This window comes from Bacidia gigantensis (assembly GCF_019456465.1).
Source record: "Bacidia gigantensis strain McMullin 20006 chromosome Unknown contig_233, whole genome shotgun sequence".
Classification (NCBI taxonomy): Eukaryota; Fungi; Ascomycota; class Lecanoromycetes; order Lecanorales; family Ramalinaceae; genus Bacidia; species Bacidia gigantensis.
In genome coordinates, this window is record NW_025408599.1 from 163161 (window position 1) to 224530 (window position 61370).

The window sequence follows — 61370 nt, forward strand, 5'->3', positions numbered from 1 at the left end:
TTTTAAAAACTAGAGTTATAACTCTTTAAGCTATTTTATTAATAATTTTAATAAAGCTAAAAAATAAGTAAATCTATTATAATTAAATTAATAAAAGTTTTTATAAACTACTTTATTATTAATAATATATTTATAAAATATATAGAGATAAATATAAAACTATTAAATATAATAATTATAAAAGTAAAGATTATTAGAATTTAAATAAAACTTTAATCCTTTTTTAAGATAGGGTTTTATATTTAAAATAACTATTTATAATTTTATCTTTATTAAGTAATATTTTAGAAAAATTACTATACTTTATAGCTAACTTTACTAACCTTTTTTTAAATAAAATACTATTACTATTATATTATTAATAAGTATACTAGCTATAAAATTATTTAAATAAATATTATATATAATAAATCCTATAAACTATAAAAATAGGAGCCTAAATAGGCTATAGAGGCCCTAACTAGCTATTGCTAAATATATTTTACCCCTCTATAGTAGTAGATCTAAAAACTTTTATAAAAGATATAGAAAAATAAAATATTTACTACTAGCTTCTAATAATAGCTATAACTCTAACTTTATTTTATATTTCTTTATTTTTAAGCTTAGTTTTAAAAAATAATAAAGGATTTAAATATATTTATAATTTATTATATTTAAAAAGCAATTCTATTAATAACTTTATTAATATAAATAATAAAGCCTTTAGATATATTAAATTTAATACTTCTATTAATATAATATTCAAAATAAGCTTTAGAATAATATTTATAAAAAAGGATATTTTTAATACTTTCTAATATATACTAGTAGTAATAAATAAGTAATAGCTCTTTAGCTTTTATTAAAATAATATATATTAAGCTAGCTATTACTTCCCCTTTAGTTTAAAGATAGTACTTTTTATTTTTAACTTTTTTACTAAAAGCTTATACTATATTATCTTTTATAAATTTTATTACTTTATAATTCTTTATTACTTAAATAACTTCTTTATAGTTTTACTAGAAAATATTAATATAAAATAATATAATAATAATTTTAATACTATTTATAAAGAGCTTAGCTTAACTATTAATATTGAAAAAGATATTACTAGCTCTTTAGTAGACTTCCTAGATATTAAAATCAGTATTATAAAAATATATATTAAACTTTAAGAAAATAAACTTTAAAGAGCTTTAATAAAAGTATTTTATATTTTTAATAAGAAATTAATATTATATAAGAATTTTAATTCTTTTATTAAACTTTTAACTTTTATTATAAAAGTTATATAGCTTAGATACTCTTTCTTAAAATATATATATAATACTTTTATAAAGAGGAAAACTTAGTATAAAGTTAATAAAGATATTTACTTAGACTTAAAATAGTAAAATACCTTACTACTTTATTATAATAGTTATTATTTTAAATATATTTTAAAATTCTAATAAAAGTTCTTTCTTTAATTAAATACTATTTCTATAAAAGATTTTAGATACTTTTTACTTATAAACCCTACTAATCTACTAACCCTAAAATTTATAATTATAAGCCTTTTCTAGGTATTAACTCTTATAAATATTTAATTTTAAGAAGTATTTATAGTTTTAAATACTCTAATCTAATAGAAAAAGTTACTAGTAAACTAGACTATATATATAATAAGAAATAATAAACTAATTTATTATAGCTATAGAAAACTTTTTATAAAAGAACTAGCAATAGCTATTATTAAAAAAGTAGCGTTATTTATTACTACTTTTAATATTAATTTAAAAACTAACTAGCTAGTAAAAAAAAACAAATATTCTAGTTAATTATTTTTTTTATTCTATTTTAAAAAAGTTATTAATAATTACTTTTAGTTAATAAGCTTTATAAAATTATAGTTATATTAGTATTTAGGCTTCTTTACTAATAATTTTAACCTTTAATTTTATTAAAGTTTAATAAAGTCTTTAACTATAGTTTAGTAAAGAATATATATATTATATATATAAATACTTATAATAGCTACTCTAGGTTTTATATATCTAAAGACCTAGAACTCATTATACTAGTAATAAAAGAAAATTTAGATAAATAGCTTATTAATTATTCCTGCTCTTAGATTTAATTAAAATAATAAAAATATATTTTATAAAAGTAAGGTTAAAATATATAAGATAAAGATTTAATAATAACTATCTTAATTATAAGTTCTTTAGCTAGTTAATTAAATATATTATTAATAGAATTTATAAAACTTATAATAAATATAATATTAAAAAATAATAACTTATTATTCAAGATATATTAACTAAGATTATTTAAACTTTAAATATATTTAGATTTAATAAAACTTTATTATATATTACTTTCTACTTAGTATTTATAAGCTTTTTATATTTAAGTAAAATTATATATAATATTAAAAACTTAATATTTAATTTCCTTTATTAATATTTAATAAAGTTATTAGTTATTCTATATAAAAATTACTTTATATTAAAATTCTTAAGCTTAAAAAATAACCAATATTAAAAAGATATTACTTTATATATTACTAGTATAAATAATAATATATATTTAATTAACTTACTATATTTTTTTTATAATATTCTAAGCTAATTCCCTGCTATTTTAGCTATTATTAAACTTATTTATATAAGAAATTATTATTAATAAACTATATTTTATATTATAGAACTATAGTTTATAAAGCTATTACTTAAAATATTTATTTAGAAAAGGAGTAATAACTTAAGCTAAAAGAAATAACTTATTAAATTATAATATTTAGCTCTTAAGCCGCTAGAAATTAAAAGCTTATACTTATTATATTGATTCCTTATTAGATAATTTGTTAGCTATATTTAAATATTTTTTATTACTTTATATAGCTATTATTAAAGAGTTATACTTTCTAGCTTTACTTTTTCAAAGTAGTTATTTAACTACTAGGTTTAAGTATAAGTTTAGCTAGCCTAAAAGTAGCTATATAGCTTTACTAGTAAGAAAGTTAGTCTTTAGCTAGTGTAAATACTTAGTAATAAAGTTTTTAAACTTTTAAACTCTAAGCTAGTATAACTAATATTAGATTTATAACTTATTATATTATTATATTTAAACTTATTAAACTATTAAAAAATCTAGCTAAACTAAAGGTTAATAGGCTAAAAGTTTATTTTACTTAATTCTTTAAGCTTTTATATTTTATTTTAATAGCTTTTACTTTATTATTTCTATAATTATTTCTATTAATTAAAAGGCTTTTAAAATACTTACTTACTATCCCTATATATAAATTTATAAATATAAATTTTAAAGCTATATTAATAAGGGGTTTAGCTAGCCTAGGGGTAGCTATATAGCTTTACTAATAAGAGAATTAGTTTTTAGCTAGTGTAAACACTTAGTAATAAGGTTTTTAAATTTCTAAACCCTAGGCTAGTATAGCTAACATTAAATTTATAAATTATTATATTATTATATCTAAGCTTATTAGATTACTAAAGCTATATTATTTCTATAAGATAGAAATAGGCTAGCTCTATAGAGCCTAGTCGCTAGTAAATTAATTAAGCTTTACTAGAAGGTTTAATATTAATCTTTAGTAGACTTCTAGAAGGGTAATTCATTCTATAATAAGCTATTTAAATTAATAATTATAGAAAAAGTTTTTGGATTAGAATAGTCTTTCTATATAAATACTTTAGAAATTAAAGTAAATTATCTTTATTCTTATTTCTATAGAATCTATAAGGATAGAAAGACTTCCTATTCTTATATAAGCTATATATAGATTGCTTTTATAGTAAATTATAAGAGTTATTCTGCTCTCCAAGTGTAGTATTATATATTATTATACTAACTTAACTTTCCTAGAATTTAAAAAGAAATATACTTAAAATATATAAGAACTTTTCTCTATAAATTAGTACCTTAAGTTATTATATATAGAGTAGTCTATTAGACGTAATATAATTTACTTACTATATTAACCTACCTTTACTAGCTTAATACTTATTATTAGTTTAATAGAAGTTATAAATATAATATATAAATCTTTTAAAAAAGTTTCTAATAATAGACTATTATTTATATATTATTAGTAATAAATCTCTATTTTACTTATACTTTCTTATAGAAATATAATCTCTACTATAATTAACTTTTTTTATATAGTTTTAAAGGAAATCTTTTATTTTTAAAAATAAGAATATACTTTTAAAAACTTTATTTTTATAAAATAATAGAAATAGTATATAAGTAAATAACTAGAAATTAATATTCTATATAATAAATAGCTTTTTCTTATAAAGAAAGAAGTTACTAGTAAAAGAACCTTTAATCTTAATAATACCTTAGAGGTTCTTAGTAAAGGGATAAGATTTTCTAGAAAAAGTCTCTAGAAAAATTTATTATATAGCTAGTTAGTAGCTTAAGATATATATAATCCCTTTTTAAATAAACTTTAAAATAAGCTTAAAACTATTTTAAAGTAATTCTAAGATAAGCCTAAAGTAAACTTAAAATTTCTTCTAATAAATCTCTAAGGAAACTTAAAAAATTACTTTTTTTTTTAAAGATTTCTTATTATATAGACTTTAATACTTGAAGTAGACTAGCGGAAAAGCTATATCTATATATATATTTAGCTAAATAGTATAAATGTAAAGTTTATATTATATAAGTATAGCTAAATTGCTTTAAAATTCTAATTTTTAATATAACTTTTAAAAATTTCAACTTAAAAAAAATCTTCAATATATATTTTTAGATTATATTTAAGCTTTAAGCTTACTTTAGTTAAATTTCTATAAGATATAGACTTAAGCTAAGCTTAAGATAATCTCTAGATATTTTAAAATATAAACTTTAAATAAGATTTTTTAAAATAAATTTCTTTTAAAAATAGACTTTAAAATATATTAATTAAAAGTAGACTTTAAGTTATAGTTAATCTTAAAAGTAGCTTAAATATATATAAAGTTATATTTATTATAAAGGTTTACTTAAGTAAGTCTTTTATTTCTATATAAATTTCTTAAGGTATTAAAAATCTCTTTAAATTTATTTAAAAAGTAACTAATATATAATATACTATATTATATTTAATAGTCTTATTAACCTATATAAGATTTTTTTAAGACCTAACTAGTAAATTCTTTTTTTTTATAAATATTTTTTAATTTAAAAACCTTATTATCTATTTAGTTAATATTAATAAAGATTCTAGTACTAAGAGCTATAAATACTTTATATTTTATATAAATTATAAGATACTATAATTAGCTAGTTATATATATAGACTTAGTGAAAATTATATTTTACTTAATATAATATGTATTTTAAAAAATTCTTAAAGTATCTAGAATCTATACTAAAAGTGGCCTTAGTAAGTAATTTATTAAGCTATGATACCTCTTATTAAAGGAGGGGTTTTTAAAATAATTTTTTTTAGTTTATAACTTACTTACTATTTATATATAAATTTATATATAAAAGTAAACATATACTTTCCTATATTCTATATATTCTATATTATATATAAGCCTAAAATTTTAATATAGTTCTAAATATTAATATTTATATTCTTATCTTAATAAATAATAATATAAAGAACTAAACTCCTTTACTAACTATATCCTAATATAAATATTTTATTAATATTATCTTTAATTATAAGCTTAGAAAACTTATTATAAACAATATCTTTAATATTATTAGTCTAATATATATTTTATACTCTATCTAAGTAAATATTCTTAGTATTTATTATTATATAGGATTTATAAATAGTAGCTTTATATATATTAATTTATTTAATTTAAGTATTTTTAATATTCTTTATTTAGATAAAAGTAAAAGCTATTAAAGTAAAAAAAAAAGGGTAGTAGTAAACTATATTTTAAATAATTAAAAAGTTTAAATATATAAAGAATAGCTTTCTAAATAATATAAAAAATAATTTAAGATCTAAACTTATTAATACTTTATATAAGTATATAGGTCCTAAAGATAAAGATAAGAGTTCTTAAAATAGTAAAGAAGTTTATTTTTATATCTTTTTTCTTTCCCTTATTATTATTATAAATATAAAATAACTAGTATTTATTTAATTAAAGATATATTAATAACTCTTAGTTAAGCTATTTACTAGTAATAAATATAAATAAAAACTATAATATTTAAAGCTTTTAATAATAAAAGGTTATTAATTTATAAATATTTTAAAATAATAAGAAAGACTTTTAAAGATTAAAATAATAATTTCTTTAAATAAATTAAGTTAGCCTAATAATAAATCTTAGTACTATAGTTAAGAATTTTACTTAACTTATTATATTTAAAGTAAATAATAATTATTAGGTCTTAAGTCTAGTACTATATAACTAGCTATAGAACTTTACTTATATAAATCTTATTTTATTAAAATCTAAAACTCTAACTATTTTTTATACTAATCTTAGCTTATTTATATTTATATATAGTTTAATAAAAAGATTAATTATATTATATTAGTTTATTGAAAAATATTGAGATATTTTATTAAGTTTTAACTAACTTTCTTATTTATAAAATAGTTAAAATTATAAATAAAAGTACTAGATCTAATTATTAAAATAACTTTAAGAAACTTCTATATAATTTTAACTAAGTATATTATAGGCTTAAGTTAAATATATTATAAAAAGTATATTATAAATAAAGCCTTAAATTATAAATAACTTAATTTAATTATAGGCTTTAAAAGCTAGTTATATAGCTTAGTAATACTTTTTAAATTCTATATAATAAGTTCTAGAAATATCTTAACTATAGTATTTATTATAAATATAGTTTTAAAGAGAAACTTAGTAACTTTATATATAGTTTCTATATTAATAGAAGGGAATCTTTTATTTATTTATATAACTTATTCTATAATTTAAAAATATTTCCTTTACTATATATATCTTCTTTTCTAGTTATTACTTTCTATTATAATTATATTTTTATTAAAGAATATTAAATTTTAATATATTTATAAACTATATATTTAATAGTACTAGAATTCTTTATCTAAAGATTAAGTTTATAATTAATTAAAATTCTTAAATAAAGTTTTTTAAATAACTATATTAAAGTTATAATATTTATATTACCTTAGGGCAATACTAGAAAATTTCTAGAGATTATCTAATAAAGGTTATTATTATATAAAAGATAATAAATAGCTTATATCCTATTTAAATAATATTTATATATTATATTAAAATAGATAGATTAGATATATAATAGAAAAAAATAAAGCAATTTTTAATATAATTTATATTTAATTATATATAATAAAGATACTTTATATATTAGTTTAACTTTAATTACTTTTTAATATATTATTTAATAGTAGTAAATAAATACTTAGTATATATATTAAAGTAGTTTATATAAGTATAAAAGTTTAATAATAACTATAAATAAATATAATTTTAAAAGATAAGTAATATTTTTTTAAATATATAATTATATTAAATATATATAAAATAAAATAATAATTATAATTACTATAAACTATAATAATATTATATTAAGTATAGATTAACTATTAAAGCTATATTAAAACCTTTTTAATATTTTATTATATATAATATCTATTTAATAATATCTTAATAATATATAAATAACTTATACTTTCCCCTTTTTATATGAATATTTATATATATTTACTATGTAATATATTTTATAATATTTATTATTATATTATAATTATAGTAAATATTCTTTTTTTTAAAAGTAAAATAATATAGTTCTTTAAAAGATTATTTTTTAGTATTTTATATAAGTTATTTAAAATAGTATTTATATTATTACTAAATATTTATAATTTAAGATATATAAAGTATATAATTATTAAGAAATATATTAAAGCTTATACTTTACTTATTTATAACTTTGGCTTAGAAATAAAAATACTTTTATAAAGTATATATTAATAGGAAGAATTAAAAAAAGATATAATAATACAAAGTTTATATTTATTTCTTTAGTAGTATAGCTTATAATTTTTATATCTAAGTTATTCTATCTTTATATATAGCTACTTATTCTTTATTATATGTTAAGCTATTTTTTATATTCTTTTTTTTAAAAAATTATATTATATTATACTAAGTTTTTTAGTTTTAGCTTTAATTTTATAGTATTATAATTTTCTTTATACTTTCTTTAATATATAGTAACTTTAAATAATAATAATAATAAGTAAGGTACTAAATAATAGTTTATATAAAGTAAATAAGGGGGTAGCGGAGAAAAAGGAAAAGAAATAATAAAAGTAGTAAAAGATTATAAAATATTAGTAAAAATGTTAGTAAAAGAATTAAAAAGTATTATAAAGTAGTAATATAATTGTTAGCTACTAGCTGTCTATAGGCGCTAAGAGGGCTTATAGGAGCTAAAGTAAAAGGGGCTTTGTAGGCTAAGCCTACTAAAAGGTCTTTTATCTACCTTAGCAAGCAAAGTAAGACTTCTTATAGAAGGTGTTAGCCCCTATAAATAGTTTTTTAGTAATTAGTTTTTATATATTACTATAAGCCTATTTACATTCTATATCTTCTATTATTAGCGCTAGCTAGGAGCTAGTATATTAGTCTTATATTTCTAATTACTTTTATTTATTATAAAAGGCTTAAAGTAGTTTAATATAGCTATATACTAAAAGGTCTTAGAAACTTAATTAAATCCTAATAATTTTAAAGATTCAAGCTAGCAAAACTACTTATAAACTAATAATAATATTAGTAGATTTTTAAATATAGTTTAAAGTAATAACCCTTTAGCTTAAGCTAAAGAGTATAACTACTTATTAAATAAATAGTACGAACTTATTCTTTTTAAGGCTAAAGATACTAAACTAAAAGTATAAATAAAAACTAATTTCTTTTAGCTTATCGCTACTAGTAAAGTAGTAATTTTAGTTTTTAAGTTAAAATTAAAAAAATTTAAAAAGCTATAGCTTTACTATAGTAAAAGTAAAAGCAAGTATAGCCGCTAGTTTAATTAAGCTAAAATTAGGTTCTTAGGTAGTTTAAAATACTTTCTAAATAACTATTTTAAGATTATATTTTATATATAATTAATAAAAAGTACTATTACTTAGCTTTAGACAAAGCGCCTTAAAGACTTTAATATAATAAAGGTGGTTATAATTTTCTTTTAGTTTAAAAAATACTTTTTAAACTAAGTTATTAATTTAATTAATTACTAGCTCTATACTTATAAGAATTAAAAGTAAGCTAGATAATAATAGGATAAAAAAGTAATAAATTTTAAAGTCTACCTAGAAAAGTTAAAAACTTAATTATATTTTTTTAAGTTTTAATATTAACTTTAATTCTTTTTAGCTAAATTAAAAAATAAGTTTAAAAATAAAATTCTTACTAGTAGTAGTATACTATATATATACAAGGATTTCCTTAGCTTAATAATAATATATAAAAATATATAAAAATATTTTAATACTTTTAATTAAAATTTAAATAAGCTTAAAACGGTTTAGAAAAAGGAGTAAAAGCTATTTACTCCCTTAGATAAGTATATATCTAAGCTTAATACCGCTAGTAGCTAATAAGCGCTTATAGCTAAAAAATAAAAAATTACTAACAATATTAAAAAATAGCGTAATAAAAATCTTTACTTTATTTATAACTCTCTTAACTATTAGTTTAAATATTATTTTTAAAAAAAGTAATAGTTTATTAGTATAGTAAATATAAATAAGTTAAAAAATAAAAAAACCTTATAAGCGCCTTAATAGCGAAGCTTAAAGAATATTTAATAAAAGTAAAATCTATAATCTATATTTAAGGCTAAATAGATTAGTAAAGTAATAAATACCTTATCAAAGTCTTAATCGACTTAGGGGTTTACTTAAATCTAATTACTTAAAGCTTTATAGTTTAGTAGGACTTAAAACTTATTACTATTACTTTACTAATACTAGGATATTTAAATAGTAGAGATATATACTATTATAAGGTATATAAGCTTTATTACTAAGGTAGTTAGTTAATAGCTAAGAGTAAAGTAAAAAATACTATACCCTTTTCTATACTATTAATATTATTAAAATAGATCTTATACTTAAAATACTAGTATTAAACTAATACTAAATACTAGTAGATTATTAGGCTTTAGAATAGTAATTTAAGGTTAATATTAGCTGCTTTAAAATCACTAACTCTAAGAACTTTATAAAGGAAATTAACTTAAATTATAATATTTTTATAGTTATTTGTACTAGCTCTTTACTAGCGTTTAATAATAATTAGCCTTAATTTCTACTAAAGCTTAAGTAGTACTTTAAACTATTTAATAATAATAAGGCTAGTATGTTACTATAACTAAAGTATAATAATTATACTATTAAACTAAATAATTAAGAACCTCTATATAGCCCTCTATATAATCTATTAAAGATAAAGCTATTAAAACTATAGTAGTATTTAAATAATACTTTTACTTATAAGCTAATTTCATATTTAATTTTCTTACTAGTACTTTAATATTATTTATTTTAAAGAAGGATAGAGGGCTATACTTTTAAATAAATTACTATAGTTTAAATAATATATTTATTAAAAACTACTACCTATTATTACTAATTATAGAGATTCTAGACTACTTAAATAGGTTTTAATAGTTTATAAAATTAAACTTTAAGGATACTTGCCACTATATCTATATTAAGCCTAATAATAAATACAAAGTAGTATTCTATATATAGTATAGTTACTTTAAGTATAAGATTATACCTTTTAACTTAATAAATACTTTAGCAACATTTTAAATTTATATTAATAAGGCTTTAGCTAGTTTAGTAGATATTATATATATTATTTATTTAAATAATATTTTAATCTTCTTATAAAAGCTAATAAACTATTAGTAGTATATATAAAAAGTTTTAAAATATTTATAAAACTTGTAAATATATATTTAATTTAAAGAAATATAAATTTAATATAATTTAAATTAAATTTTTAAAATTTATTATTAATATTAAAAATATTTAAATAAATAAATTTTAAATAAAAACTATTTAAGAGTAGCTACTACTAAAGAGCTATTAAGATATTTAAATATTCTTAAGCTTTATTAACTTTTATTACTATTTTATCTATTAGTATTTAAAAATTATTATACTTTTTATTAACTTTTATTACTATTTTATCTATTAGTATTTAAAAATTATTATACTTTTTATTAAGCTACTAAAAACAGTAAAAATAGTAAAAAAGTGGGACTATTTAATTAGACTAATAAAGCTAAGCTAACTTTCTATTAGTTTAAGGAAATCTTTATTTCTATTCTACTACTTTAATATTATAATCTAAAGCAAAAATATAAGGTAAAGACTAATATATTATAGTTTACTATAATAGGTATCTTTAGCTAATAAAATAAAAATAGCTATTAGTATTTAATAGTATTTTAATTATAGAAAATAATTCTAGTTAAATAAAATTATTAAATATATAATTAAGAATTTTTTACTATTATAACAATATTTAAGTAGTGGCGCTATTATCTTTAAAGTAGCTAATATATTGTTTAGGTATATTGTAATTATAATAACCTTAAAAAAATTTTAAAGTAAAAAAAGCTAAATAGGCGGTAAGTATACTAAGCTTTAAAGCTAGCTATTTATAATTTTAAAATTTTTTACTACTTAGATAAAATTAATCTTACTAATACTTTATGAAAGCACTTTAATTATAAAAGGGCTTTATTATTAAAGATATTTTTATTACTTACCCTATAAAATAAGTTAGTTTTATAGAAGAAAAACTTTAAATTTAAAAAAAAGAAGTTATTAGTAAAGTATTTACTTTAGCTTTTCTAAGTACAAAAGTATAAATAGTTATCCTAAAAAGGAAGTTAATAGCCTAACTAATTTTATTTATAAAAATATATAATAGCTAATAAAATCTTTAATTAATAAATTCTAGACTAAAAATACTTAAGTAGATAAATTTAAAACTAGTTAAGATATACTATTATAATACTATTAAATTAATACTATATAAACTTTAAATTCTAAGGGCTTATTAAAATATAAAAAACGCCTCTATATTCCTAGGGATAATATTATATAAAAGGAACTTATTAGTAAATACTATAATAATCTGCTAGTAGGTTATTTTAGAACTAATAAAATAAAAAAGCTACTAGCTAAAAAGTATTATTAAAAGGGTCTAATAGCCTAAATTAATAAATATATTAAGTCCTATAATATTTACTAGTATATTAAAGTACTATATTATTATTTTTATAGTATACTTTAATCTCTTTTAAAACCTTATAGTTTATAAAAAGAAATTACTATAGACTTTATTATTAGCTTGCCTCTTAGTAAGCGCGGAGGTAGTATTTATAATACTATCCTAATAGTAGTGGATCGCTATACTAAAATAGCTAGGTATATATTAATAATAAAGAAAATTAATAATATTTTACTAATAGAAATTCTTTTTAAAAAAGTTATCTTATAGTATAGAATGCTTAATAAAATAGTAAGCGATTATAGCTCCCTATTTATAAATATATTCTAGTTATCTCTATATTATATAGCAAAGATCTATAGATAGCTTAGTACTACATTTTACCTATAAATAAATAAATAAATAAATAAATAAATAAATAAATAAATAAATAAATAAATAAATAAATAAATAAATAAATAAATAAAATACTAAAACTAAATATTGAAATACTACTTAAAAAGTTTTATTAATAAAAAATATAATAATTAGGTAAAACTACTCCCTATAACTAAATATATATATATAAATAGCTATTATAGTAATATAAATATAATGTTTTTTAAGCTTATATATAGCTATTACCCTAAAGTATATTAAAAAAATAAGGATAATTTCTTTAAAGGGAAAGTACTTATTATAAATAAATATATTAAATATTTATAATTATTATAAAACTAAATAGTTAAGTACTAATATACTACTAGCGAAAACTAAGCTAAGTACTATAATTAAAAATATACTTTAAAAGAATATTATATAAAAGACTTAATTATATTAAATATTAAAAACTTTAAATAAAAGTATTTAAATAAAAAGCATTATCTAAATATTAATAAACTATTTAAAATTAAGGATAAAACTAGAACATAAATATACTATTCAACCCTACTCTTAATATATTACCTTAGATTTATTTTATATTTTATATATTATTATTTAAACCCTATATTTATTAAAATAATACTAAAATAGTATTTATATAAGGACTAGAACTAATTAATAATAAAAAAATTAAAAAAATTAAAAAAATAATAAATAAAGTTAAAAATAAGAATAAAATCTAATATAAAATAAAATAAATAGACTAAAACTTTAATTATAATTAGTAGTTACTAAATAAAAAATTAAATACTATAATAAATCTTTAAGAAAAGTTTAAAAAATAAATAATATATAAATAGAAGTAATTATAATAATATTTTATAAGCTAACTAAAGTATATAATATATATTTAGCTAAATTTTTATACTTAACTACTATTCTTTATATATTCTACTTCTTAAACTATTTATAAAATATTATTTTTATTTATAGCTATTTTACTAATATTATTAATTAAAAAAAATAAAAATAATAAATTAAAAAGTACCCCCAACTTATAGATTAGAAGGCACTTATAGTAGCTTATAGTTAAAAAAATTTAAAAATAAATAAAAAGTATTTATATTTAAGAAGTAATATTATTTTTAAGTTAAACTAGTATATTAATGATAAGAGTAATAGAAAATAATTAAATTACTAATAATTAAATATAGTTAATATTTTTAAACTTAAATACTATTTTTCTAAATTAATTTAATAAAAATATATTAAACTAGCGCTTAAACATCGCTATTAGACTAAAGTCTAATATAAATTAGAAAACACTTTAATATATAGGCTAAAATTTCTAACTTTAAATACTATTTATAATTATATATTAGGACTAGCTTAATAAAAGAAACTAATAAAAGAAATAATTTCTAATTATTAATAGTATATTAGCGTAAGTATTTTATTAATATAATAATTTTATTATTATTTTAATTCTTAATATTCGCTTTATAGGCGCTACTACTAATAAGTTAATACTATTAAAGATATAAATATATATAGACTTATAGGAAAAACTATACTTACTAGCTTATTACTATCTTCTTTATTATTATTTTTTATTATTATTACTACTACTATCTAAGCTAGAGCTTAATACTATTTTATTTATTAGTACTAATAGAAAGCTAGTAAATATAATTTACTTTACTTTCTCCCTATATTATAATACCTTTTATATTTTCTATTTCCTTATTATTATTAGTTTTAAACTTATAATCTAACTCCTTCTAAATAAATAAGTATTAATATAATAATAGTAGTAAAGGAAACTTATGTTCTAACACTATATAAAATAGTATTATATAGAATTATACTTTATAATTATAGAGTTACATTCTATATATATATAGAGTCGCACTTATATACTATTAATGGTACGGATTATAATAAGAGTAAGATAAAAATATTTTAATTTGGCTTAACTTAGCCCTACCCGGCTTAGTATAAGGCTTTACTTCTACTATAGCTCTTAAATAGCTTTATAATTAATTTATTATTAACTAACTATATTATATATATTACTTATTAAGGTCTTTATATATTATATTTCCTTATAAATAATAATAATACTAAAAGATTAAATATTATTATATTTATTTAAATGTTGAAAATCTATATTTACGGCTTTAATATTTAGTTAATAACTATTAAAAACCGTTTATTCCCCGACCTTTTTACTAGGCTAATCGACTAAAAAATTATAAAAAAATAAGTAATTTTAACTAGACTATACTTTACTTTTTTTCCTTTTTTTTAAACCTCCTTACTAATAGCTACTAGTTAATTAAAAGCTCCTTTAAATATAGTTTAGCTTATATAAATAATATAAACAATAATATTAAAATAGCTTTAACTAATTATTAATAGGCTTAATTTAATTATAGATAAGGTTGAAAACTAATTGCTACTATTAGGTTTTTAAGACAAAATATATATAAAAAAAATAGAGAACATAGCTATAGTAATTTTTTTAAGCTTATCGCTTTAAAATGTGCTTTCCCAAGCTAAAACGTATATAAAAAAGATAAAAAAATAAGATAATTAAAAGCTTTTAAAATAGCTTATAAAAGAATATTTTATAGCTATAGTTTCTAACTAATTAGAAGACAAGCTAGAAAAGATACACTTAGTATAGCCTCCTCTATACTATATATATAAGCCCTTATAGTATATATATTAATAAGCTCCCTCCTTGTATCTTTATAAGCTAAATTTCTACTACTACTACGCTTCTATAAATTACGTCTTTGCACCAATAGTTTATACTATAATTAATATAGTTTTTTTAATATACTAGCTTATTAAGCTTAAAATCGGCTAGCTTTTTATACTTTATATAGCTTAGAGTTTATTAATAGCTTTTAAGTTAGTTCTATATAATTTAAGCTATAGTTTTTTAGCTATATAGTTATTTTATGATTTTATAACTTTTAAAATCCCTATTAAAATAACGATTTCCTACTTCTAATTTTTAATACTTTTTTCTAACTAATTAGCTTCTATTTACTATCGTTTTTTCTATATGTTTAAACGTTTTTCCAACATAATTTTCAGCTTAATTAACTTAAATTTTACTATTATTATAGCTTCTAAGAAAAATTTTCCCTAATATAATAAGATTAAATCTTAGCTAAAACTTGACTAAATTTTAATTAAATTAAGTTAAAATAACTTTTTTTAAGAACTAAAATATAAATAAATAAAAATAAAGCTATATATATAATAAGGACATTATTTTTTATTATTTTTAGTAGCATATTATTATAGATTATAATAAGAGTAAAATAGGAATATCTCGATTTAGCTTAGCTTAGCCCTACCTAGCTTAGTATAAGGCTTTACTTCTACTATAGCTCCTAGATAGCTTTATAATCAATCTATTATCAACTAACTATATTATATATATTACTTATTAAGGTCTCTATACATTGTGTTTCCTTATAATTAGCTTTAACTTTTTTTTTACTAATTTTACCTCTTTTTTTAACTTTTTATTCTTTTTATATTCTTAGTTTATTTATATATAAAGTGTTATTTTTATTACTAGGGTAAAACTATAAGCCTTCTACTAAGCTTAGTATTTCTTAAAAAGTTTATTAATATAATTCTTAGTTATACTACTAAGATAACTATTAGTACGGAATTAGTAAGTAATTAAGTTTTATACTTATCTTTAAAACTCCTCTATAAACTATATTTATTAGTATTAATAATATATTAGTATTTAATATTTATTACTAAATAATAATCCCTATTATAATAGCTATACTTATATAAATTATAAGTAGTATAGCTATAATTATAATAAAGTCTATTACTATTAGTTAGGCAAATAGTATAAAAGAGGTTATAATATCCTATCTCTATTAAATTTACGCTAGCGCTAAGCTAATATAACTTATAATCATAAGGTTAGATAAGGTAGGTAATAATAATATTAGTTATAATATAATTATTTTTATAAATAATTAAAATAAAAATACTAACTATAAACTAGTAAAAACTAGTAATATATAAATTAAAAAAGTCTTAAGAATCTTAGAACTACGCTAACAATTAGCTAATAATTATATTTATAAATAATAAGGCCTATAAAAATAGCTATTAAGATTACTAAAAAAGAAAAATAAATATAATAATAATTTTTTATTATAATAATAATAGTGTTAGCTATTTAATAGTAAAATATTATTCTATAAATTCTACTAGTTTAGCCTCTTACTATTTATATTATTATAGGGGAGCTAGATATATAATACTTCTATTATATATTAATACTTATACTACGCTAAAATATAATAATAAAAAACTTTTTTTATTTTTTTATTTTTAAAAATTTAAAATTTTTTTCATAAGTTTTTATAAGATAATTTATAATTTATTTTTACTCTACCCTTATATACTAAAAACTAATATATAAAAAAGAAGTAACTATTAGCTACTAGCTATTTATAGGCGTTAAAAAGGCTTATAAAAGCTAAAATAAAAAGGGCTTAGTAAGCTAAATTTATTAAAAAGTTTCTTATTTACTTTAATAAGTAAGGTAAAACTTTTTATAGAAAATATTAGCCCCTATAAATAGTTCTTTAATAATTAGTTTTTATATATTATTTTAAGCTTATTTATACTCTATATCTTCTATTATTAGCGCTAGCTAAGAGCTAGTATATTAGTCTTATAATAATAACTATTTTATATATATATAATTAAGATTATTATCTAAATATTTAATTCTAGCCTTTCTTCTTAATATTTTCTTCTATATAAAATTATTAATATTTATATTCTTAAAATTAGCTAAGTCTCTTATAGCTTTTATTTATATTAATATTTTTTTATATATAAACTTATTTATCTTTAATTTAAATTTATTTACTATTTAATTTTTTATTATTTTTATCTTATATATAAAATTTATAAATAGCTTTAGAAAGTATATTAGCTATTATATAAAAAAAACTAAAAGTATAACTTATAAAAAAAAAAGCCTAGTAGTCCTTTTCCTACTCTTTTATTAGAAAAATATTAATTAGTTTTATAATAAATTTAAAGATAAATATATAATTTAAAATAAAATATTTATCTTATATAACTTCTATAATTTTATATATATATTTTATTATTTTTTTAAGTTAGTATTTAAAGTTTTTTACTCTTTAATCTTCTTTTTTATATTATTAATTAATATTATCTTAAAGATAATATTTTAGAAAAAGGTACTTATACTTATATACTTTATTATACTTATTTTCCAATTTAATTTATAATAACAAAATTTATACTTTGCTTTAATATATTCCTAGCTTATATTTTTAATTATAAGTATAGAGATTTTTTCTTAATAATATTATCTTTATATTTACAATTAAAATATTTTAAGTAGTATACTTAATATTCTTATATTAAAGTATTAAATATTATAGTGTTGCGACCCTAGTATTTAAACTAGTGAATAGTATTAGCTAATTCAACTATAAAGTATATAAGTTAGTTCTCCTAGAATATAAGTAGTGGTTAGAAAACAAGTAAAAGCAAAATAACGAAATAGAATTAAGTTACAACTATCTTAAATCTTATAATAAAGAATAAAACTTATATTAAATATAAGGAAATCTATCTAAGGAAAAGAATAAATAGCAACTATATATTTAAACCTATTTACTATATTTAGTTATATTTAGTTATTAAACTTACTAAATAATATTAAGTCTATTCCTATTTAGTAGTTTTAGCAGTTAAGTACGCCTAAATATATTATTAATACCTTCTATTACTATTTAATTTTATAAACTTAGTAATAGCAAAACTTGCGTATTTTCTAGATATTTTCTATAGTAGTAAAATATATTTTAAAATAAATATCTAAGTATACTTATCTTTATATAATTAATATCTAAAGGGCTATAATATAATATTATCTTTTCCTTTAAATTGTTTATCCTTAAATATATTCTGTTTTTTTATATTTTATTTTACTTTATATTCTTATAATATATTCCTTTAATAATAATACTTGCTATCAAAAAAAGGCTACTAATAAAAGGAAACTTTAATATTATTATATTATTATATATCGGTATTAAAACTATATTTTATATAGCGTTGAATATATAAAAATTTATTTATTTATTTAGTATACTAAGTATAATAAAATAAATAAAAAATGCAACCTAGCACCTTTTAATAAGGAGATAAACAAGACCTATAATACTTTAGATAATATTTATAAGCAATAGTTAATAGCTTATACTAAGCTAGCTTATCTATAAAAATAAAAATATTTTTATTTAAAAAAATTAAAAAATCTAAATAATTTTAATATAAAAAATATCCTAGAAATAAAAAAGGATAAATAATAAGAAAAAGAGCAAAAGTAGCAATTAAACAAAATATATCTATTAACTTTAGCTTTTAAATTAGATTTAATAATTAACAATTTTTTCTTTTTCAATAATTTTAATTTTTCTTTTTCTAGTTAGTCTAATAAATAAGTAGAAGCTTTATTTGCTCCTATTACTGCTACTAGCAGAAGCGCTAAAGCTTCTTTATATAATTAAATAGTAAGTATTTTTCTAGTTCCTATATATTTTCTTTTTCTAAGTAGTTTTTTTATTTAATAAAATAATAATTATATTATTTTTTTAGTATTTTTTTAAGTTTAAAAGTATTATTTTCTTTAAGTTTATATCTAAATAATATTAGAATTAGTTTAATATTTCTAGCTTTTTTAAGGAATAATATATAGAATACTAAGTATATTTTAATGTCATCTAGTAACTCTAATTTATAGTTAACAAGTTTTTTCTATTTTCAAATTTTAAATAAACTAACTTGCAAATAGTCTAGTTTTTTACTTAGTTATTTTGTTCTAAAATTCTTTATATAAAGTTATATTTTATTTCCTTTTTTTAGCTAAAGTCTATTTATCCTATATTTATTTTTCTATTTTTCTATTCTAATTTATACTTTTTTTAAAAAGTTTATAATATCTTTATATATATATTTAAATTCTAATATATATTTAATAGCTTTTTACAATCTTAATAATTCTTTTAATATATTATTTATATTTAAATTCCTTTTATAATTTATATAAAATAATATTATCTTTATAATACTTAATATTAAGTTATTAAGTACTAGTTCTACTATAGGTAAAAGCTTTACTTAATTATTTTAATTCTAATTTATATAATATTATAAATATATTTTTAAAATTTTAATTTTTTTTTATTTAACTATCTATTTCTAAGTAATATGCTATAGAGAATTTTAATTTAGTTCTAGTTTCTACTATAATAGTTTTTTAAAATAAAAATATAAATAATTTATCTTTATTTAAGATTATCTTTTTAAGGAATTTTCTAATTCTAATTACTTTATTTAGGAATATATATACTAGTTATATTACGTTATATATTTTACTAAATAATATTATTATAATATCTTTTATATATCTATTAACTATAACTATTATAGCGTTATATATTTCTTTAGTTCTTAGGTTTTATAATAATAATAATTTAGTTATAAAATCTATTATAATATACTGCTATAGAAAGTCTAATAAGTATATTTTCTATAAATAATTATATTTTTTATAGTTCTTAGCTTTATTTCTTTTATATAAAGAGTATTCCTTAATATAGTTATTAATTGCTATTCTTATATTTAATAAAAACTAATTTTGTTTAATAAGTTTATATATTTTAATTATTCCTAGATATTTGTATTTTAAATCGTTATAATGTTTTTATACTAGCTTCTATAAGAGTTCTTTTAATATATAGTATTATTATTAATATTCTAGTAGTTTTTTCTATTTAAATTTAATCTATTTCTAGGCTATTTTATTGTTTTAGTATATTCTTTATACTTAGTTAATAAAATTATTCTTTATTAATATATTAACTTATACTAAATATAGCGTTATATTATTGCTTTGTTTAAATATTGCTATTATATATTTGTATTTCTATTAGTATAGATTTAGTTATCTACTTAGTCTATTAGTAATAATATTATTTTTTCTTAGTATATAATTAATTCGGAATTTATATTATATTAATAGTTCTACCTATTTAGTTTATTATCTATTTAATTGCTCTATTATTGTAAAATATACTAAGTTCTTATAGTCTATAAATATTTCGATATTTTCTATTCTTTCTATATATACTTTTTATTATTAGAATATATCAACTATTGCTATTAATTTTTTATTATAGATATTATAGTTTTATTCTATATCTATTATTTTATATAAATAATATACTATAGGGTGCTATTTATTGTCTATTTTCTATTATAAATATATTTTTATTGCAATATCTAATACATCGGTTTTAATTCAAATTGCTTTTCCTAATTAAAAAGTTTATAGTACTTGAGTTTTAGTATATTTTTTCTTTAGTTAGTTAAATACTTATTATTACTCTTTAGTTTAGTTATATTTTGTATCTTTTCTTATTAATTTTATTAAAAATAATATAATTTATAAAAACCTTTATATAAATCTTTAATTAAAGTTGATTATTCTAAGGAATAACTATAATTCTTTAACTATTATTAGTTCTAGCTAATCTAGCATTGCTTATATCTTTTCTAGATTTATTACTAAGCTTTTAGTACTTACAATATATTTTAAGAAAAATATTTCCTTTTTATAAAACTTGTACTTTTCTAGTTTAAGCTTAAAGTTTACTTCTACTAAATATATAAATATCCTTTTAATATCTTCCCTATATTACTATATTGTTTTTAAGAATATTAGTATATTATTTAAATATATAATAATATACTAGTCTAGTAAGTTCCTTAGAATATTGTTAACTAGTTCCTAGTATAATACTAATATATTAGTTAACCTAAAAAGTATAACTATATATTTATATAATTTATATCTTATTCTAAAAGCTATTTTCTATTTAAAGCCTTTAGCTATTTATATTAGATTATATGCTCTATATATATTAAGTTTTAAAAACTATTCTACTTTTTATAGTTAATCTTTTAATTTATTTATATTTAGTAATAAGTACTAATTTTTTATTATAATATTATTAAGTTTCCTATAGTCTATATATAATTATAGTTTACTATTCTTTTTTAGAATAAAAAGAATTAAATATTTAGCTAAAAAAGATAATAACTTTATAAATCCTTTTATAAAGTTATTTTCTAAGTATTTATCTAAAGCTTTAAGTTCTATTTCTAATAATTAATATATAGGTTTAAATATTAATTATTTACTATTAATTAATTTAATCTAATAGTTTTAAAGTTAATATAATAGTAATACTTCTTTTCTTTATTCTTTTTTAAAAAAGTATTTCTATTTTCTATATTCTAATAGTATAAAAACTTTGTTAGTATTCTTTCTTTTAGCTTTACAATCGGTTAACCCTTCTTCTATATCTGCTGAAGTTAGTATACTGCTTAACTACTTATTTTTTGAAATCTAAAATATATAAATATTTATAATATTCTATTAAATTTTTTTATTTAAGGTTATAATTATAAACTGCTTAGGTTTCTAAGCTTCAATAATAAACTTATCTTTAAACTTTAGTTCTCTAAATAGCTAGTTAATAACTAGGTTCTGCTTTTTCAACTAAAGTATTCCTAATATAATATTATAAATAGCTATCTCTAGTATATTAAATATTATATTTTTATTATACTATTAAATAGCTATTATTATTTATATAGTTTCTTTTATAATTAAGTTAGTTCCTACTATATCTCCTATAACTATTATAATTATATATAGTTTATTTATTATTTATATTTTAATTTATATTTTTTATACCTTTTATTCTAAAATATAGTTTCTTTTTACTTTTATATCTATAAGTATAATTATTAATATATTATTAAACTATATATTTAATATAATATATAAGTTATATCCTCTAGTATTTTGCGCTTTATTAAAATTATTAATAGTTTCTTTAGGTATTATCCCCTATTATAGTTTTTTATTTCAATATATTTTATATTATATATTTTTATAGTATTGCTATATAAGGTTCTATTGCTATATTAAAGGTTAATCTTTTTTTATAGAATATATAATAAGTATATTCTATTTTTTAATTCCCTTATTAAAGACTAATAATATAAATTATACTACTTGCCTCTATATTTTAGAAAGAACTCGTTTTTGTATTTATTAATTAAATAAGATATATATTAATTAATTATATAATTAATTTAAATAGTTTTTTTATAAGGTTTTTAATAGATTATTTATTATATTATTATTTTAAAGATTTTATTTTTAAGTATATATATAATATTATTTATCTAGTATTTAAACTAAAAATCGATATAAGGGTATAGTATTTACTTAAAAAGTTATTTATTACTGTCTTTAAGTTCTATATTCTTATACTATCTAAAACTATTAAAAAGATTTTATAATTTGTTTTTAAAATAACTTTATTTATAATTACACTATTTATATATTTATTGTTTTTATTTAAATTATTTTATTATATTATTAAGTTCTATATTAAGAGATTTATATAATTCTTTTATATATTATAAGCTACTATTTAGTGTATTAATCTATTTTTATTTTTTATATTTAATTAGTATTTATTCTTAGGTATTATTATCTACTATTATAAAGGATAATATATTTAAGTTTATATTGCTTACTAAGCTTTTAGCTTTTTTATTATTAATTGATAATAAATATAATAATAGAAGTTTTTATAAAATATTTAACTATTTTTATACTTAGTTTTTCGACTAACAGTTATATATAATATATTCTATTTTATTATATTTATAATACTTCCTTTAGTTAGGCTTTCTATAGTTACTTTTATTATTATATTATAGTATTAATATATTTAGCTTTATAAAGTTATTTTGCAGATTAGTACTTCTTAGCTATCTTACCTTATAATTATAGCATTTTTAGTATTTTATTATATTATTGCTATATCCTATAATAACTTATCCTATATACTATTTTTATTGTTCGTTTCGCTTTATATATTATTAATATAGTTTATTATTAAATTTAATTACTACTTTTATAAAATTATTAATAATTTTTAATTTCTCTACTATAGTATATAAACTTATTTTAAATATTATCTTTTAGTCCTTATTTAAATATAGATATTTAAACTTTATTATTTTATTCTATTATTACTATATAATATTAGAAGATAGTTGCGTAATTAGCTGCTTTTTTAGTTTATTATAATTATTATATTATTAATTTAATATACTATTCTTTATTAGTAGGTCTAAATACTTATTAAATTTATTTTTTAAATTTAGAATAATCTTTAATCTATTTATAAGTCTCTATACTAGCAATTTTATCTATATATTTTCCGAAATCTAAGTTAATCTATAATAGTACTTTGCCTTTTATATATATTACTATAAAAGCTACTTTAATTTTATCCCTAATATTAGATAATAGTTTAAAATAGAAGTTTAACTAAAATAACTAGTTGTTAAGCTTATTCTTTTCTTTAAAAAAGAAATTAAGCTTTAAAGGTTTAGTTTTATCCCTTTTAATAGTAGTTAGTCGACATATTACTTGCCTTTACTAAAGGTATTATTTACTTATTATAAATCTAGTTATACTTATTTTAAAAATATTTAATATATTACGACCCTAGTATTTAAACTAGTAAATAATATTAGCTAATTTAACTATAAAGTATATAGGTTAATTCTTTTAGAATATAAATAGTAGTTAAAAAATAAATAAAAATAAGATAATAAAATAGAATTAAATTATAACTATCTTAGATTTTATAGTAAAGAATAAGACTTATATTAAATATAAGGAAATTTATTTAAAAAAAAAAGAATAAGTAGTAACTATATACTTAAACCTATTTATTATATTTAATTATATTTAGTTACTAAATTTATTAAATAATGTTAAGTTTATTCCTATTTAATAGTTTTAGTAGTAAAGTACACTTAAATATATTGTTAATACTTTCTATTGCTATTTAACCTTATAAACTTAGTAACAGTAAAACTTGTATATTTTTTAAATACTTTCTATAGTAGTAGGATATATCCTAGGATAAATATCCAAGTATACTTATCTTTATATAGTTAGTATCTAAGGGGCTGTAGTGCAATATATAGTTAGGTTTATAATATATATAGATATTAATATTATAAAAGTAGCTTTAATTATTAGAAGTATATAGGGGGAATATTCTTAATAACTTTATTCTTTTTTTTACTTTTTTCTTTAATTAAGATTTTATTAATCTTATTTATAAAAAGAATTAACTATAACTATATATTTTATTAATAAAATATAGTTATAAATATCTAAAAGTACTTATAATCCTATAAATTTTACTTAGTATCTTATTAATATTACTTTAATTTTTATATTTATTATTATCTTTAAGTTTAGCTAACTCTTTTTACTTATAGCTAGTAGATATAATTATTAATACTTTATATACTTATTTTTTATTTAGTTTTAATAATAATATAATTTATTTCTTTAATAAACTAGATATTTTAGAATATAGTTTTTTAATAGGAAAATTATATAAGGAATACTTTTCCTTTACTAGTAGCATCTTAATTAAAAAGATACTAGTAGCAATAATAGGTAATCTATTATAGCCTAAAGAAATAATAATAAAGTCCTATAGAATAGAAAATAATAGAAATATTATTATAAAAGTAAAGAAATATATAATAAAAATAAAATTTAAAAAGTAAATACTATAAGGGGTAAATAGGGAAAATAAGAGAATAAGGTATAGGGTAAGCGTACTTTTTATATAATCTAGGCAGAACTTTAAAAATTAGACTTAGAAAAAAAAAAAGCTAAGAGGGAGTAAAATTTTTCTACTTTTCCTATAGAGAATTAATTTTATTACTCTAAAGAAGAAAATACTATAATAACTAAGTATATAATAATTATAATATCTTATTTTTAAAAAGCTATAATAAGAGCCTATATTACTTATAGGTATTAAAGTATACTTTAAAACTTTTATATTGTTTTATAATTTTTAAATTAAAAAACTTTTTTAAAAAAAAATATTATAATAATATATAATACTAAGCTCTCCCTCTCCTTTAATTCTTTTAAAAGCTTTTCCCTAAAAGTTTAAATATTTTTTAAAGCTAAAAAAATATAGAAGTAATATTATACTAAAGATTCCCTAAGTTCCCTAAGTTTCTTTAAGTTTCTTTATAGTATAGTTTACTTTAATTCTAGAAACTAAAAAGTCGAATCTATATATTTTATAATACCTTAAGTCCTATTACCCTTAAGCTCCTCTAATTAATATTATAAATTAGTAAAAGATAAAGAATTATAAACTTTATTAAAAATAATATAATAGCTTTTAAGCTATACTATAGAAGGAATAAAAATACTTTAGTAATTAAGTATAAATATAATATTAGGATATATATATATATAGCCTATTTTATAAAAATATAAACTATAAGATTAGTAGGTAATATAGAGCTATCTTTCAATTATTAATTCTATATTCTATATTTTTAATTTTAATATAATAGAACTAGTATTATTTTAGTACTTCTAAGCTTTTTTCCTAATAATACTTAACTTAATAGTATTAGGAATAGTACTATATTATTTATTATTTATAAAAAACTAAATATATCTTATATATACTTTTCTTTAAAAATTGAAATTATTTTTATATATATTTACTATATATATTTTACTAAGTACTAATTTATAGCTTTATTTTAAAAGGTAGTAAATCTTTTTTTAATCTATTTATTGCTTATATATTTTTTATTTATTATTAATTACTTTTCTTTTCTTTTTATTATATTAAGATTATTATTCTTTAGACTTAATAAAAATATACCCCTTACTTTTCTTTAAATTATAGGCTAGAATAGCAATCTTATTTTATTTATTATATAAATTTTTATAGTTTATATTACTGTCTTTATATTTGCTAATATCGCGTTATACTTATATTTATTTATATTAAAAGTATTTAATTTATTATATTTAAAGGCTTTTATTATTCTTTTTAAATTAATAAGCCTTTTATTCTTTTAAGTAGTTTAAATAGTTTAAAGTTAAAAAAAGAAAACATTTAAATTTAGTAGTAGTATATTAAGAGTTTAGACTATTAAGCCTTAAAATAATAATAATAACTATAAGCTATTATAGGATAGGCTAGATAAAAAAAGTAGTTTTTAATTTTTAAATAAAAGAATTAAATTATTATACTTACTAGTATTTAATATAATTATAGATAAAAAGAATTTTATATATTTAAAAATTAATAAATAGAATTAATACTAATTCTTATAATATATTATTATAGTTAAGTAAGCTTTTTATAAGTATATCTTAAATGTGCTAGCAATCAATCTTATATATAAAACTATTAATAATAATAATAAAGATAATATATTTAAGGTTTTACCTCTAGAAGTTATTTTACTACTATTAAAACTACTTAAAATAATAATAATAATAATAAATTTATATTTATATTCCCTTATAATCTAAGTATCTTTATCTTTACTATAATATTATTTAGCGTAAGTATAATAATATTATTACCTTTATATTAGCTTTCTATCCCTAATACTTTTAAAGAAATTGATTATATATAGTTAAAGATTATTTTTATACCCTTTTATTTAGCTTTTAACTTATAGTACTAAATTATAAAACTTAGTTAAGTAGACTATACTAGCTTATTTAAGGTATTTAGTCTTCTTAAGGATTTTAAAAAGCTTAAAATATTATTAAAGTTAATAGCTACTTTAAAGAAAAATATAACATAGTAATTACTATTAATTAAATTAAAAAAGAAGAAAATTCTAGTCGCTATAAATAGAAGATTAATATAAGGAGCAAAGAGTTAACTAAATCCTAATAATAAAACTATATTTTTTTTAATAATATTAACTTATTTTCTACTATTATCTCTATACTAGACTTTATTAAAAAGCTATATTTAAGTATAGTATATTTTATTAATAAGCTTTTTAAATTATTTTATTTTAATATATAAGCTTCTTTAATTTAGGCTTATAATAATAATTTTATAGTAACGTTAAAGGGAAAGTAGATCTTACCTTTAAATATAGTATATTATATATTTATTTTTAATTTTTTTAAATATTAAGAATCTAGAGTATAAATATTATTTTATCTCTTTTTATATAAAATTAATAAAGCTTTTCTTTTTAGTTTAGTACTTATTCTTCCTTTTTTAGTAATATATTATATTTATTAAGAATAATATTATATATAATTATAATTTTAAAGAAATTAGTAATAAGAAATAGTTAAAAAAAATATAATACCTACTTTATTAATTATTTTTTTTATAATAATATTATTTTAAAAATTAACTTTATTTCTTTTTTACTTTTAATTTAGAGGGAGTTAGAATTTAAAACTTTTATAAAATTTTATTTATTTTCTTTTACTTTTAAGTTATATTTCTTTATACTAGTTCTAACTTTTATTAATACTTTTAGCTTATACTATAATATATATTATATAATTATAAGAATTTACGCTATAATAGTAGGCCTTTTTAAAAGAAAAGAAAATAAAAAATAAATATATTCTTATTATACTTAGGAATATATAGAAATAAATTTTTAAATAATATTAAAACTTTAAAGCTAACTTTAAAATTGTTTAATAAAAGCGTTCTTATTAATATTAATAATATTAAGACTATATTATACGTTTTTATATTAGCCTTTATTAGTAATATAAAATAATATTTAAAGAACTCTAGTTTTAAAGCTATATAAGTAAATTAATATTATAGGAAATATATTATAATAAAGGCAGAGCGAGAGAATCTAATATTCAATATAATTTTAAATACTTACTTATATTATTAAATAATAGCTAAAAGATAAGGAGTAAAGTAAAGTAAAGTTAATAATAAGATCCTTTATATATTTAATATTAAATGCCCTATAATACTATTTATTAAAATCTCCTTAGTACTTAATATTATTTAATTTTACCCTAGCAATACTATATACTTAAAATTCTAAAAACTTACTAAATAGGCTTAGTATTATCTTATTAATATAATTTTTAAACCTTCTACTATAGAAGAGTACTTTATAATACTTTAATATTTTTTATTTCTATTAAGTTAGGTAAAATTATAAGTAATTTATTACTTTAGTTTTTATAATATATAGGAGGATATACGCCTTTCTATTATTACTTTATTATTATTAAGAACTTAGCTATAACTTAGCTATATTAAGCTTTTATACTTATAAATAATAATTTTAATAATATAAAAACTTATATTAATATATTTTTAATTCCTAGAAAGTATTTAATAACTCTTTTCAGTTACTATATTTTTTTATTTATTAAATTTCTAAAAGGGTAGTATATTAACCTCTTTATATACTTCTTCCCCTACACTATTAAATATAAAAAATAATAATAATAATAAGGATATAAGTACTTTTAAGTATAGTAAACTATAAAGTTTAAGTAAAGTAAAATATAAAGTATTAGGAGAGATATATTAAATAGGTAGGAAAGTTTTATATAAAGTAAAAACTTATAAAGTATTTATAACTTAGTTAAATATTTATATTAAATTATATTATTATAAAATAGTTAAAAAATACTTAATTCTAAATAATATAATTATATTTGTAAGTAAAAACAAGTATTAATAAGTTTTTATACTTAAAGTATTTAACTTTTAAGTTACTTAGGTTTATAGATAATTTAAAAAAAGTATTTAATTTATTAACTTCTATAAAGTTATATAGGCTTTATTTTTAAAAGAAGCTATTTATTAAATATTTTACTTTATCTTTGCTAGTTTATTTAATATTTTAAAGCTTAATATTAATACTTATCTTAAAGTAATTAATATATAATACTTAATATTATTTAATATATTACTCTTAATATTTAAATAAAGTAATAAATTAAAAGAGTAACTTACTTGATAATCTATAGTCTTAGATACTAAATACTAAAATATGCTCGCTCTATATTATATCTTTCTATAATATATTAAATATATTTTAAATTTTCCTATTAAGATTCTTTTTTAATTTTTAAATTTATTCTTAAAATTATTATTATAAGCTTATAAGCTTAATTATAATTAGAAGAATATATATTTAAATAGAAAGAAAAAGATTTAATAGTGCTAAAAGCTTACTTTTACTAATAAATATATTTTATTTCTTCCCCTATTTCTTTAACTTTAATAGACTTTTATTATAAGTATCTTTTAATTATAATTATTATAGATTATATTTATTAATTTATATTAAATAAGTTAAAATATAGAATTATATTAAAAATGAAAAACTTTATAACTATTTATAATACTAAAATAAATAGATTTAAAAGTATCTTCCTTTATTCTTTTTAAAAAAATAAAACTTAGTTATTTATATATATTAAGATAGTTATTTTATTCTTACTACCCTAAGTAGATCCACCTTTAAAAGTATTATTAATAAGATTATTAAAAAAAATATAAATTATTAAATTATTAGTAATTAAGGTAAAGAAAATTTATTTATTTTATATAATACTAGAGAGACTTAATACTAAGTAGTTTTAGTTTATTAAAATTATAATATTTAGTTTATATAATTAGCTAATATTGTTAATAGCTATAGTATTATTTCTATTTATAATATTAATAACTATATTATAGAATTTAAAGATAAAGTTAACTATAAGAATAAAAAATTTATACCTTAAGTATAAGTAGAACTTAATAGTTTAATAATTAGTATAATAAAGAATATATATACTAGGAGCGATAGTAAGCTTTTAATCTAAATATAATAATATAAAAAGTTTAATTTATAACTATTTAAACACTCTAGATTATAAATTATAAAAGTAAAATTAAAAAAATATTTTCTAAAATATTTTAAAGTCTTTTATATATTACTAAGAGTAGCGCAAAGCCTAAAGATAGAAGAGAGTATATATACTATTACGCTAAGTTTATAGATTATTAAGGAATTATTATAGTATACCTATGTAGTTATAGTTATTAAATATTAATATATTAAGAAATTTTTTTTTATTTTAATATAAAAAACTACTTTACTTTTATTTTATAATAATATTAATATCTAGTCCTAGCAAGTTTATTATATAGATAATACTTCTATATATATATTAAATTATATCTTAATAATAAATAATATAATTCAAGTAAATTATATTAATAAAAAAAATAACTTAGTAGGATTATAATTAATAGCTCCTCCTTAATTTTAACTTTAAGCTCTTTTACCTATTTTTAAAAGATAAAAACAAGCTTTTAAATATACTTAAATATAAATTATAAAATATTAAAGTCTTTCTAAGCCTCCCTTAAGTTATCTTTTAAGTTTTAGTCTATTTTAAATTTAGTAATAGTAATATTAAAGTAATTAGCTCTAGCGATACCATAGTACTTTAGAGCCTTAGTATAATTTTAAGATCTAGAGGTATATTAATTAATCTAGATTAGTAAGAATTAGTAGAAATCTTAAATAATAATAAAATTAATTTAGAAAAGTTAAATAAATATAATAGGTAGAATTAGTAAAGTAAGTATAAAAGTACTTTAAAATACTATTATAAGATTAATAGACTTAAAATTCTCTCTTATAATATTACTAATAGTAATAAGATTATTTCTAAACCACAAGTTTATAAAACTTTATTATATTTTAAAAATTTAATAAATTTATATATCCTGCCTTTTATTCCTAAAGTAAAACTAAATATAAGACTAATTAACTAGTAGTAAGGTAATAATCTAACTTTTAATACTTAAAGAACTTTTTATATATAATAGAAGTACCTTTACCTAAGATTTAGAATTAAGTAGTCCCTTCTAAATATAGTATATTTAGACTCTAACTCTAACAGTAATAATAAAAATATTTAACCTTAAGCAATATTATTATTTAACTTATATTTATTTCCTAAAGTTTTATATTTAATAAGTCTTCTTTTAGATTTGCTACTAATAAGAAATTATTATATTAATTATATTAAGCTACTTTAATAATAATAGTTTCTATTATAAATATTATATTTTTATTTAAAATTAATAATTATAAAATATAATAAATATATAAATAATTTAATTATTCTTATCTACTTTTATAAATTTATAAAAAAAATAGGATATATAATTTTATAAATATATATTATTACTTTTTTATAGTAGAGGTAAAATACTATTCTACTCTTTTTAATTTAAAATACTAATTCTTTATAATATAAATAAATATAACTATAGCTAAGATATAGAGATTGAAAGAGAAGATAAAAAGGACTTCTTTTTATAAAATTAAAAGATATAAACAATAAAAATAATAAGGTAATATTGCGCCTAACTTAATATAATAGATATAAATATTAAACTTACTCCTTTATAGCTCCTTAATTATATATATTCTTTTACTTATATTTATTCTTTAAGTTATAATATATAAAGAATTAATATTAATAAGAATCTAGGTAAAGCAGCTATAGATACTAGTATATAAATACTAGTACTAATAAGTATTATTATATAAATATAGAATAATTATATATTAATTTATTTATATTACTAAATACTTATATAGAAATTATAAAGTTTATTTATTAATATTTTATATCTTATAACTTAAGATATTTATTTTATTATTTATTTCTTAAAGCTTTTAATAAAATATTCTATAAAAATAATATTAAGTACTTTATTATATAATTAACATTTATAATATTTTTTAAATAGCTAAGGTTTACTTATATAGATTACCCTACCTTTATTTTTAAGTTGTAAATTAATTAGATTATAGTATATTATAGACTATTCTTTTCCTTTTATCTTATATATATATTATTTATATTAATAATATTATAATCATTATAAATTTCTTTTATTAGATTTAAAAGGGTTGAAGAGGGTTAAAAAAGTAAAAGTAAAATATTTAAATTAAAGGTAAAAATACTTTAAGATAAAAAGAATTCTTATATATATATATTAAAAAAAATAAAATTAAGTAAATAGCCTCTAGGAATAGAACACTATTAGATAAATATATTATAAATTAATTATAGTCTTATAAGTTTTTAAAGATTACTATAAATATAAGATATAAAATATTAAATAGTATTATACTTAGGTTTAAAGGTATATACGCTATAAGATAATATTATTAATAATCTCTATAGCTTTATAATTAATAAAGTATTATATCTATTTCTATAAGTAATATAAATAGAAATAAAATTATAATAAATAAGTTTATTAATCTTATATATTACATTATATTATAAATAGATTTTTATTTTATTAATAATATAAAAATAACTTAAAGAATAATAAGAACTTTAATATTAATCTTAAAGAAAGTTACTATTTTATATAGTTTAATTTATAATAATAATTAAACTATAATATATTTACTAGTAATTTATTTCTAACTTTTAATACTATTATAAATATAATTTTAATATACTTTTACTTATTAACCTTAATTACTCTAACCCTACTTTACTTATATATTATATATATATATTTAATACTTCCTCTTCCTTAGCTATATATTAATAATTCTTAAATATAATTTTTATTATATTTTAAAGATCTATAAATATATAATTAGTACGCTATTAAAGTGTTATTAAAGCGTTCTTAGCGTATAGTATATTATTTATACTTTTTCTATAAAATATTTATATTAAAAGCCTTTTTATACTAAAGTATTATACTTATATTAAGCTAATTTAATAACGCTTTATATATAAGTAATATAGTAACTTACTAGACTTCTAAATATATAATATATAAAGTCGCTATAAAAGAGTATACTCTTTAATATAGAATACGCTTTCTATATACTTTATATAGGGTATTCTCTACCTAGTTAAAAGGGGTAAAGTAATATATATTGTTTTTTATATAAATATTATTATTATTTATACTAATTTTAAATATAGTAAATAAAGAAGCTAGTTATACTAGATTTATAACTTATTATAAATATTATATTAAATAATTTATAAACTTTTATTATTTAAAAAATTAACTATTAAATAATAATTACTACTCTTTATATATTCTAATTAAACTTTTTAATAATTATATATATAGCGACCTTGTAGCCTAAATCACTAATTATTATATTATAATAGTAGTGATCTACAATGAGGGCAAGTCGTTACCGAGTACGCTGACTGCATATGCCAAGACCCTGATCCAAGGATCGCAATACTCCGCATCTTTAAGTCTCCAACCTACGCCTCTTGCAAGAAATCACAAAATAGCCTCCCCAATTGCTAAACGCAAAGTCTCGCCGTCATTATAGGTTTCAACTCGCGCGCTCAGATCGATCAGAGGCGCAACTCTATTGTATCCAGCCGCAAAAGCCGCAGGTCAGACTCAGACGAGACCTCACCAGTTGGTTCACCAAGCTCTAGTGCAACTTCGCTCTCACACTCGCCACCATCTTCCAGGAATGTATCAGGCACTTTCGTCAACAAGCCGAATCTCGTCATGGCATCCATACCAGAGTCTGCTCTTCGCATGAACACCGACACAGCTCCTGAGCTCTGGACCAACGACCCTACCACCATAGCGCAGGCCACCATTCGTGAAGTCCCAGGCATTGTAGATACCTACAGTCTCAGCGAGATCACCATACATCTGAAGCGTATTCACGAGAACCTCTACCTTATCTCCAATCATTGTGACCGCTTCTTCCTTTGGAATTCCGACAGCAGCATACTCTCCTACATCCTGACCCCACACAGCCTACTTGGCTTCTATCGCGCTTTCGATGCCAACCAGATACTTGAGACTGATATAGTCCTACCTTGGGTCGAGCAAGAAGTTACCGAAGCCGATCTGATACATTGCCCAGATGAGCATAAGCCTGACAACTGGATCCGCAACGCCGCATGGGTGCTCCCTTACGAGGTCTACTCATTGCGAGAGTTCGATTTACACGATCGCAAGCCGATCATGGTCTACAAAGCAAGGCGTGGGAATGAAGACATGACATTCCTCCAATGCGACCAGAAGTACTACCTTTATTGGCATATCTCAGACGAATTGTGGGAGATCGTTAAGCCCAATATGACCAACCAAGCGAATTGGAAACGACTTGAAAGCGCGCCAACATTCCCGGACTTCACGTTTCGAAAGCTAGGCTTTGCGGCGATGGTCGGCGGTCGACGTATCCTTAAGCAGTCTGAGATCCCCGACGAGTACGTACAGCTCGATGACAATGAATGCGCGAAGCTGGAGATCGAACCTGACGTCGTGCCGCCGACTCACCAGTACCAGCCTGTGTCGAGTATTATCGCGAGGGAAGATGGTGCGGCGCATCTCGTTGAGATCGGAGGTGGAGGGGGCTTCTGTTTGTGGTATCCATTTGAGGATACGATGGAGAAGGTGTATACATCGGGTGGGCTGGCAGAAATCCTGGCTATTATGCGGAATGATCAGCATCTTAATATTGTGCAATTCTGAACGCGCATGAGCAGAGCGATGGGGATGTATTAATAGGATGATGTGGTTAACAATGACATCGTTTCGACCTTTTTAGCTATAAAATCTAATAACCTTCTTTGCACCGAAGATCTGCTTCAAACCTCCTTTATATGTAGATATCGCTACATCGGTGCATTGTGCAAGGCACCATAGCCATAGTCTCGAACAAAAAGCACGTCGATGTACCTGCAGAAGACAAAAACCAGGGCTTACAAGGCTTTCAAGCCGTGTCCCCCTGGCTGTCCATGGACTCGGCGAAAAGGGCCATTCTACGACTACGCATAAATGAGTTTGGTGGAATGGACTACAGTTGGGAAGATCACATTGACGCTATTCACGCTTATTTCAGATCGACAGGACTTCAAATCAATTAGCCAAAAGACGAACATGACACAAGTGGATACTTTGCCCATGTTGAGCCCTTTCAAGCTCCTGAGGTAGACCAAAAAAACCTTTCGCGTAATACTCGATATCCAACAACAATCGCTCGATCATGTGAATTTCGACAAAATCCACCATAAAGTATTTCGGGTCCGCCGGAATGTGCAAGAGAATTTGTAAGCCATGGCATCTTTCCCTCCAAGCGAATAAAGCATATTTTGCATAGGGAGATACAGTCCCTCAGGGTTCAAACAACGATACTGGATCAGATTCAGCACTTTTATTTCTGACAAGGAGTATTTACAGATTTCTAGACCATCAAGGATACCTCAAATGGTCTCACATTGAAGCGCGAGGGATATTTTTCAAATGCCAAAAATGGAAGAATGTACCCCTTACTTTCACCGCTGTTTAATCAATACTTCTTTCGTCTCGACTATCTATCATGTTGACTTACTAATACCTGGATCTTCTACGTAGGTGCTGATGAATCCTTAATGTTACGAAATTCAGTGCTCGCACTGTGGTAATTAGCACTACTATAGGCGTTGGCCGGTGTGACGCGTCGCTGTTTTGAGATTCATTATGCCCAAACAACCTAATCATTGTTCATAAAAAGAACGTCACCTGGGTCGAATGTGCAGCGAGTTATCTTATCGAGCCATCAAATTCAATAGCCTAGTGACTGATTTGCAATGTAAAATGCAGGTGTGAGAAAACTAGGATACAAATCCTTGATTCACTCTTGAACATAACCTTTCCCCCTTGCAGTGGACTAGAAAAGAAAAGAGCCTTTTCCAAAAGATTCAGGTACTTCTCTTCTGCCTCCCTCCTAACATCCTCCGCACTCTTCTGAAACCCAGTCAAATCATCCTTCCCCAAAAGATAATCCCCCGTATCTCCCTTCCCATCATTCCCCACCAAATCGATCCTAAACTGCACATCCTGCATCATATACGCCGAGCTGCCCGTCGCATTTCTGCCCAGCATGGGTAGACTAACGACGTCTGCCCACTCGTCTTCTACCCCTGGCTGTGTGCCCATGAGGAGAGTGTTCCTCCCCACCCCATCTGCAGCCCCCCCACCCGCATTCACCCCCTCCGCAGTTCCCAGCATCTCGAATCTCGGCCAGGGTAACTTCAAATAGAGCACCCCCTCATCCAGGTCGGCAGGACAGCGAGTCCGCCGCCGCCCGTAGATGTCGGCTGTGAAGTCGCGAAATCCGGTGTCTTGATCCGCGAACGCCCAGCAAAGCCGGACGGTGTCGCCTTCGCAGATGTTTTCGCCGGGTGTGGTCCCGTTGACTTTGAGGATCCGCCAGTAGTGAACTCCGTCTGAGGTGGTCATGGCGGGCAGGAAGACGCCTTGTTGGTTGCGGAAGACGGCTAAGGAGGCTGGGGGCTGATTTACGATGGTTTGTGCTTTGGGTGGAGCTCCTGGGGGTGCTGTTGGGTCGGGCGCGTTGATATCTTTGGTTATGACGTTCGTGGTGAGACTGATGCGACAGCCGTGTTGAAGCTGTGGGGCTCTATTCAGTAATGTAGGAAGGGTCGGGTAGGTGACACCAGGAACTTACGGAATCGGTGAAAGGGGCAGTAATGGTCCAGACTGTATTGAGGAATCCCTGGTCATATGTCATCGAGAGAGTCCTTGCTTGCTCGCTGTCGTAGCCAAGGATTGAAGGTGCTCGGTAGCTATTGGTACGTGAATCAGTATCTTGGCGTGCTTTCTTATGACGGAAAAACGAGTCATACTCAGCTGGTGTAAACATCGTATTCTGTAGACCAGGGTATTCCAGCATTGGGCCGAACGGATCCTTCATTGGATCTTTCAGGCCGTAATACTGTGGCCTTGTCGCCGGGTCGGGTATATGACCGAGATAGTAAGCTGGATCATCAAACCTTTCAACACCCTGTGTCTTGTCTAGGTATGACTTGGAGAGATTCTTTTGGTCACTGACGAGCCGTAGGCGACTTTTGACTTCGTGGCCATTGGACAGCTCGATGTACGTGCTCAGCGTCGGTACCGCTTGAACGAAATGACTCTTGACGTCTGCATAGCCATCAATTCCAGAAATGGTGTCCACTAGAGGCTTCAATGCATCACGCTTCATCGGATTGTGTTAGAAAACGATTCTTGCAATTCGTCGAGAGTTCACATACGCTGATGACTCTCCAGTTCCAGAACTTTGCAACTGTTGGTATCCAAGCCAGCGGACTGCAGTATGTCAGTATGTATAGTCCGAAAAGAGTAGAGTTACCCTACTTGGACGCCAGAATTGTATCTCCACCCGCAGCTTCAAAGACATTCGTCTCTGCCTGGTCCTCGGTACCAGTACTAGTCGATGTAGACGTGCCTTTCTCATTGTCATGTTTAACACCAGCACCAACGCCAATTGGAGTCGATACTTGGACTCCGACAGAGACTTTGAATTGCTGCTTCTGCTCGTACTCAGATGTCACGGTTGAGGATTTCATTATCCTTGTTGACTGAAGTCGGCCACCAACAGTGACGTGCTGACAGAAGACTTGTCCAAAGTCCTGGTACAGTTGGCGCAAATCTTTGATGTTCTTCAGCTTCGCAATAGTATCCAATGCCCCTTGAAGTTCTGGTGTTGGCTCTAGATCTTCTGGATGAAGTACGATATCTGTTCGTGGGAACTGAGGAAGTGTATATCAGCTTAAGCGATGGAACAATGCCCGCCAAACCAACCAGATAAGACGCAATCATTGTTTTCATGTATGTGTTCGTGGTGTCCTTGGAAGTCGTACTATCCGACTTAGAGTATCCTGCACTAACAGAAGCGGAGAAGCCGGCAAAGCCACCAGAGCTGATGCTATTTAATTGTATTCATCACAGATGGAGCTCACTTACACTGATGCCTCCGTGGACTCACTGCTGAAGTCGTTCCTTGCCATGCTTGTTTCAAACTCGTGGCTACTGAGGGTCACCTCGACTCGAGAGTTGTCATTCACCCTGTAGCTCGGTATCCCTGGAGGTGGAGCCCTTTGTGTGAACGAAAGTGCGGTCGGATTCACAACGCTGGCAACAGGAGCGGGCCCACCCGAGCCAGACGGTGGCGACGTGACGTTGATCACGACCTGAGCGGTAGAAGCTGCAGTTGTAGTGATGGGGGCGGGGCTGACAGTTGTCACGGGCGCTGCTTTGGTCTTGAGTTGGAATGCTATTAGGGCGTCAACGTAGGGCATCGTTGCTCAGAATTGATTGACAACGCACCAGGCCGTGGTGCTTGTACAATTCGATTATTTTCGCGATCGATGATCCACCCGTACATAACCCCACAATTCTGAAGTACCACTTTCCATTGAGCTTCGGTGAGAAAGCCGGCGGCACTGACTCGTCAGCACTTTTCGTTCTCATGATAAATCTTGGCTTACTCAGTCTCAGCTGCACCACTTGTAGGAGTCCAAGTCTTGTCATCGCCCAGGGTCGCTCGAGGTTTTCCAAGCTCAGTAGCTTTCGCAACCCTTTGGCCGTCGGACAACTTATAATTCTTGGATGTTCCCTTAGCGATGGGCTAAATAGCTGTCGAGGTAATACGAAGACTCACCAGCTTTGACGAGTCGGCACTGAACGCGCCCGGGAGCGTCTTAAGATCAACCTTGGGTTGATTTGTCAAGGATGCAACCTTGTAAACGACATTGACTGATGGGAGATCGAGTTTGTCGTTAAGCTTGTCACTGAAATCTCCTCCCTTAGTGAAGGGTTAGGCATGCAATGCAATTGGCGAAACACCTTCTTTGCTTACCAAGCGCAAATAATCCGCAAAAGTTGTTGTATCGTCAGCTACCGTAGACCCACTTGGCGTGCAAAATTGATGTATCTTGGCCGATGTTGACCTTGAAACCGCCTTCATTATTATACGTTGAGTGCACGGCATTGGTGGAGATCTTACATGGAGGTGACTTGGCGTATCTTGGTCCTTAGTTGTGCTAGAGTCAAGTCTTTCGCTGCTGGCTTGGTGCCTAGCTGCTGAGAAAGCATTGTTCCAGAGCTGGTCAGACCACTCTTCGCCTCCTCGCCAGACTTGGTCTGCCACTCCATGATTTTCATTGAGAATGATCCGTCCAACAAAGAAGTTGTCGGGTCATTTGCGGCAGTCAATCCTGGCCGAGAGACAAACAACCTACAAGGAATTGGGACGTCGGCATTTTTCTGGTCAATGGTCTCATTGACGGTTCTAATGTAGGTAAAAAGTAGCTCTGTTTCCTCTGCAGACGAAGCATCTTGATATTGGAAAACCTGCTTCTTGTCCCTAGAGTTCAGGTATCAGTCACCCAATTACTAGCAAAGGTAGTCGTACGCTTACAATTTATCGTGTAGTTTTGTTCTCACATCGCTCAATTTGGTGGTTTTGTCGAAACTGAACGTCTGTGAGCATCATCCACCAAAGTCAAACTTATATCAAGACTTACTTGCTCATGGGTATAGTTGCAATGACTTTGTCTGGAGTCCCTACCGACTGAAGAGTGCACACTTTCAGGACTTCGGAGAGTTTTTGAGGAGTATCGCCTTTCTGTGTGAGTCTGTCAGTAACACCTTGCAACTATCTAGCGGGCTTTCCATTCTCACAGTGCTTGTTTGCGGTGGGACCGGCGGAGGGGCACCTTTCCCTGTATTGGCATTGTCTGTTCCCGATGCATTATTATTATTGCCTTGGGGCTTGGTGTCATCTTTAGTTGTCTGACTCGGATTGTTATTGCCTTGGGCTGGTGGTTTGATAGTATCTTTAGCTGTTTGACTATGGTCGTCTGGTGGAGCTGGTGGTTTGGTATTGTCTTTATCTGCTTGTCCGTGGTCCCCTGGCGCTGGTGGTTTTGTGTCACCTTTAGGCGGTGCCATGCTGACCCCTGCTCTGATACTAAGAGACAAGAGCCTGCGCAGATTTCATCAACCTTGGCGATGGGGCTGTGGCTATGTAGCAGAGGCGTGATATCTAGTTGTAGTGGCTTTAGTGTTTTTGTCATGCGAATGCTGCAATGATCTTAAGTTAGTCTGCATAGAAGCGGTAGTTACTAGGGTTATAAATATGCTGGGTTTTGTACTTCTGTGCTTTCGATCGTCTGCGATAGGCCTATAGCCCGGATTTCGGACTATTGACGCTCGTGAAGCCAAGGGTCCCCCCCCCACCAATTTCCAGTAAAGCGCCACGGTCCTACCAATCAAATTGGTCATAAGTCAGAAGCAATATAGGAGCTTGCGTAGATGGGGTAGGAGAAAACGTTCTTGTTCACTTTGGGAAAGCCATGTGCATCAGAATACACCTAATTCCATCTATAGCTGGCTTCGGCGTGACAGCCTTGGGATATGAAAAGGCCTAGACTCTGCCATCCGCGCTATTTGATCGGCAATATATCCAGCATTGGGATGGTGTTCAAGCTTGCGGGGATATAGAGCGCGAACTAAGGCAAAGAAAACGGTGGCTTGAAGACGATCAGCTGAGTATCGTACTATTTCGTTCTTATCAGCCTCTCAGCCAGCCACAGCACATAGGGCATTTACTTTTGTGGCAAAGCGTCGCCCAATATGGACAGTCGTTGGTTTCACGCGAACCTCGGAAGCCTTAGCTTGAGAGCGAAGGATGGAGTAGTCCCTGCAAGATGACGACGATCTGTCCGCTTGCTACGTGCGTATCCAAGATTGTGATGAAGCTAAATCCCTAGTCCTAATGCTAATGCAGCTCACAGCCGTTGCACTGCATTAGTGCAACGCTGTGGCGTAGCAGAATAGCCCAACTGGGTAAGATAGCCACGAAAAAGGAAACACTGCTGCCGTCTCAAGGGGTAGACACTAGAAAATCGCTGGAATTGCTTATCATGCTGCCCACTACTCCTCGTCGCCGTTGGAAGCAGTGGAAAACGGTCTAGGTGTGGCGATCCCAACCCATTGATTCATTTGATAGCTGAAATTCTGCCACAGCCGCTGCGATCGGAATGGCGTTTGAATGACGTGACAGCCATGATGATGGGATACAGCGAGTGGAGGGTTAGACCTTGCGACACTCTCATTCTCGACAAGGCAGCTTATGCTAGCGGATTGATAAATCGCCGTCTTCCAGATTCTCTGCCATGTCTATAGAGCATTCGCTTCGAATTGTTCTGTCTTCGTGTTTTCTTCATAACGAGGCTTACGGCGTACTGTCAGGCTCCCAGTCTCTCAAAAGGCTGAACGTTCAGAATGACATTAGTATTAGCTCCCTATAATGATTCTATGCGGCTGGGTCAGGGGTTCAACTCCTACACTCACGAACTCTGCATAGACAATGCCGTCACGTATGATCAGAAGGAAGTCAAGAGTGAGGTGTCGCCCGCCCAGGTAACGGCAGCACCCCTATCGGTCGAGGTTGGGCTGATTTGATGTGTAGACCGTCTCTTACTACTCTCGAAGAATCAAGAAGCTCAGTGACATTGTTGACTCACTGAATATATCACCCAGCAATGCTATCAAGCAGGGCACTATCGAAGTCAATGGCGACTCCAGCATGGTGGACGAGAACACTATCAAAGACTCCGATATTACCTTTGTCGTATCAGTCAAGGTTGATAATGGCGGCATTCACTTGGTGCTTGCCTATTAAATTACAGGTCACAAATCAAACCACCATTCTCAACGATACCTATTCATTCCAGAAATTGGGCAAGATAGAGCCCGGCTCGGACTTATTCAACCAGGTCTATGGAGACTCTTTCATTTCCGGTAAGTAGTACATTGATGATTCACGGTTAAGCTTGAAAAACTTAAGACTAACACATAATGCCCCTTAGGCTTCACCGAGGGAGGGAACCTGACAGGCGTCGTATCGTTGAAGGTCCACGATGAAAAGAAAAAGAGCAAAAAAATTGCCGAGTGGGCCGACTCTGCCAACTCTAGAGAACGATGTGCTGATATTGCGTCTTGACAAGAATCACAAGTGCATTCAATGCTGCTCCCAATGGTGGCCTAGTCCTTGAATCCTTCGACGGTAGCCAAGTGTCATCGCTTCGCAATAAACTCGCCGGTACCGAGTGTACGATCAACGTAAGCTGGATGGGAGGTGGTCAGGTCAAGCCAGGTAAGAAACGCGATATCCTTCCAACACATTGATGTTCATTTAAGACAAGCGGAGACGGAATGGGATATTGATACCTTGTGCGCTGCTGCTGCTGCATTCCCCGCGAGAGTGGCGGAATGTCCTCAACGAACATGGTAAATAGTACTGATGGCCGCGTGTCCGAAATATTACTCATATTTGATCTAGGGCGATACTCACCAAATACAAGGCCAATAGGAAGTTCATCGAGGCTTTCGATTTTTCGGTTGACAAAGTCTTACAATACGACCAAATTAGTGCTTTTACCTCTGCATTGTTTGACGACTTCATGGACTATAAAGTGCTGCTCCGGACTCTACAGAATATCATCGTCAATAAAGACTCCTATCAGATCAAGGATGTCGACCTTGCCATCGGACCATATCTCCCTATCTTGCTTGATGTAAAGTCAGCACTCAGAAATGAGCAGTCCAAAATCGTTGAAGCTGTAGGTCTTTGTCATGTGCTTGCCCGATTTCATACTAAGAACGCGACAGGTTGCTGTCCTTAGTAAAGACCCTGATATTCTCAAGCGTCAAGCTAGCGACGTATACCACTATGGCAGCGAAGTAGTTGAACAGATCCTCGAAGCTGCACTCCGAAACCGGGCGGGTACGCAAGTCCCTGTACCTGAAAACCCTTCTGCCAAGAAGAATACCGGCAGTTCAGATGGCTCGGATCATTCTGAAGTGGTTCTAGTCGACAAACCTACATCATCGGATAAACGCCCAGGCGCCCCTGTCAAGACTTCAGCCACACCAGAGGGTTTCGACTTCGAGTCACTAGTGCCACCGGAAATATGGGGTAATCTTTTGCCTGTACGTTGACTAGAGATCTATGTAAGGTGACCAGCTGACACACATAGGAGTTGAAAAAAGATGCCGTCCCAAATCCTCTACTCAATGTCGGACTAAATGGATCTACGGCGCCAACTGTACTGGGACCTCCTGCGCAGTCCGGTAGTATGTCCCAGACCATCGATACTCTGACTCTTCAGTTGGAGGAGCAGAAGAAAGCCACACAAAAGGCTGAAGCCGACACCGAAGCAGCGAATGCAAAAGCCAAAACCGATGCCGATGCAGCACAAAAGACGATCTCGGACCTGAATAAGGATCTTGCAGATCAGAAAGCCCAAGTGGCAGATCGAAAAACCCAATTGGACACGGCTAATACGGAACTTTCTGGTTATAAAGACCTTGCTGGGAGAGAGGTAGACTTAGCCAACAAACTTCAAGAAATAGTAAATGGGGTAATTTACAGCGCTGCCTTCCGCAGAGACAGAGTCGAGATTTTTGAGGTCGTATATGGAGGACTGTCGCTCCGTACATACCATGATGTGGGTGACCGACTCCTCGACTTTGCGAATAACAAAACCCAATTCATTTTGACTGGTGGAGCTACTGGAGTCTTTCAACCCCACGACCCGCTGGTGAACGTAGTCAAGTCAAGTACTATTGTCTATCGCTACGACGGCAAAGGCCCGCTGAAGTATTTGTCCGGTACCGAACGCGGCAACGCAGTCAGCTTTGATCCTTTTCCATGATTCGTGCGACTGGGGTTTGACCGGCGGTGATATAAGCTCGATCATATTTCTTGTCCAGGTAAGAAATCCAAAGGCTCTTACACCCCAAACCCGAACAGATTACGGTATATATCGATCTTGAGAGTATATCATCTTAATATCCTTAAAAAATCTGTGTTCTGTAGATTAAATCGAGACTTAGTCTAGCAAACTCTGGGATCTAGAGTGGACATCGCGCAATGAATGAGACTTCTCCCAATCGTACCTCGTTGAAAATGCCAGTCTCGTCACGACAGTCATTCATAGATGCAGTATACGTCCACTCGTGACTCCTTGGATGGTGGCGTTTTAGTCTCGGAGCATATTCTACATCTCACTGTGCGGTGTTATGATTCCTTGGCTTTCGATCGACATGAAATTCCGACTGGGCTGGAACACATACGATATGAGCCATAGGAGCATGAGACCATTCAGCCCTCGAATATTATTGAATACAGCCTAATTAGGTTTAGCGGCGGGAGTTGCCTTCCTCGAGATAAGCGTGAGCCCTCTAGCCTTAAAATACTTGGCGCCCTATTTAGCGTTAGCGCAATCGAGATGTTAGTGCGTTCCAGACACCAACTTCTCTACCCATGACGCGTTAGAGGACATCGTCAACATCCCATCTCCAAACCAGGCTCACACCTCTCACTCATTGTGCTTGAGGACAAGGAACACTGCCAACGCAAGCTTCACTCGATTCGCAATGCCGGCCGCAAATCTCAAAGGTGCCGAGGATGATTTCCCCGTCGGCACAGTCTTCTCAGTGTCAGGTATGTTCCCCAGCAGTACCCAAATTGAAGACCTTCCGGCTGAAATGAGATAGGGCCTGTCATTGTCGCCGAAATCGATGGTCCTAGCATGTACGAAATCTGCAAAGTGGGGAGTCAAGAGCTCATCGGAGAAGTCATCCGGATTGAAGGCGATAAGGCCACAATTCAGGTATACGAGGAGACTGGTTTGCAAGCAATGTATGTTGGATATAACGGTGGCTGATGATGAAATGCAGCCGGTGTCTCGGTGGGGGATCCCGTATCGAGGACAGGCAAGCCGTTGTCCGTCGAACTCGGTCCTGGCTTGATGGAGACAATCTACGATGGAATCCAAAGGTCCCTCAGAAGTATTGCCGGTAAAACTGATAGCATCTATATTCCCCGCGGCATTACAGTGCCAGCCCTCGATCGAAAGAAGAAATGGGAGTTCACTCCAACCATGAAAGAGGGGGATCATATAACTGGGGGAGATGTTTGGGGCAAGGTCGTAGAGAATTCACTGCTCAACGAGCATAGAATTCTCCTGCCTCCACGCGCCCGTGGGATCATTAAAAAGATTGCCGAGAAGGGTCAATATACAGTTGCAGAGCCGTTGCTCACAGTCGAGTTCAATGGAGAAGAGAAAGAATACATGATGCTGCAAGTATGGCCTGTACGTGTTCCTCGACCGGTCGGCGAACGTCTGCCTGCTACGTCGCCAATGGTTGTCGGTCAGCGTGTCCTAGACGCCCTCTTCCCCTCGGTTCAAGGCGGTACGGTGTGCATCCCTGGAGCTTTCGGCTGCGGCAAGACTGTCATTTCTCAGTCGGTGTCCAAATTCTCGAACAGCGATATTATTATCTACGTTGGGTAAGCGACACACCCTTTTGCATTCATATTCTCCTCGCTTGATATGTGCAGAGCTATCAGAGTACTACTGACAGGTCTATTACAGATGTGGCGAACGAGGCAATGAAATGGCCGAGGTGCTAATGGAGTTTCCCCAGCTTTCGGTCACTATTGAAGGCCGCAAAGAACCCATCATGAAGCGTACAGTTTTGATCGCAAACACTTCGAACATGCCCGTTGCTGCTCGTGAGGCATCCATTTACACTGGCATCACCATCGCAGAATACTTCAGAGATCAGGGCAAAGCTGTAGCCATGATTGCTGACTCTACCTCAAGATGGGCTGAGGCTTTGCGTGAAATTTCTGGTCGACTGGGAGAAATGCCTGCTGATCAAGGGTTTCCGGCGTACTTAGGGACCAAGCTGGCATCTTTCTACGAACGAGCGGGGACCTGTTCTGCCCTGGGATCGCCACGAAGAGAAGGAAGCGTCTCTATCATTGGTGCGGTGTCGCCACCAGCTGGTGACTACTCAGAGCCAGTCACATCTGTGACACTTGGTATCGTGCAAGTCTTTTGGGGTCTTGACAAAAAGCTCGCTCAGCGCAAACACTTCCCGTCCATCAATACTTCTGCTTCTTATAGCAAATACACAACAGTCCTTGATGAATACTACGAGAAGCACTACACTGGATTTCCCCAGCTTCGAGACCGTACTAAGGAGCTCTTAAGTCGTTCAGAAGATCTTGACCAGGTTGTACAATTGGTCGGCAAATCTGCCTTGAGCGATTCGGATAAGATTATTCTTGAGGTTACTGCCATGCTCAAAGACGATTTCCTGCAACAAAACGGTTACAGCGATTACGACCAATTTTGTCCGTTATGGAAGACTGAATATATGATGAAGGCATTTGTTGGCTTCCAAGACGAGGCACAAAAAGCGGTTGCTAGCGGTGTGAGCTGGGCGAAGGTTCGAGAGAATACTTCCGAGATACAATATGGCTTGCGAAACATGAAGTTTGAGCTACCAGATGATGAAGAAAGGGTAAGCAAATCGTATGAGGAGCTTCTGCAATCGATGTCGGATACATTCGCGAGCATAGCCGACAAGTAGTAGACGGGAGTGCCCGAGCAGGCAGTATGTAGGCCATGTGTAGACATAGCTTATCCTTTTTAAATTATCTTATTACTATGTGCTATCTGATATATTTGGTAAAGTGATATACCTACCCTGACACCGGACATGAAGCATCTCGATCGTGTACTGGTGGGATAACCCCTTGGTCTAAACTACGGCGGGGAGAAAAGCGCCATTTGGGCTTCACGAGACCGGAGGACTTGGTGCTTGACCCTGGCCATGATGCTTCAATAGCATTGTTATGGGCCTGCTAGCATCACAGCGATGTCTTTGATCATTCTTGGAAATTTCAAGTGCTGATTCTTTGCAACAACCGCTAAACCGAATTGTAGGGGAAACGAATGCACTACAGCGGCCTCCGGGTATCGAGACTTAAGGTACAGATGGAGAGACTAAGCCAAGAAAACAGACGTCTCTCTTTCATACCACAGCCTCCCCATACGATGCAGCCAATTAGAGCATCCTATGGCGCGAGGGCCGCGTCTGACACTTTGTTGGGCAAGAATGAGAACATGGTTCCCATAAGTTTGAAGTCAGCACCCCCTGCAAAGAACATACCTGTCGGAATTCAGGCTTGCAGTGCTTATGGATTGGCTTCAAAATCGCCAGGCCAGAGATACCCAACCAATTCACAGACTCTTCCACGCGCAAGACGAACCAAAACAAGATTCAGACCGCAGTAGAAACGGAAATGATTATCGACAGCAAGTGCCCCTTCGTCTCTATGAACGTGGCCTATATGTGACATTGCCCTTTTACCCAGGATGGTGAAGATTCTGGATGATTTCCTCTAGAAATCGCTGGTTGCGTGAAAATGTCATGAGCTACTTACTCTCCCTCAACAACCTCCATCTCCTCTCGGTCCTATGCGAGCTGAATTCCCACCGCCATAGGAGTCTGTCCAGCATCTAGCTCGCGTCGCTCTTCGCCAATACTACCAAACAACATTACCACCTTGAACAACGTACATTTGAGCAGCGCGTGAGAAGTCGAATAGGATTGCAAAGAGAGCGCAGCGGGGCCACTATTGAGCAGCTATATGATCTAGCGCATTTGTCGCACGATTCAGGTTCGTTTGGCACTGGACGAGGCGGATCCGTGCTGCTGTGAGAGCTGAAAATGAGGTCTGGTCGCCGAAGTAGGGGTTATAGGCTTCGGCATCGGCAAGATTGACGATTGAAAAGATTCTTAGTGGTGATAGTTCAAGGAGGGTACTACTGCATGAGGGATCCGAGAGTGAAGTGACGATGGGGCAAGAACTTCTCCGAGCGCTCCTTGTAGGCAATAGTCTGATTGGCCTCGTCCACAAGTGACGGTAGAGTACCTTAGGCTACAGCAGAGACATTGTCCAAGGAGATGTATCGTTCCGCCTACATTGCGGGCAGCTGATAAACCCACGATGAGAGGGTCCCGCTCAGGAGCACGAATGGCGATGGAACTCGAACCTGATGTCACGTCGTCCACGTTGGCCGCGTATTTAAAGAAAAGGATATCGATCAGTTGAGTCATTGGCATAACAGTCTACTGAAGGTCGTTGATGTGGGTAAGCTGTTTGCGTGATTCGATCCTGTATATCTCGGCCAGAGCAGCATCTAATCAGGCGGTAGACCACGATGGTTTTCCATGTTCAGTCAAAGCTGATACAAACGAAACGAGAATCTGCGCCAGAGGAAGCATCAGAATCCCGAAGCAGGCTAGGATGGATGATCTGCGAGAAGTGTGGCAGCGTGAAAACATGTCATTAATTGGTGAATTCCACAATGCCTTCAGGAGGTTTGTAAGGGACATCTGTCCCACTTACCTATCTGCAAGGCCATCTTGGTCTTTCTGTTGATATCTTTGAAGATAAAGCCTTCTGGAGATTTGTTGACGGAAAATCGTGCTCTCCTTGAAGATTTGTTGGAGCAGGCCACAGGTTTCCACCAGAGATAAGGGCTATGCCTCGCTTCCAGCGCCGTGTTCGCTTCCTCTAAAATTCTGCGGGCTTCATGCCAGCGCCCAACGGCATATACAAAATCGGCTGCGGGTTGTGGGGAAGTCATCTTGTATAAGGGGAATCTGTTGGTCTTGCCACCTTCGACCAGTCTCCCTGGACGCTTTCTCTTCGACTTGCTTTCCACCGAGAGATGTGGGAAGCACCGATGATGCAAATAAAGTCACTTGGTGCTCCCAACGCTTCTTGAATTTTGGTTCAGTTGGAAGCTTCAATGAATACAAAGACCCGGTGTCTTCTTCACGTCAAATCACGTGAGCCTGCACGTGTACGGAACAACGATGCAGCGCTTCCTCAGACGTCACGTATCAAATACCGTAGACATGTTATTGAGAACGAAGACCACCTGTATGTGGTCCTGTCTGTCTCGAAACCTCCCAATCCTGGGCGTCGACAAGATGGGAAGTTAGAGGTTGCACCGAATGCAACGCATTGTATTCTGCGGATTTGTTGGGTTTCGCATGCTGAGATGAGTGAGGCTAGTGAATGACTTCCACCTCCAAGCATAGTGCTGAGAAGTAGAGTCACCTATTCAAGTCGAATATCAAGCTCTAACTAAATGCCTTCATGCATTGCTGTCACCAGAATTCAGCCTCATGCTCTATTGTTTCCATACCAGCTGATCGCGGCATCAATGTGCCAGTTGAGATCTCACTTCCATTGTTGCTTCAATCTGGTATGACAGCATCCCTGCAAGCTTCTTCAATTCCAATATGACTAATGCCACCGAAATGCTAGCTTACATGGGCTGACCGTGAGCTTTTGAGATCTTTCGACTGAGAAGCCTATGGAAGATCGGAAAATTCTCGTCGCACGCTAGAACTGGTCATCATAAATGTTCAGTATGAAGGCAGGAAGAGCTGCCATCCCGACCAGAATCGTTGACGTACCCGGTGTGATGATTTGTGCCTCAGCTGTGTGAGCTACAGTATGCTAAGACCCGAGATGCTTCGTTTCAACCAATGCGATCAAAGACACTCATGTAAAGGTCTTTGGCTTGAGACGATATCATTAGGGACCTTCAGGCCTTGCATACAAGCAAATAAGAATTTCCAGCATTTGGCATTCAATTGGAACACCGGCGAAATGCCTACAACGAGGCTCAATTGACAACCATCGCCGTACGAAGGCAAAGGATTGGTAGGAAAGGGACCTTACCGCAATTCGAATGCAAGTCGGCTGTCGCAGGGATAGAGACGTGTGCAGCCTAACGCAGAGAAAATGATAGGCCCTGAAGACGACATACAAAACCTGCTGCGCGCAGGAGCGCTCACCGGCCAAGATGTTTTGTCACAAATTGGCCTGCTGAAACCTGACTCCGATTGACGGTAGTGTCACTCAAAGAGGGATCGCAGATGACTCTACTCGGCAGCTGCATGGATCGCTGCCCACGGTCATATTACACCGCGCTTCTCATTTTGGGAAAAGCGTTGGGTTTGGGGTTACAATCGTCGACGCAGAGTGATTGAGAGGGTGCAATTCTCACTGCGTCTACATGCTCAATTCGGAATTCGACATGTGAATCGCAGTCATTATTAGATTGGATTGAACAGTAGAGACGGCTCGGTTCCGTGGCGAACTGAGGTGCTCAGGTAGAACGTAGTAGGGACAGCCACACTTGACACTGGATATCCCGTGGATGTCGCCTGTGAATATCGCACCCGACATGGATGGGCTCAAGACCTTAGAACATTGCTTTCTGGCTATGTCCGGAATTTGAGTCTGCGACTGCGAAATGCAAAACGAGATGACTACAGTGACCTCTGCATAAAATGCAACCGTTCGTTTCATCCGCACCAAAACACTTGATCTGAAACGTATCGTAGCAACCTCTGCAGAGAAATGGTCCAGCAAGTCGGCCTTTCTTAAGCCGAATTCGCCTGCGTTGCAATCGCACCCGAGCCTATCCAGAAATGCCTGGCTTGCCTGTTGACCTGATATGTGAAAGATGTGAAAGACGTTTTGTCAGGCGAAGTACACACGCTCCCCATTTCCACATTTGACCTGTCCGCGCGCGCACCTTGGCCACCTATCTAGCACATGGTAGCAGCGAGATTCTCTTCCTCGGCGCTTGGGTAGTGTATGTCGATAAGAGCATCTGGTGTCTAGACACCTCCCAAATGGTGCTGATTTGCATACCACACATCATTGCATCATGCACTGCCTCGACGTTCTGCTTTGTCCTCGTCGCATGACGCAAGGCCCGCTGAAAGCCGCGGAGAGCGGAGACACCACAGCTCATGGGTGGCATGCAGGATGGGGCTGGAGTTTAGGAGAGCGTGGGTATCGCGAGGGCGCCTGCTACGAAGAGGTCTTAGGACAAGCGATTATTGATCATAAGCTTCTTCAGCGAGGTGCGGGTTGGGTAGAGTGACGTGGTTTGTATGGGCTGGCGAGTGGCGGACGACGAAGGCTGAACGAATTTGGGAGAGCGGTGGGAAAGTGGGAACCATGCGAGTAGTCAAGTTTGATGAAACGTGTTTGAGTCAAAGAATGAAGTCTTTTAGCTTGGGAGCATTGTGGTGGATAGGGATCTACAAGATCTTTTGTCCATCTGTATCCTCACCACCGCATATTGGGTCGTCGTAGCTTTTGCGAAAGCTCCGAGGCTTCAACGCTCGTATTCACAAACGAAGCGCCGTCGTGCCTCACAGCGTCTATTCTCCCACCTTGTTCGGAGCTTGATCAATTCATGTTGTAGTCCCAAGTCCGAAGCAAAATCCACGTGTTGTGGGCCAAAAGTCATAGGGCCATCGTCAAGCAATTGACCGTGTATGATGACCAATATGAAGGCGACAAAAGGCGAGTCATGAATCCTGAAGCTGTTTCAGCGATACATAAAGAGGTGTAGTGCATCTCCGGCCTGATGCTCCGCCTCTTTGCTGCTGTAGGCCTTGCCGGCTCTTCAGACGTGTTATTCAATCTTTTGGTACTGCCTCGTCAACTGGCTGGGCCGAATGCGCTCATGCTATGTTCAACAAGCTCTCCCGGTGATTTGCCGCTGGAAATCGCAGGGTTTCGTACTTGACGAAGACTTGGCTAGCTCAGTTGCCGGTTCGATAGCTGGTAGAGGAGGCTTCCTGCATGGCACCTGGAGCTTGACTGATCACAGCGGCATCAGAAGAGAGCTCGTGCACTGTTTCCGAGGACTTAGTCGCGGAGGACACGCTTTGCACGAAGACTTGCTTACCGCAGATTGCTCTTGCATCCCACTCATTTGCAGCTCCACCTCTCAACTGTGCCACTTTGTTCACTTGCCGCCAGAAACAACTGTAACCCTCGAGGTCTATCAATGCTCTGTCTTTTACACGGGCCATTTGCCCATGTGATTCCGTTATGCGCCCAGGTCACATTGCCATCATTGAATCCTTTGTCATTCAGGGCCCCAGTAGTCGCCGTCTCTTGCTGAGCCAAGTCTATGTCAAATTCTCATAATTCAGCTGCTCCAAATTGCGATCGAGGAGCCTCTTATCACGCTTCTCTTCCACGATTGCCGTCTGTGGTAATAATGAGGTTGTGCAGGTATTGGCGATCAGCTGGTTCGCGCTCACGACCGGAGCTGGAAGGATGTGAGTGTTGTCTTGAGGTGCGTTCGAGAAGCCTTTCTCGTGGACATGATGGAGGTAGGGAGAACGGCCCTTCGGGAAGGTCATTCTGAAGACAAGGTTTTAGGCATCTCATCCAGGAGACTTGTATAGAAACAAGGTCCTGAGTTGCCTTAGAGTCGTCTGAGGCTGCGTTGTCGAGTTCACCATCTGATGTTTAGCCTTTCAGCCTTTCTCTTGAGTACTGTATGCAGGGTATTCGATTGCGAAGGTGGAAGCCGATGCCCTGCACTTCGGGCTTGAACCCTTAGTGTATACTGTCCTTCTCTTTTGTGCTGCACGAGGGTCAAGCGGGTATGCCTCTTCCATAACGCTACGAGGTAATCGTAGAGTCATTGTAGAGTCATTTGTCGGCCTCGATGGCATGGCACAACAGAGACCGCGGAGGCATGAAAGTATATGTTGATAAGATAACGCGTCCAACGGTATAGATTGTGCCAAGCCTGTCACTCCAGCCACACTACAAGCCACACCGCAAGCCACTCTTTCACATTTTACCCTCACTGAGCTTGTCTCTAATCACAAATTCACAAAACTGTCAACAAGAGCAACAACGACGCAGCATCTTGCCGACGTGAGGCCGCATTCCACTCTCAAATCACCCATCATGACCTCTGGTTCAGCCTCACAATCCACCTCAAGTCTCTCCACGGCCACCACCCTTGCGTGGTTAGGACCCTCGACTCGCTTCCCTCATTGATTCTCATGATGAAGAGGAGAAAGAAGCAGACTCCCTGCCCAAAACAACCCAGAGATCGTGCTTTCGGTCTCATATACAGGAGCATGCTGTATGGGTCCGAGCAGCAACTAGAATTCGAAAAAGAGTCGCCCTACGGAACTGCTGTCTACTCAAGCACCTCCTTCGAAGAGTTTGGGAACACTGATGGCACATGATGAAAATAAGGGACACAAGAAGCTCTCATGCCCTTGCTTACCGCCATGATACTATACAGACCAAGCTACACAAGCATTGTTACCAGCGTACCGGCCTCGCCAGAGTCCCGTCGGACCAAAAGAAAGCAGTCATATGGCTCCTCCTGCCAGCATCAGCAGGGAAGGTTGTGGTAGAGGAGGATTAATGGGGAAGGAGACACGAGAGATTAAGTTCTGGAAAACAGGCGAAAATGGGAGACCTGACGGATGGGGCCCCAAGGCAAGGCAGCGCATGCTCCTCTGTTTCTAGCACTAAGGTCCCGCGATATCTACATCTTCGAGGTCACCACATACAGCAGGTATTCTTCTCAAGAAATCAACATGACTTCCAACCGCCTGGACTGGGATGTCGTGACGAATGAACTGCTCGCTATCGCAAAGGGCATCCACAATATCTCGTTGCAGCTGAAAGAACGGGTATCCGCCGCAATGCTAGTGCTTGAATGAAAACATCCCAGCAGTTGGTAGCCTTGGAGGCCTTGGAGTGCAGGGTGGCGATTTCATTGGCTCAAGGGGAACAATCCAGGGCATCAGTCGGGTGCTTGAGCTTGCCCCGTGGTGCGAGGAGGAAGATTTGATGTGTTGGGAAGAAGAACCTACTATTCTCGACGTCATAAAGTTCTACAAGCCAGATGCAAGATCACACGAGGAGATCGAAGGTGGCCGGAGAATGCGTTGATTATAAGATTGTATGTCTGAGTATGCGTCTGTTGGTTGTCGAATTTGATATATAGCCACAGGCGTCGCGTATTATAAGCCCATTGAATTCCAAGGGGATTCTGGAGCGTTTTGGGCGCGAGCGGTGCCTGCGTCTTTCTTCCAATATTGCGCGAATCTTATGATGGGTCATGAACCTGGTGTACTCATTAATTTCTATCAAGACCTAGAGACTAGAGCACAATGCACTCATTATGCTGACATGTCAAGGCGTCGCACTCGTCAAGTAAATCGCACTGCATCGAAGAGCTTGAGTGCCATAGGCGAAGAATTATGATGATCGAATTCTCCCTGCTATTTGCCTGCATCAACAGCCTCAGAATGTCCGGTGTTCGGCCACCATTAATACAAGAAGGTAATCATAAGCAATGGGTTCAGGTCAAGATGGTGGATCCTGACGCCTGGCCTCTGCTTCCTCCTACCCTGGGTATAATAAATGTCAAGGAAGCAAGTCTTGAAGAATTGGAACATCGTTCCGCACCCATCTTGCTTTGCCCGACATTTCTCTTTGGCGCTGATTCGAGCACGGTAAGCTTGTTTTCCCGCCAGATTCAGAGCCTGCCATTTCCGCATCCAAGTTAGGCGCCACCGAAGGAAGGTGAGCTTCTTCCATCGTCTGACACCGTCAGTGTCCTAATATTTCCACCAATTGTGTTTAGAAGTCGACAAGACTTTCGAACACATCATCATTAACGTCGATTCCCACGTCCGGTCCAACAACGGGGTAATCAGTAAGCATGTTTCGTCTCCAGAGAAATTGAGTGGGTCTCGCATCTGTCTGGCGATCCGATCTTGACATCAGAGTACAGCCTTCCAATGTTATATCGAAAACAACATGGGAGGGCGTGTGTGGTACAGTCTAGGACACTGTAAGAGAGCTATGCTTTCCACGAACAGAGTCGTGAGGCCTGCAGTCAGAATGAGGTGAATACCAGTTTCTCAAGCTTCAACATCTTTCTAGTAATATTCCTTAAGGCTGTGGTGGCGCTATCATCTCTTTTCAAAGCTTGAGCCGAGAGACTCATACCTATGATCCCTTTAAGTGGTCATGAAAGATTTCTGGACTGCAATACTACCCTGTGGCACTCTCATGTCTCCGAGCTCAAGGCTGTCGATCTTGTCCCCTGGAGTAGGCTCACAGCGAGTCTGGGCTCCAAGTGCGTATTGTCCATCCTCTGCGAAACAATCTGGAAGTCGCCGAAATTCTTCACTGCGCTCGACACGCTTGGATCCACCGCCCGAGTCAACTGGAGAACGTTTGTCTTTTTGGCTATTTGACATCCGCGTTATTAAACAGTAGGCAAAACCTGTTGCGCTAGAGGTCGCATCATAGGTAAGCATGCACTGACGACTGCGATGTTAACTTCGACGGAACTCCATACGCTGACACCGTAATAAGTCCCTAATTCAATCAGGACCCTTGCTTTCTCATAATGATGCGAATACTCACATGTAAGGTCCTTGAGATCAATATCAAACAAGTATATAAATCGAAGTATACTCACAATGACCACACTATCTTGATTAGCCGAATGACATTTGGAGAGGCTCGGCAGCAGTACAAGCCTCCAAGCAGGAAGAGCCCTGAAACAACAGCCTTCCGTTTCCATGACATCTGCAAATGCCAGACCTTGCCCATAGGGAGGCATAAGATTGCAATGTCGGTCGCAATATTAGGAACTGCATTCCCAATAAAAAGATTTCTTTGACTCAGACACTTCGCGGGAGGATCAAGCGAGAGCTTCCAATTCCCCTCGATAGGTCTGCAGGTGACGAGGACAACCGACAAACTGGCCAAGAACCAAGCTGCTACGACAGCTGCCACAAGGTACGTCAAGAATTCAAATCTTCTCCCCATGAACATTGCACGGTAAAACAGAAGGATTGATATCTTGACAAGCGGCAGAGTGACGACGTAAAACAACTCTGCCACGTAAACATTCTTCGTCCATGTCAGTCTTGTTTGAAATTCTGATGGTCAGCCAACCTTCAATATGAGCTCGACATCTTTCGCTGAAATCGTTTGGATATGCTTGCCAAGACCCAGGGTTGCCGCTGTCTTATATGAGCGGCATACCAACGTGACAGATGAACTTGGTGGCTCGCCTTTGAATGTTACACCAGAGAGAACCCATGCAGTTGCGCAGCTCACCACTGCCACATAATCCGACGTGAGGAGATATGATTTCAGTATCCTTCTCGAGATAAGGCGACCAATTAGCGCAAGCCCAGCTAATATCGAGCACGCAAGGATAGATCTGATCAACTGAGGACTTTTGTTATCATTCGGATCCACATTTTGCGGTGATGCCATGGCAGACAGTCTTCAATCGTGGGGTCATAGGCTCCGGAATCATTTGAATGCTCTGACAATAAAGCAGAGAAATCAAAAGGATTAAGGAGAAAATGTTGGCACCTCAGCGCAAACAACGCAGTATGCGAGTTGTAAGCTTAGCTGCAGCCGCACCCCTGCATTTCTCGAGCTCGACGTTCATGCCGCTTTCACGCATTGCATTCTTCAGCATGTGTCACACCTTATTGACCAATTGCCCCAGTTGGTCAATGGGCTAGTCTTATTGACCAAATAGTCAAATTGACGGATACGCTGTCTAATTGGTCATTTAGCTGTCTCGTTCATCAAACCAAAGCTGCTTTTGGTGTGACAGGGGTAGTTCTGGGCAATCTAACTCATCTGGGCATATTGTCAAAATTAACGTCGATATACTGTAACTCCTGTATAGTGTTCTATTGACTCTTTAGGGGGCTCAAGACCCCGCTGACAGCTTAAGATCTCACTGACACCCTTATTTAAGCAATTAGCGTTATACAGATTAAGAGGTTACTAAGCTACTATAAAGTGGCACGATCTATATGGTCAATGCGATGGTACTTGATCAAATAAGCCGATTTTTGACCAAGGAACTGCGGAATTGATCAACAAGACACCATTGGTCAACGAGGTGGAAGGAATTGGCCAAATCGACCAATTGATCAATCAGGTGTGACATGCAATTCCTCATAGGCAGTTCCCACGTGTCGATCATTCTCAAATGCAGGGTGACTTGCGGAAGGCAGGAACCTGATCCGCGCCAATGATCTTCCCCGTAAGTATCGAAAAGGTGTACAAGTGCTTGTGGATGTGGTTCGCACAGTCAATGCATCTTTGGGTTGCACGTGGGATCACCAGGAAGTCACTTTAATCCTTCCAGTTTTTTTGCGTAATGATAATGAGGAAATCCCACGATGATTTGTGGAAAATCGAATGTTGTGAGGAGACCCCAGTGCTTGCCTCTTGCACACAAGAGTGGCAATGAATGGAAGGTCTTCACAAAGCTCTACCTTCAATGAAATGATAGACTGTCACTTCTCGGCAAGTCAGCTTTCCGGTCGCTGCGGTCCGAAGGTGGGCGAAAGCTTATCGGCGACGTTACGCGTGCGTGAAGGCAGCACCCGCCACTTGACTGCCGATGCTCAATCAAGCACCAGGCCAAAGCGACCTCCGCATAACTCATTCCTATTTCGACCAAGTTGGTGCATGGATCGGTTCCCCCGGCTAAGATACATTGGTCCGCATACCAGCTGACACAGCCACCATAGCGAATGGAAATGCGTAGGTGGACTGAGGCACAGCGTCTTCTTGTACCTTCCTTCCGAGGCTTCTGCTAATTAGGTTGTGCATTTGATCTCAACCCGACCGGGTTGGTCCCGCCATTGAAGGTTGTTGGGTTGAAGGTTGCCGAAGGCAGTGGTCATCCAATCATCGAACATTCCGAGACCAATGCCCATGTGACGCAAAGAGACAGCAGAAGCATTCAAAATACACCCATCCCTAGACCCTGGATGAAAGAGATCTTCCTACATGTTTGCAGTCACTGATCACAAGTCTTCGCTCCCAAATTAATACGCCAGAGTGGTCAAAAGCAATGCAGCTTTCCAACGTGATTTGCGAACCGAGTGAGGGTATCCGAGCATTTCTCCGATAATCCTCGTTGCAGCAGCTGTTCGGAAAGATCGCAGTCAGCGCCAATTGAGTAACAATTACCACAAATAAGACAATGTTGGCGGTGAAGACTGGAAGGGTAAAGTGCCTCGCCTCCTGATACATCCGTCTTTTCTCTTTTCGCTTGCTGAGTCTGCATCGCCGATACTCGCACGATTGCGTAGTCTACTTGGACTCCATTTTATAGAGCCTCCTATGTAGGAAGACGAGCCTGATATGAGAAAGACTCTCGACCATTGCCTTCGCCAGTACCGGCCAGGTCTACGCGCATGACATTGACAAACTAGCAACAGCTTCTCGCAGTAGGGCTACAGTGACCATTGGCAGGTTGTGAGATTTTCATTGAATTGTGTTCCAGCAAGCACGCCGCAATCCAGGGGCGTATTCTTCCATGTCAGTTTCCCCGCAAACGGACGCCCCGCATTCGAGAGGCAGCTGTTTTCCACCTCAAAAATGGCAGCTGTGTCTATGCCTCCTTTCGAATTCGGAAGGCAAGATTTCCAATCGCTCAGTCACCATTTCGAGTGTATCGATGAATCAATTCTCGAACCCCACTTGTAGGGAACATGATTTGATAGATTGTGTCCGCTTCTCTAGTCATACTCTCACGAGTTTAATACCACTCCTTGCATCGCCGGACATCGCCGACTGCCCATCCGAAGTTTCATCCTCTTCGCTCCCATTGTCAACCTGAAGGCGTTGGCGACCAGCTCCGGCTGTGCTGCGATAGATTATGCTATCATTTTCGCGAGGCTGTGTAGAGATGCTCCAAACCTTTCCCGGAATAGATGTAGCAGGACGACGCTTTCGCAGGGCGATTGGCCTGGAAGAGGCGCGAGTAGAGATTTTTTGCACTCTGGGTAAGAGCCTCGGATGGCGGTCGTGTTTGGAGCCGGTGCTGTATCCCAATCAAGGAATAGCCGGCAGCGATAGCGATGAAATTGTGCCAGAACCTGTCATGATGCACCAAAGGTGATCAGGGAGTAACGACTGGACTGTCGTTTTGACAGCAAATCATTCGACGATCGGAGCTGCAGCTTGAGTTGGTACAGGGAGCTATTGAAGAGTAGAATTTACTTCAATGAGGCTGCGGAGAGGCTCGGCTGCATTCGCGATTCTCATTGCGCTCATCGTGTGGATCTGTAAACATTCCTACTCTTTCCCGCTAGCCGCCCGTGTGAAGCTGTTGGGGTGATCAGGCTTGAGGTCTTAATGAGAAGCGGAGCAAAACAATCTTAAGTCCTGGATCAAGACTAGGCTTTTCGGTACTACGAAGAGAGATCCCAACTAGAATTTGCTGGTCCCGTATCGCCGGTAAGGCCGGAGAGAATGTCCTTCCCATAAGCTTTCCGGCATCTGGTACGAATAGGACAGCTTTCATGCCGCCCGAGGGCGGGGTATACAACAATTACACTTGAGAATGCGACCATGTTCATAAAGAGAGGGCATTTTACTTTAATGTCAATGCCCTTAAGAATTGCTTAGGGGAACATTAAAAGCTATAACAATATGTAATTAGCGTGGATAGGATATTATTAATTCCTTAATATAAAAAATCTTCTATATACTTATACTATTTTATATAAGCCTATTAAATATTAATTATTAATAATTATTTAAATACTTTAAAAAATAATATAAGTCTTAAAATTATATTATATAAGTTAATTATAATATTATTAGCTAGTATAATACTTTTATTTTAAAATTATTATTAATTTAATTCTTTTATTAAATATAAAATAAAAAAGCTTTTTAAATTTTATTAATACTTTTAAATAATAATAAAAAAAGTTTATATTTTTATTATTTAAACTTATAAATTAAAATAACAAATATAAATATATAATATTATTTATTTATAATATTATATTTATCTTAGTATATAATAAAATAAATATTTTTTAAAAAACTAAAGCCTTTTTACTTATTAATATTTTTATTTTTTTATTTTTTAAATTAAGTTAATTAACTTTTTTTATTAAAAATAAAATATAAAGTTAATTATTTTATTATTAATAAAACTTTAAAAAAACTTAATATTAATTAGAAAAAAAGTTAATAGCTTAGACTATATAGTAACTAATTATAAATAGAATAGTAAATATAAATAAACTATTATATTATTAAATAATTTATTTTTATTAATAAGTTATTATTTAGTTTATTAATAGCTTAGTAATTTATAGCCTATAGTTTATTAAAGTCCTTAGCCTAATAATAAAATAATTATCTATAATATAATAATACTTATAATATTTTATTTATATATATTATAAATAGCTATTTACTTTATATTAATATTTAAAAAAATTATTATAATATAGATACTTTTTTTAAATAAATAAAATATAAACTTTTATTATAATATAATTTATTTTTTAATCTTTATAATATAATTTACTTAAATAATAATAATATATATATATAAATTATTAGCTTAAAAATTTAATAGAAAGTAAAAGGATATATATTTATTTTTTATTATTTTATTTTTTTAATTATAATTTAATTAAACTAATATTTAATATTTTTAATAATTATATAATTTATTTTATATAATTTCTATAGTTTTTTAGCCTTTATAATAAAAGAGAGTTAATATAATTATTTTATAATTAAAAATTTTTACTATTATATAAATAGTTTAAAAAAGAGTTTAAAAATTTTATATTATATAATAATATTAAGTAATAGTTTATATTATAAAAATTATTTTTATTTATTAATAGCTATATTTATAAATATTTAATTAGTTTATATATTTTATTAATATTAAATTTCTTTAAAATTATAAAATTAATTATATAGTTATTAAAAAATATTATTTAAAATACTTTCTTTTTTTATTATTTTATATAGCTTAGACTTAAATAATAATATTTAATATAAATATTAGCTATTTATTATAATCTTATATAATAAGTATAATAGAATAACTATTATAATTATATTATATTATAAGGAAAAAATAACTAAAGTACTTAAGTATACTTAAGTACTAAAAGTATTAAATAATCTTTAAATTAAATAGGTTTAAAGTAATTAAAGGTTAAATATTATTAAATAAATTAAATAAAATTATATATATAAAGCTCTTTATTCTCTTTTTTAAATAAATTTCCTTATATTTAATATAAGTTTTATTCTTTATTATAATAT

At 29.7% G+C, this 61370-nt stretch overlaps 5 protein-coding genes across 5 annotated transcripts; 3 read left to right on the forward strand and 2 right to left on the reverse strand.

Annotated features, from left to right (window-relative positions):
- Window positions 1-34192: 34192 nt before the first annotated feature.
- KY384_004654 (uncharacterized protein) lies at window positions 34193-35170 on the forward strand (the record flags this gene model as incomplete). Its single annotated transcript, XM_044813159.1, has 1 exon — window positions 34193-35170. One exon carries the CDS (start codon window positions 34193-34195, stop codon window positions 35168-35170), a length of 978 nt encoding a protein of 325 aa, XP_044669899.1.
- A 1080-nt stretch (window positions 35171-36250) lies between these two features.
- Window positions 36251-38781, reverse strand: KY384_004655 (uncharacterized protein; the record flags this gene model as incomplete). The annotated part of the gene is made up of 6 exons (XM_044813160.1): window positions 36251-37090; window positions 37149-37679; window positions 37735-37789; window positions 37838-38232; window positions 38285-38402; window positions 38447-38781. The coding sequence occupies 6 exons, from the start codon at window positions 38779-38781 to the stop codon at window positions 36251-36253; spliced, it is 2274 nt and encodes a 757-aa protein (XP_044669900.1).
- A 185-nt stretch (window positions 38782-38966) lies between these two features.
- On the reverse strand, window positions 38967-40435 carry KY384_004656 (uncharacterized protein; the record flags this gene model as incomplete). Its single annotated transcript, XM_044813161.1, has 7 exons — window positions 38967-39110; window positions 39144-39287; window positions 39342-39432; window positions 39489-39848; window positions 39903-39956; window positions 40009-40109; window positions 40166-40435. The coding sequence occupies 7 exons, from the start codon at window positions 40433-40435 to the stop codon at window positions 38967-38969; spliced, it is 1164 nt and encodes a 387-aa protein (XP_044669901.1).
- Window positions 40436-41770: 1335 nt separating this feature from the next.
- Window positions 41771-44205, forward strand: KY384_004657 (uncharacterized protein; the record flags this gene model as incomplete). Its single annotated transcript, XM_044813162.1, has 7 exons — window positions 41771-41908; window positions 41958-42155; window positions 42178-42293; window positions 42689-42778; window positions 42831-43110; window positions 43160-43480; window positions 43528-44205. The coding sequence occupies 7 exons, from the start codon at window positions 41771-41773 to the stop codon at window positions 44203-44205; spliced, it is 1821 nt and encodes a 606-aa protein (XP_044669902.1).
- Window positions 44206-44929: 724 nt separating this feature from the next.
- VMA1 (H(+)-transporting V1 sector ATPase subunit A) lies at window positions 44930-46936 on the forward strand (the record flags this gene model as incomplete). The annotated part of the gene is made up of 4 exons (XM_044813163.1): window positions 44930-44996; window positions 45050-45181; window positions 45233-45845; window positions 45931-46936. 4 exons carry the CDS (start codon window positions 44930-44932, stop codon window positions 46934-46936), a joined length of 1818 nt encoding a protein of 605 aa, XP_044669903.1.
- Between the last annotated feature and the right edge of the window lie 14434 nt (window positions 46937-61370).